The sequence below is a fragment of the Quercus lobata genome, chromosome 3, assembly GCF_001633185.2.
Source record: "Quercus lobata isolate SW786 chromosome 3, ValleyOak3.0 Primary Assembly, whole genome shotgun sequence".
NCBI lineage: Eukaryota > Viridiplantae > Streptophyta > Magnoliopsida > Fagales > Fagaceae > Quercus > Quercus lobata.
In genome coordinates, this window is record NC_044906.1 from 12,217,961 (window position 1) to 12,290,049 (window position 72,089).

General features: G+C 34.0%; 2 protein-coding genes and 4 long non-coding RNA genes across 6 annotated transcripts; 1 reads left to right on the forward strand and 5 right to left on the reverse strand.

The window, feature by feature from the left end:
- Positions 1-22,068: 22,068 nt before the first annotated feature.
- Positions 22,069-23,264, reverse strand: LOC115980013. The gene is made up of 5 exons (XR_004089272.1): positions 23,101-23,264; positions 22,905-23,001; positions 22,661-22,785; positions 22,301-22,382; positions 22,069-22,191 (listed from the first exon to the last, which is right to left on the reverse strand). It is a non-coding gene; the product is annotated as an uncharacterized LOC115980013 (long non-coding RNA).
- Positions 23,265-23,982: 718 nt separating this feature from the next.
- LOC115980338 (ATP-dependent DNA helicase pif1-like) lies at positions 23,983-25,131 on the reverse strand. Its single transcript, XM_031102602.1, has one exon. It carries the CDS (start codon positions 25,129-25,131, stop codon positions 23,983-23,985), a length of 1,149 nt encoding a protein of 382 aa, XP_030958462.1.
- Positions 25,132-26,403: 1,272 nt separating this feature from the next.
- On the reverse strand, positions 26,404-27,849 carry LOC115980339. The gene is made up of 2 exons (XM_031102603.1): positions 26,976-27,849; positions 26,404-26,885 (listed from the first exon to the last, which is right to left on the reverse strand). Exons 1-2 carry the CDS (start codon positions 27,847-27,849, stop codon positions 26,404-26,406), a joined length of 1,356 nt encoding a protein of 451 aa, XP_030958463.1.
- A 4,186-nt stretch (positions 27,850-32,035) lies between these two features.
- LOC115979874 lies at positions 32,036-33,082 on the forward strand. The gene is made up of 3 exons (XR_004089214.1): positions 32,036-32,121; positions 32,219-32,307; positions 33,039-33,082. It is a non-coding gene; the product is annotated as an uncharacterized LOC115979874 (long non-coding RNA).
- Positions 33,083-63,618: 30,536 nt separating this feature from the next.
- LOC115981541 lies at positions 63,619-65,500 on the reverse strand. Its single transcript, XR_004089371.1, has 3 exons — positions 65,329-65,500; positions 64,978-65,154; positions 63,619-64,489 (listed from the first exon to the last, which is right to left on the reverse strand). It is a non-coding gene; the product is annotated as an uncharacterized LOC115981541 (long non-coding RNA).
- A 110-nt stretch (positions 65,501-65,610) lies between these two features.
- On the reverse strand, positions 65,611-68,039 carry LOC115981542. The gene is made up of 3 exons (XR_004089372.1): positions 65,958-68,039; positions 65,763-65,859; positions 65,611-65,643 (listed from the first exon to the last, which is right to left on the reverse strand). It is a non-coding gene; the product is annotated as an uncharacterized LOC115981542 (long non-coding RNA).
- Between the last annotated feature and the right edge of the window lie 4,050 nt (positions 68,040-72,089).

The following is a 72,089-nucleotide window of genomic DNA, read 5'->3' on the forward strand; positions in this document are numbered from 1 at the left end:
ATCTTTCTCTTGAAGAAGCTGTTGTGTTTGTACACCATAGGGTTTTGTGACCAAGGAGCTTCTTGATCTTCATCATGTGATGAACTGAAGAACTTTGCAGCCAACATCTTTCTCAAGTTGGTGATTAAGTCGCATACTAGGATCTGTGCAATTGGTTAGTCATGTACTGGGAGCCATGCATTGAAAAGGAGAGATTGCAACTACAGAACAAATCCAATTGGGTATTGGGGTAAGGGTTCAACTATAGGTTGGTATAAGGTATTGAGATTCCTTTACTTGTAACCGCTTGTTTTGATAATAGTGGATTCTCGGGGGTGGTGACCTTAAAATCACCCGGTGGGGTTTTTGCCGTGTAGGTTTTCCCCATTCGTAAACAAATCACAATGTCAATTTATTTTCCACTGCATATTTAGTTTAATTGGTGATTTGTTTGTGCTACCACGCATATTGCATGTTAATTTGATTAATTAATAAATTTGGCTAATTAATTAATTAATTCATCATAAGGGGTCAATATATTCTTGGCCTATCATCATCAAACATTTTCATTAGTCCTTCAATAATTTTTGGATCAAGATTATTGCTAGATGTTCCTTTTTTTGAAATTTCTTTCATCCTATTTGAAACCTCATTCTTTGTATCATAAATGTATAGCTGAGCAAATTTAGCAGTTTGTCTAGGTGTTGGCATTAAAGATCCGATCTTATGATGGTTTTGCCCATTTATTCAAAAGATATATGGCCCAGGCTTGTCATTGACACTATCATCTACATTTGCCCCCATCGATGTAAATGCAAAAATGGAGTTATAAGCTCTAATGTTTTCTTGAAATTTTGATGATCTAGGCCCCTCTTCATGGCTAAGTAATTCTCTCAAAAACTCTTGTGGTGGTTGTATTGGTGGCAATCTAACCTTTCCTTCTTCACAGAATATAGAAAAAGTTGGACAACTTTGTCTTTGAGATTTTTTGACTCGTTCTTCATACCATAGAAGTGAACCGCAATATAGGCATTCAAATGTTGGTTTTCCAAAGTTCCATGCTTGAAGAGACATTCCTGTTTATAATTTTTTAGATTATTAAAAACGAAATGTTCTTTATAAATATAGAAAAATTTTAATTACAGAAAATATATACTTTAGTATTTGATTCTTACTTCTTGTTGAACTATTGATGTCATTAGTGTCACAGCTTCTAGAGATTTGTGGATCTTCATTAACACATTGTTGACCTGCTAAAAAATTGTATAAAAAATAGTAGTATAAAATGAGTTAATAAATAAATAAAGAAGGGGAGATTAAAAAATATATGATGAAATATGAGTTGAGTAACCTTTGTCATTTGATGGCATCGTTTGTGGATTGGCAGTCTCTTTACGCATTTGAGCTGGAGTCTATATAGAATTATGACAAATTTTTTAAAAATAGAAATAAATTTTGCAAAGATAAATAATATTTAAATAAAAAACACATGATTAACTTCACATGAAAATAAAAATTATTATGAAATAAATGTATGACCATATTCATTACCTTCATATGGTTTTTGGTGGCTAAATTTGTAGCTCTTTGTCGCCGTTCATTCATAATGGATCTTCGTCTTAATCTTGAACATCTTGTTATTTCAACGTAGTTTAACTTCTTATCAAAAAAAAAAAAAAATTGTTTAACTATTTAAAGCAAAGTAAAAAGTTTATGTGTTGCAAACAAAGACTTTATTATTCAATATTAGAGGAGAAAAAAGAAAAGAAAAGAAAAAGACTTCCTTAGAATCCTGGTTTATTGAAATATTCATAATCTAAGTGGATAGGATGTTTATGAAATAAATGTAAACAACTCAAGCAGATGGTCTGTTTAAAATTTAATTTATTATGTAAAATTAATGGATGACTATATTGGTTACCTTCAATTGTTCATTGCTTATATGGTCTGTTGCAAGAATAGCTGATGATTCTTGAATAGTGATTCTTTGTCTTTTGTTGGCTAAATCTAAAGATCTTGATCATTGTAAATTCATAATTGATCTTCATCTTAATCTTGCAACTCTTGTTATTTCAGCATTGTTCAACTATTTAAAAAAAAAAAAAAAAGGACTTCCTTAGTAGCCTTGTTCATTGGAATATTCATAATCTACATGGATAGGTTTTACTTGAAATCAAAAAATTAGTGTATAACTATATTGGTTACCTTCAATTGTTCATTGCCGGTATGGTCTGTTGCAAGAATAGTTGATGATTCTATATATATATATATATATAATCGAAGCTTCTGACTTTTAGTTGACCTTTCCACAATTTTACACATTAGCATTACTTAAATAAATATTATAATTATCTAAATATTAAGAAGCGTTTTGGTTAAAGCTCCTTATCATAAAAGTTCCACGATTAGAACTCTACTTCCTACTACAAGTCTACTTCAAAGTCAACTCTATACTATTTTAATTTAATTTTTAATTAAAATTTTAAGGAAGTTTAAGGAAATGGGTTTATGAAGTATTTCATTTTAACACGTTGTGGACACTCGATAATAAAAGTACAAAGAGTTTGTTTCATGTATGGAATAACAAAGACAAGGATCATGGTTATATGTTAATACTATATGTAAATGTTAATTTGTTTAAGATATAGGAATCTAAGAATCAAAATCACTTTTTCTTGTAGCAATTTCCTCACCTCAGATACGGAATCTTCATCATCATCATCATCTAGCTTTCAATATAAATGGAAGAAGGAATTATCCTATCGAATATTATAATTAATTAGTGAAAAAAACTCCAAAAGTAAGTTAGACTTCTAGCCAAATACAATCACACTCTCCCACCGTCTCTACTCTCTCCTATTTAAGAACAACTCTCCCTCTTTTCTTAGTCTCTTCAAAAATGTAAACCATAAACTATTTGTGTAGAATACCTAAAACCCAAAATACAAACGTGTAAACCAAAAACTATTTGTGGAGAAGATGATGTTTGATCAAAAGCAGATGAGCCGTCCCACAAGCAATGAGATCCAAAAGCAACAATTGATGAACCAATTCATGGCTCACGATCCCAACATGTTGAACTTCTCCGGAGCTAACTTCATGTAAGATTAGGAAACAAATTAAGAAATAACAAATCTTTTTAGTTCTTGGGTGTTAATAAGACTACATGCAGTTACAATTGCTTTGGGTTTAGGATTTGCTTACAAATTAAGATTTTGATATCCAATATTAGTTGTGGGTGTTTTTAGATATATCATATGACGAATCTTTGTAGTTCATAGGTGTTTATGACTAATAAGACTATATGCAATTCCAATTTTTATTACTTTGGTTTTAAGATTGTTTACAAATTTAAGTTTTTTGATCATGTGCTATCCAATGTTAGTTGTGGGTGCTTTTACATCTATTAAACTTCAATTTTTGGTTGGATTTATAACAATATAGTCACATATTTTTTCGTTTTGTTTCTATAATTTATAGCCATGGATTATTTTTTATAATGTAACCCATCTTTTTCTTATATTTCTCTATTGTGTAGTTATACATACATTTTGTTTTGTTTTAATAATTTCTAAATAATGAATCTTCTGATTCTTTAATATTTTTTGGCATTTCAGAAGTTTTAACATATCAATTTTTGAGATATTATTTTGCAATATTGAAACTATTTGATAGATTTCCACAACTATAATGATGAATTATTTCTTTTAAAGGTAACACTATAATCACATTTTTTTTTTTATATTGTTTCTATAATTTGTAGGTTTTGACTATTTAGATTCTTAATTTTTTTTTTTTTTTTGGAAGTTTTAACGTCGATATTTTTGGGTTTTTTTTTTTTTTTTTTTTTTTTTTTTTTTTTTTGTAACATCTGAAATAATTTGGCAGATTTCAACAGTTATAACCATGAATCATTCTTTTGAAAATAACACATCTTTCTCTTATGTTTCTCTATTGTGCAGTCACATATATATTTTGTTTTGTTTCAATAATTTCTAGACAGTAAATTTTATTGTATTATACTTTTTGGAAACATAATTTCTACCAAACTCGATTGGCTAATTTGTACATTAACAAGTCAATTGAGCACATTTTGCATGTTACATGTAATTCTTCATTTCCATATGGGTAAGGGCATTCACGATCCCAATGACCCACTCCATTTTTCTTGCATGCTTGGTTTTTTGGGATGCGAAATGAGTTTGTTCCAAAAACTGTATGTCGAAGGATTTGTCGATAGTTTTGCAGCAATTGTTTTCCATTTGGTTGGTTTAGAATTGATAATAGTAATTGTATTCCTTCATCATTTGATTCGCATAACAACGCAATAGGAATTCAGTCTTCAAATACATTTGTGGTGACATCACCATTTTCATTTAAAGTAGTGTGTATATAGATATTAGAATTTTTGTTCGTAGTCTCACTATTATAATCATGTCGTCTCTGTCGAGTGCTCCTCACAAATGAATCATCCTCAATATCTCTTGAATGGCCTAAAGAGTAATCAAATATAATTAAATTCATAATTTATACACACACATATATGTATACACACACACACACACACATATATATATGTTAAATTGAAGACTTTAATAATATACAACAAAAAAAAAATGAAACTTTTTGAAAAACCTGCCAACAATACAATGTGAAAGTGACACAATCATAAATGAAGCAGATCCTCTTTCTACAGAAACCTCTCCTCTCAAAGCATCAATGAAAGTTCAAATATGTGTATAAACACCCTTGAACGTTTAGACCCCCAAATTACAACTTAACCAATTCAAGCATTATGTCAAACAACTAGTGTGTGGAAAATTAACATAAGCTATAATATGGAATTGGAAAAAACTATCTAAGCCAAATTAAAATCACAACCCACAGCAGAGAAAAAGGCAAAGATAAAAGGGAAGGAAGATGCAAACACAAAGACAACACGCGATGTGTTATCGAAGAGGAAAATGAAGCCCTCGGCGTAAAACCTCTCCGCTGCCCTCCAAGCGGTAAACAATCCACTAGAAAATGTAGTTGGGATACATGGACAGTAATAGACCCTCCAAGCCTAATCTACCCAGTGCATCTAAGCCCTCTAAGCTTCTTGGTCCAACGAGGTTGCGCCGAACCTTTTTCTTTTCTAGCTTCCCGGATTCCACTACTAAACCGTAGCATCAACCAATGTAGATTGGTTCCTTCCTAACTGCTTCCCAGAAATCCAAACAACCCTCTCACAGTGATGAATATGGTGAGAACAAGGTTTGGTAAAATGCCTCTCAAGGATTTGACAATGGAGAGGAAGAGAGTTGAGGAATTTGAAGAGACTCTAATGTATAGATTGTGGGTGAATCAATCTTGTTTTTCTTTAGAGTTTCTCTCTCAAAATTCTCTCTGGAAGCTCTCATACATTTGTGGGTATAAGGGGTATTTATACTGGAGTGAGAGAGGAATGTGAAATGTCAGGTTTTACAAAACAGGGGTGGTTCGCGGCTTGGCCTCGCGACTTGACTAAGTCGCGAGACCCAGTCGCGAGACCCAGTCGCGAGATAACCGTATGCCCAGTTGTCCTATTTTGTCCTGTAGCGCTCCAGCTAGCATGATTGTTCACCTTCTGGCACGCTTGGCACGTGTGCTGCGTTTGGCGGCTTGAAGCCGCGAGCTACCCGCGAGAGCAAGCCGCGAGTCTCTGTTTTCTTGCACACTCTTGAGCAATCAACACTCTATCTCACTCACTACCCTTACATCAAACCCACCTAAATACAGGGTTACTAAATGCTGAAATACAAGCAAATTTGGCGTGGAATAAAGCCAATAAAATGGTTGATTAAATTCAAACTTACAATCTTCCCCTTTGGCTATTCCGTGACAAAACCCTAAAACAGACTCTAGACTTAACATGTGAGTTGGGAACAGTTGAACAAAACTCACTCACACCTAACTCTAGAAGCTGTGTAGCACTTGAATCATAAGATCATGAAACTCCTGAAACACAACAATACACCACGATCATTGTATGCAAAAAAGCATGAAATGCATATGAAACAAGCTAAAGGTGATCAAGCAAAGATGAAGTGAAGAATCAAATCATGGCTTGATCAACCAAGTGAACACCACAAGGTAGAGTTCACAGTGCTCATTCACACTTGGAATGAACACTTGAACATACAAGTTAACAAGAACAAAGCAAGATACATGTATGCCCAACACTCAACCAATGCATAATACACTAAGTATATGCATCTAGGAACAATCCTACAAGGGCACAAGAGTGACAGTACTTAACCAGAAAATGCATGACATTTGGATAGAAGTACTGATTTAACAAAATCATAGAGGCTGCATAAAGCATGGTACAAACCATAAAGCCTACAAGTAATGAAAACAAACCCTAAAAGCTTACAAAAGCAACATGGGTACAAACCACAAAATACTGAATATAAACTTAAACAATATAAACTAAAAGTGCTTAAAGTTTCTCCCCTTCAAAGTGATGAGAGGCTGTGATGCACTTGGAACATATATACTTGTAACCTGAAACACTTACACAAAACACATTAGAACCTCAAGGTAAAGCAAGTAATAAAAGGACAAGTATAATGTAACAAGTAAATTGCGATCAAGTAAACATGATGTGAAACATGTGAGCAACGTGATCATACACCAAAACAGTCATATAGAAATGACTACAATGATCACATAGCAAAATAAATGATTATCCGAACATGCATTCAATGGAGCACAATAACATAGGGATATATGCATGTCCAAAACAAAAACATGATGCGATGAGAACCACAAAGCATAACTCAAAACACCATAAAGCCAACAAGAAAACAAACTGAACAAAGTTTTCTTATGATCTCAATGTCTTCTCCCCCTTGGTATATGCATCTCCCCTATGGAATAACTCTCCCCCTACAAATGTGCATGAGAAATAGAATTTCTCCCCCTAAGGATGTGCACAAGAGTCATATAGAAATAACAAAACACTACGGTATACTCTCTAGAGTATACTCTCCCCCTTTTTATCAGGAATAGACAAAGGGTCAAGGAGAAACGAGGGCAAGAGATGAAGGAACGAACAATGATAATGATGCATAAGGGATGTGAGGTGAATGAGAAAATGAAGCTCAAATCAAAGACAAAGTAAAATGCTACAGAGCATAAGGTAGACATGACAAGCTAGGATGAAGAAGCAAGGTCAAGACCAATGCATGACAAGGGTAGCAAAGGTGTGTGCAAGAGGTGGCTAAGTGCAATGCATGACCAATGCATGAAAAATGCACATGTGGGGCAAGGTGTGTTAAATACATAACCAATGAACCAACCATGTTCCGAATGAGGAGACATGAGAAACCTCAAAGTTTGGTACTCATCGGAATCCATACAAGCAAGAAAATGTCTAAGAGGCATTTTATCAAACACCTAGCATGCACACTATGAACAATAATATGAAACAATGCATGAACATCATGAAATCCACCCTAAATACATGTTCTATCTGCCACAAGGGGCTAACATCCAATGCAAATCAGCAAAAGAAACCAAACCCATGAAGAAATTTGACAAAAATTAAGTTTTCCCAACCCCTATGATAAAAATTCCAACCAAGAGCACAAAACTCTCCAAAACATAATCTAAGGATCAAAATTAATGAAAAGAGTTTATAAATACCTTAGAAATATTAATGGAATGAAAAAATCATTCAAATTGGTTGGGTTTTGATGTAAAAATATTGAAAGAGGGGTTTTAGAGAGGATGGGAGAGGTTTAAAACAAGTTTCCCACAAAAAGCCCTTTAAAAAGCTGTTTCTGGGTGATTCGCGACTGGGCGAGTCGCGAGGTTTAGTCGCGAAAATTTTCGCGAGTCGCGAGTGAGTTGCGAGCAAGCCGCGAGTGAGTCACCAAAAACTTCTGGATGAACTCGCGACTGGGGTTTCGCGACTGGCAAGTCGCCAGCTGAGCCGCGAAAAACTCTGACACCTGTTTTTCAATACAGAACATGGTTAAACAATGAAAAACAAAGTAAACACTAAACATGAACACAAAGAGTGATAAAAATCACTTCCAAAAACATATAAAATGATCAAAAATCTTTTTGGATTGAACCATATATGATTAAGCACACACACATCACATTTAGACAAGTACAATCTAACAAATGAATAAGACATTTATTAAACATTAGGCATGTGTGTTGTGTGTGTGTATCAAATGTGGAATAGTCCTTAGTCTAGAGTGAAGCTTCAATGATCAATTCAATCAAGTCATACACAATTAGTACTAAGTCAAGTGGTCTATCTCAATTATAGAAATGAACATATATGACCTCCCACAAGAAAATGATTACATAAGATTGAAGCTTTTCATTTGGCTTCTTACAACTCATATCATTTGATCATTTTGAATCAATACAACTCATTTTGAGCAATACATCTCATTTTTGAGATTGATGCATGAAATTTTTGATATTTCAATTTGATGAACAAGCCTTTGGCTTTTGGGCATCAAAAATTTTCAATACAAGTCGCTCCCTTTTCCCTAGTCAAATACTAGTATATGCGACGGTTTTTACAGCTCATTATCTCTTTTCATTTTGAGATTTACATTTATTGAGCTCTTTAAGCAATAAAAATAAAAGAGTGGGAAGAGATATAAGCACAAGTCTACGCATGTATCAAAACCAACATGACTATTGACAAATCATTCATGACAAGCTTGAAGATCGATTTACAACAATCACACAAAGATGTCAAGATTTTTCCCACAAAGATATAAGTGCAAAAATAACAAGCTAAGCTCGTAAATGCACAAAGCCATTTGTACAAAAGTACAAGGCCAAACTCACATGTGATATGTGCTCAAACATATACGATCAAACTTTTTGAATTTTTCACTTTTTATGTGGTTTTGGATTTTTTACTCACACAAAACTGAAATATAAAAGTAAGATAAAAAACAACACAATGCATATAAATAAATGCAAGATGCACAAAATGCATGAAGATATGACATTTAATGCATAAAGGGTCCTACAAAGATCGAAAGAATTAGATCAAGGACCAAAAGAGCAAAAGCTCAACCACAGGAACCCTTCCTCATCCAAACGGAACGATTGTTTGGAATGAGTGTCTCAAGAGAAGTGAGACGAGGGTTGGAAGAATGAGAACCGGAGATGCACATAGTCAAGGAGTTAAGAGCATTAAACATTTTCTTTAACAATATGCTATTTTCACTCAAAACAGGTTTACTCTTTTTAGCACAACTTCCAAAAAGCTCAAGTTTTTCTTTTCTTTTGATTCTTTTAAAAGCATGAAACTTAGAGCATTGAGGTTTTAGATGACCAAAGGCACCACAATGGTGACAAACAATGTGTTTAGGTCCATTAGGCTTTTTAGGAAGGGATCTAGCAACATGGTTTTGTTCCCTCTTCAACTTATGACATTGAGGTCTTATATGACCAATCACACCGCAATGGTGGCAACTTGGAACAAACTTAGATCCATTCAAAACCTTAGGTTGAGACCTAAACGAAGGCTTCGACTTAACAGCCTTTCTCTCCACCTTTTGATTTCTTTTATATGGAGGAATGTACACCGATTTGTCCTTTAAGGTAGAACACACACTAGGCACAAAATCGGGTACCACAACATGATTGCAAGAAATATTTTCATCCTTTTTAACAATAGGTTCAGCAATCAAACACTTGGCATACATCTTAAGAGATTCATTTTCACATTTAAGATCATCAACAAGTTTGTTAGACAAAACAAGTTTAGCATCCAAGTCCATATTCAAACATTCAAACTCTTTCAGCTTTTTAAGAGAAATTTCAGCAAGTTTTTTATATTTCTCAACCAATTTGTTGGATTCATTGAGTTTAGCAATCAAATCATCCTTTTCACAAAATAACTTGCTCAAATTCTTTTGAAACTTCTTAGCATTTTTCTTCAAGAGTTTGTCAACAACACCCATAGATTCAAATAATATGTCATCACACTTATAAGGATTAACACTCATAGAGGCATTTTCATAAACACATGGCATGTTACATTCATCACCAACCAAATCATGCAAAGAGGCATACAAAGCACAATCCATGGCAAATAAACACAAGGGGTCAAGGATCACACTTAGGTATTTAAACCACAACAAGTGTACCCGCTCTGATACCAATTGAAAGTTCAAATATCTGTATAAACACCCTTGAACGTTTAGACCCCCAAATTACAACTTAACCAATTCAAGCATTATGTCAAACAACTAGTGTGTGGAAAATTAACATAAGCTATAATATGGAATTGGAAAAAAACTATCTAAGCCAAATTAAAATCACAACCCACAGCAGATAAAAAGGCAAAGATAAAAGGGAAGGAAGATGCAAACACAAAGACAACACGCGATGTGTTATCGAAGAGGAAACCGAAGCCCTCGGCGTAAAACCTCTCCGCTGCCCTCCAAGCGGTAAACAATCCACTAGAAAATGCAGTTGGAATACATGGACAGCAATAGACCCTCCAAGCCTAATCTACCCAGTGCACCTAAGCCCTCCAAGCTTTTTGCTCCAACGAGGTTGCGCCGAACTTTTTTCTTTTCTAGCTTCCCAGATTCCGCTACTAGACCGTAGCATCAACCAATGTAGATTGGTTCCTTCCTAACTACTTCCTAGTGATGAATATGGTGAGAACAAGGTTTGGTAAAATGCCTCTCAAGGATTTGACAATGAAGAGGAAGAGAGTTGAGGAATTTGAAGAGACTCTAATGTATAGATTGTGGGTGAATCAATCTTGTTTTTCTTTAGGGTTTCTCTCTCAAAATTCTCTCTGGAAGCTCTCATACATTTGTGGGTATAAGGGGTATTTATAATGGAGTGAGAAAGGAATGTGAAATGTCAGGTTTTACAAAATAGGGATGGCTCGCGGCTTGGCCTCGCGACTTGACTAAGTCGCGAGACCGAGTCGCGAGATAACTGTATGCCCAGTTGTCCTATTTTGTCCTCTAGTGCTCCAGCTAGCATGACTGTTCACCTTCTGGCACGCTTGGCACGTGTGCTGCATTTTGCGGCTTGAAGCCGCGAGAGCAAGCCGCGAGTCTCTGTTTTCTTGCACACTCTTGAGCAATCAACACTCTATCTCACTCACTACCCTTACATCAAACCCACCTAAATACAGGGTTACTAAATGCTGAAATACAAGCAAATTTGGCACGGAATAAAGCCAATAAAATGGTTGATTAAATTCAACCTTACAATCAACATTGTTGAAGTTAGCATCTACTAAATGACTTCTATTAGCTACCCAGTAACTCATATTCATTTGCCTATCCAGCATAATACCCCTATTCAACTGTAAGTCAGTAGAAATACGTTGAGTTGCAGGAGCATGAATATTGGTTGGATAATTATGATTTCTCTTGGATGCAAGAATCATCCTTCTTCTCAATCGTGCATAATAAGAAGACTCCATAATACCTACAAATCATTAGTTACTAACTGTCAATATAGTAAAAAATAATTTCAAATAAATGTTGGATAATATGAACAACCTACACTACCAAAAATAATATGCCAACAATTTTAGAAAACATTTCATTTTAGTTACAATTGACATTTGGACATACCTAAAAAAAACTTCCAGCTTTTGAACTTGAAATTTGATAGATAATCCACAATAATTTGATAGACAATATGAACAGCCTACATAACCAAAAAATAATATAAAAATTATTTTAGCATACCAAAACAGAATATAAAAATATTTTACCATAGCCTTTTTATTTTATTTATAATTAAGAGTTGGACATACTAGACGAAACAATCCAGCTTTTGAACATTTAATAGAAAATCCGTAATAAACTGATACAAAATATGAACAACCTACACAACTAAAAGATAATATAAAAAATATTTTAGCCTTCTTTTTTGGGGTGCATTCATTTTGCTGTCATCTATTTATAGTGTGTTCCTGGTTGGTAAGTAAGTCCATACATGTAACATGAAGGGCATTTTTCTAAGACTATTTGGAGATTCCAACCTTTATGCAATTGCATTCAAAATGTAAATATAAATAAAATATTAAGCATTGTGGTTGCGAAACATAAATTAAAATTATGAGATATTTTTGCACCAGTCATGTTTTTCGATAGAAAATATCTAATCTCTGAACATATTACAATCTCATCTGATGGTTATCTCAAAATATGAACATCATGTAGTTCTAAAAAATTTGTAATTTTTACTGAATTATTTTACAATCTATCTGACAATTATCTCAAAATTTGAATATCACATAGTTCTACAATATTTGGAACATATTTTATTTATAAAATTTTCCCATTTCCCAACTTGTCTGGGTTTTATATTCTTTTGTATCGTGGGAATGTAATTCAGTAAAATTTCATATTGAAAGATAGACACCATAGCTGCTGACGTGACTCCATAATACCTACCAGCCATCATTTACTAACTGTCATTATAGTAAAACATCATTTGAAATAACTGGTGGATAACATGAACACCCTACCAATAATATGAGGACTATTTTAGCTACGAATTTCATTTTAGAGAGACCGAAGAAATATTCCAACTTATGTGAACTTGTAATTTAATAGGTATTCCATTATGATTTGGTAGAAACCAAAAGATAATATAAAAATTATTTTAGCACACGAAAAGATAATATAATCTCAATTTTATAATAGCCTTTTCATTAATTGAGAGTTGGACATACTTTACGAAACAATCCAGCTGTTGAACTTGCGATTTAATAGATAATCCATAATCAACTGGTACAAAATATGAACCACCTACACAACTGAAAAATAAAAATAAAAAATATTTTAGCATAGCCTTTTCATTCTATAGCTGTTCAACTTACAACTTAATAGATATTCCGTAATCAACTGCTAGGAAAAATGTACAACTTACACAACCAAATAAAAAGTTAAAAAATATTTTAGCATAGCTTTTTCATTTTATTTATAATTAACAGTTACAAATACTTGAAGAAACCATCCAGCTTAAAAACATGTAAATTAACAAGTAACTTGTGAGCAACTGGTGATTAAAATAGTAATCAGAACGATGACAAATGTCCACATCATTCAACACCAAGACCTTTTATGTGATATTTTTGCACCATTCATGTTTTTCAATAGAAAATATCTAATCTCTAAACATATTACAATCTCGTCTAATGGTTATTTCAAAATCTGAACATCATGTGATTCTAAAGAATTTGCAATTTTTACTAAATTATTATACAATCTCATCTGACAATTATCTCAAAATTTGAATATCATGTGGTTCTAAAGTATTTGGAAAATTTTTTATTTATAAAATTCCCCCAAGATAATCATCTGGTAGAAACCAAAAGATAATATAAAAATTAGTTTAGCACACCAAAAGATAATACAACCTCAATTCTATAACCCTTAATCAACTGGTATAAAATATGAACAACCTACACGACCAAAAGAAAATATAAAAAATATTTTAGCATAGCCTTTTCGTTTTATTTATAATTGAGTGCTGGACATACTTGAAGAAACATTCCAACTTTATTTACAATGGAATTTCCCAGCAAAGCAAATCATTCAACAATGTCCTATTTTTTTTGGTTATTTTCTTTGGTTACACAAACTGTTCGGGCAACTATGGAATTTCCTAGCAAAGCAACTCATTAAACAATACATTGCAGAAAAGTAGAAATAATATGTTCTGACTATGTGCAACTATATCAATCTCTGATCGCTCACATATTTGTTTTTTATCCAGATAGACTGCTACCTTTGCATCCATAGTGGTAATAGCTCTGGATCTATCAATGACACTTGTGGACCAAAGAGGCACATGGTTGATGTACTTTGGTTATTTATTGTGTGTTACAAAAGAGAATCTGCAAAATCATATCCCAAAAGGCATATGAGATACTATGGAAGGTGATGATGTGGCTTTTGTACCACAGTTTGTCGCAAGAGACAGTGGTTCGGATGAAAGTTTACAGGTATAAATGCTGTATTAGGAAATTTTCTCCAGTCACTACAATATTGCCTAAAATCTCAACATGAATGCCCCCCTACCCAACCTTTCCAAATGAAAAAAAAAAAAAAAAAAAAAAAGGAATTATAGGGCTGTCTTGGGAAATTTTTTCCAGCTGGTACAATATTGCATACTTGAAAATTATCCAACTCAGATCCAAGCTACCTAAATATCAAAGAAAATTCATCTTAACATGAATGCCCCCCTCCCCAACCTTTCCAAATGAAAAAAAAAATAAAAAGAATAAAAAAATAATAATAAAAAAAGGATTTTCAACTTTGGTAGCAAAAAAAAAAAAAAGGAATTATAGGGTTGTATTGGGAAATTTTCTCCAGCTGCTACAATATTGCCTAATTTTGCACTACATGATTGTCACACTATTATACAACACTTTGTAATATACTTGAAACAATAATATTATCCAACTGAGATCTAAGCTACCTAAATATCAAAGAAAATTCATCTCAAAATGAATGCCCCCCTCCCCAACCTTTCCAAATGAAAAAAAAAAAAATCCCAACTTTAGTAGCAAAATTTGGATCTACCAAACCTAGGTTTGCTAGAAACTTCAATCATGTAGTCATTGACATGCATTACTACAATCTCTATTTAGATGAGTTTAGCAACATGAATGTACAATTTTATGCATTAAAATCCGTAACAACTTCCAATGGCGCCCTTAGTTTTGTAAACCAATCTTATGCAGTAGTGGCAGCCACTACTATTGTCTGGTATAAATCATTAAAAAATCAAACCTTCTTCTTAATATCTCATAAAATTTTAAATGCATAATCTAAAAGACCATTGTGATTCAATTCATCTCCTTTCTACCATAAAAACCTATCCTATTTGCAAAACCTGAAATTGTCTTCAAAAGTTAAATACCAAAACATTAACACCAAGTCCAAGTTCAATACCAATCCCACCACCAATAGTCTACTAAATCTGTAAAAATATTTAACATATTTGAAGATGTAAAAAATTCTTTGCCTTTTCCTCTTTGATTGTACATTAGGATATCAATCTCAGAATTTCTCAATTATCCAATAAATGTATGAAACACAAATTACACTCCATATCAAATGCACGTAGCCTTACACACCTTGTCAATTTGTCAATTTCTAGTAGTTCAAGCAGTTTATACTTCTCCTATTATGGTAGAAATTATGGATTTGATTAGGTCATGAATAATGCATTCAAACCATATCTTTTCATCATATTGAGTTGCAGTTTGAAGCAATTCATTAAAATTTTTTTTTTGTCATTATTTTATGTACCCCAACAATAATTTGCACCAAAAATTAGCCATCAGTGAAATTTTAAACAATATCTCTCTCTCTCTCTCTCTCTTTTGGGGACCCTATATCTACATCATGTGTACTTTTTCTTTTTTTGGCTGGATGCATTATGTGTACCAATGGGTGAAGGAAGAAAAACTTTCTACAAAATAGGAATTTTTTTTTTAAATATTTTATACTCTTCTACATTATCTCATCGAAGTCAAAACAATCTTTTTCACTCAATTGTTTAAAAGATTGCCCTTGTCGGCAGCAAGTAACAATTGGTTCAACTGTCAAAGGTGTCACATTGTGAAATTTTATCTAGAATTTTGTCTTATAATGATACTAAGTCCTATGTAGTTTCAACCAATATCCAACATTCAGGCAAAGGGAACATTCAATTAGTTTGTGTGACAAAATAGTAAACATACACAACCTGCCTCAACTTGATATACAAACCTTGTAGATATCAACGGCTCGGCATCTAACAACTCCTCACCATTAAAGTTGACGGTGGCCTTGAACCTGGAAAACCAAAAAAAAAATAAAATAAAAATATCTGGAATATTATCAAACTACTTCCCTCAGTCATGGAATATAAGCAATCGAGAGAGATGAAAACTCACCTTTAAATCCCCTTGGAATGGATGAGACATGCCACCAACACTTTATACTTCACTACTTTAGAGTCTTACATTCTTCCAATAAGCCACAACACATTTAAAAAATGACACCTGAGATATTTCCAAATAAACCAAGGTAAAATAAAATACGTTTTTGGGCAGTAAAATTATAGCACTATTGAAACGTCATTCAGGTAATCTCACAAACACATCAATGGTATGCCAAGGATGCTCAAATAATATAAACACAAACACAAACAAACGAAAAAAAAAATGAAATAAAAATAAAAGCGTCTCATATTAATATAAATAGAGCATAAAAGTTTTGCACCCAAAAAAAAGAATTGAAACAGAGAATAAAAGTTTTGCACCCAAAATAAGAATTGAGATGTAGAGATACCTCAACCAAAGCAGGGAGGTTTTGTCAGCATTTATAAACCATGTGGAAAGGAATGAAGGGAGGAAGGAAATCAGATAGGCAGCCGTTATTGAGAAACGGTAGAGTAGGAAGGTGGGTAGCTTTCAAACTCTCTGTTTTCTCAAGCAATACCTGAATTCAATGTTTTATTTCCCTTTAAGCTTCCCTCTATGTTACATATTTCAAAACCCTGAACGCTTCCCTTTTCTTTTATTTCTTTTTTTTTTCCTTTCTTCCAAACCAGCTTGAACGTACTTTTTTTTTCCCTTTAATCTCCCCTCTACGTTACATATTTAAAACCCTGAACGCAATATTATCCTCCCTTTAAGCTTCCCTTTTTTTTCTTTTTTTTCTTTTTTTTCAAACTGGCTTGAATGTTTGATATCTTCAAAACCCTGAACGTAATATTATCCTCCCTTTAAGCCTCCTTTTTTTTTTTTTTTTTTTCCTTTAAACTGAATTGAAAAGGTTTTGGGTTGGGCTTTATAGTGGAACTAAATAAATAAAAAGTGGGCTGGATTAATTATACAAATTTATTATAGAATGATAGTGGGAGTAAATAAATAAGTAGTGGGCTGGGATTTATAGGGTTGTAAATTATAAAAACCATTTAAAAATTGAAGGAAAAATAATTTTTTTTTAAAGAATATGATGTGGCAGTTGATGTGGTACAACGTGAGAGTAGCAGAATTAAACGCTACGCTTCAGCTTTTAGTAATATATTGATATTGATTAGTCGCTAATCCGTGCGATGTATGGAAAAATTCCAAAAATGAAATATTTATGAAACATCCTAAATAGGTTTTTTTTTTTTTTTTAATAAAAAAAATTCAAAAGAGACAGAACTCCAACACTTATGCTTACTTATTACACAATCTAGAAATTGTCCTATAGGATATATGTCCTACCTATTTCACAAAAAGCATGAATTTGTTCTAACACATCCGAAATCTCCTTCAAACATGGTTCCTACAACCTAATTGATGCCAGCAACTATCAGTTGGCAAACTCCGTAATCAAATCCCTGATTCACAGTTCGTGACAGGAGTGTAACACTCAATAGAGCATGGCAGCCATCCACAATGGGTTTCCTTGGCAATGAATTAATTTAGTATGGATTATAATAGGAGAACCATGGCTATTTCTAAAAATAATGTCCAAACCTGCATAATAGATGGCTTTGAAAAAAGGCCAGTTCCATGTCCAGTTTTGAGATAAGGAGAAGCAGGAGCTGCAATTGTTGGGCTCACTTAATATTTTAGCTTATGTTTTTTAGCACAGTAAAGTTTAAAGATATTTTGGGCCGGTAAACAATTAAAGTTATTTTGGTAATAAGTGGGATAAGAATAAGTTGTCATCGAGAAAAAAAGATTATTAGTATTGTATTTATCCTTATTTGTGAGTATTAAATACTTATCCTTATCAATTCCTTTTGAATGTTTCGACATTCTTTTCTTGCTCAAGCCCACATGTCGTCTTTCCTTAACTGGCTCTTCATTCACTTACTTAAAGAGAAGTTCTAATTTCACACAACATTGGAAATTTCAAGTAGAAAAATAGCAAGCATATCTTTGGAAGTCTATATTCAATATCTGAAAAGGCCAGTGTTCATTGATCTTTAAAATAGAATTACAAAACCCTATACGAAAAACATATTAGTCCAACAACAAATGACAATGCACACTTCGATGCAATGTGCATTCCTCATATGGCCAAAATAAAATAAACAAACTACTCAAAAACAAAGCAAGATTGCCATAGCATATTTGCTACACTTTTTTTTGCACAAAGCCATAATTGAGACATGTTTTTTTGTTTGGATCAAATTGCCCACCTATAATTTAAATACATACAATATCATAAGCCCTCTGTTTGTTCTTTGTATAGTACTTTAATTATTAAAAGAAATACATAATCTTTCATTGGGATAAGTTAAAAATTAAATCTATAGAATTCGGGACCTTATCTCCTACAATTGGTGAATATATGCAATACCTACAACATAACAACTGTTCCAATAAAAAAGTGTGAAACAATTTTTTTTTTTTTTTAAATACACACACAAGCTCCAACTAACAACTAACTTATCAAACCCTAAAAACATTCATGACCCATTTCCTAAAAAAATTCATGCATTTATCGTCAACAACTAAACAACTCCAACTCTCAATAATCATGACCAACCACAGCCTACCAAAGTTGGAAAAAAAAAAAAAAAAAAAAAAAAAAAAAAAAAAAAAACCCATTTTCCCATGCACTTTTTTCTTGAGAAACAAAGAAAAGAAAAGTTGTGATCTCTCACCATAATTTGCTCTCCGATTTGTTATACCAATGACATATACTCAAGCAAAGACAATGTCTTGAGGGACCAAATAGGATCTGTGACACCAAGTGGGTAGAGATTGTCTATGGCATTGTCATTTACAGAAATGGTTTTGAAATCCGAACCGTTCAAACAACCGTAAAAGAGAGAGGTTTAAGGTTTTTAAAGTTGAACTGAGGTCAAACCATGATGACATCATAATTAATTTAATAATTATTTAATAAATAAATAAATAGAATAAATTAGTAAAATATAAAAATTGACTAAAATAATTCAAATAAATATAAATATCTATATTTCAAAAAAAAAAAATTTTTTAATATCATGACTTTCAAAAGATAAATAAGTAATATTAAATCAAAAGCAAACATAAATAAATATTGAGTATCTCAATCAATGGATATATATATATATATATATATATATACACACACTTAAACTTTTTGTTAGAGTTTAACATTCTACTACTTTTTATGCAAGTTTTTATTTAAACTATCTTAAATCATGTCTAGCCCATTTGATTACCCAATATTTTTTTATTATGCCCAACCATTGATCACTTATGAAATTAAAAAAAAAAAAAATACAAAAACTTAAGAGGGGCGGACATTGGTTTGTCCACCCATTAAAAAACTAATTAAGTAAAAACACAAGCCCAAGGCAATTTACAAAAGAAATAAGTGGTTGATAGCTTGCAAGCATTTGATACACTATAAAGTAGTTGACAGCTAAGCTTGCCTAAGCATTTAGTGGGTCAAGCACAACCAATCCATCTTCTGCAACAACCAAAACCTTCAACATGACAGTCAAGCAAAGAAGACTTGTAGAAATGGAGAAAATGTAGTGAGAGCGAGAGAGACAGAGACAAAGAAGAAGAATAAGAGGAAATAACATGCAATCTCATGGTTTGATAGCATCTCATGGTGATTGAAGCTTCAACAATGGTTGTAAGTACCCAAAATAATATATACATATATATATATCTGATTTGAACCTGTGAGAACCGAATTACAAATTGTTCAAGCACTTCTTTGAGATGACAAATATCCATGGCTTCAAATATGATAATTTCGTGGGGGCTTATTAGTGGGAAGGATTGGATTCTACATTGGTATAGGTTAGGCTGCTAGGCTCTTTATCTATGGAGGAAGAGAGACTGCAGATATATATAGAATAATAAAGCAATGGGTGTTCTATTTCCAATGGGCAACAATTGAACGTTTTGAAAAACCTCTTGATCAGGAATAGGAAGAATCACCATTAATCAAGAGACAGATTTGAATAAGATCTGAATTAATGCTCATTAGTTGAAAGAATAGTACAATATTAATAACAAAAGGAAGAGATAATGCATACCTAGAAAGGATTATGATTTTTTTAGTAAAGTGGCAATTGAACAGATATGAAGAAGTGATTCAGAGGAGAGGAAGAGACCAAGGAGGGAAGAGAGAGAGTTTGGCGTTAGAAAGGTGAAATTATGAAGTTTTGAAAGCATGAAAGACAAGAAGAGCAAAAGGAGAAGGAGGGGAGACACAGAGGGGTTAGCATTAAAGACGACATTAACAACACTAACGTTAGATTGGGCTTTATGGTGCATATAGGGTTGAAAATTATTTTTTTTAATGGTATTTTAAAATTATGAGAAATATTTAGAAAAAGTATTTTAAAATTATGGAAAAAATTTAGAAAAAAAAGGGTAATGACATGGCTGCCGATGTGGCTCAATGGGAGCGTAGTAACATTAAATGCTACGTTTTAGCTTTTAGTAATATATAGATATAGATTTGTATGTGGAAAAAATTAGTCCTCACCTTGAAGCATTTTAGGAAGCAGTAGAACCATCTTCTTTATTCTGAGAAGAAAGAGTCACAAGAATGTAACAATGATAACTAACATGGACAACATCAGTAACAATAATAATTATAATTTGCAATCATGAACAATAACAACAATAATAATAATTATAATAGTGCAATCTTAGCATATGCCCTAATTATTTGGTACTACTACTATACCATAAAGCTAAACTTTTCTAAATAATTTTTCCATGAACAAAAGTAGTCATTCTAATAATTATGGGATTAGTTACTTTGTTGAATAGTTACCATAGACATAAAAGGTGACGCACCCCTTAGCAAATTATAGGTGTCCAAAATTAGTAGAAACTAGTAAGTTGCTCGTGCGATACACGGATAATATCGTAATAGTTTATGAAATTTTTTATGAAGAATACTGTATATATATTATAACATAGTAACAATTATAAATTGCAAACACATATTCATTATAATTATTTTGTTGAAGTAATCAGCAAAAAAGAATCAACTTTAGAGTAATATTGTATAATAGAAGTTGATAAAAGCATGGTAACATTCCATATTATTGATATTTATTTTGTGATGTAATAAAGAGCTTTATAAAAGTTGATAAAAGCATGGTACTTCATTCCATATTATTGATATTTATTTTGTGATGTAATAAAGAGCTTTATTGTGAAATTTTGTTTTTTTGTTTCTTGAATGCTTTGTTTTTTGAAGTATGTCGACGCTTGTAAAGCATGTTGAGGGGTATGTTATCATCATCTGTTTCTTCATCTTCAGCGTTTGAAGTTTGGTCTATCCTTATTTGTTCAATTTGTGAGCTTTTATCATTTTCTCCTTTTGTTGCGTCATTTGTGTTGATCATTGATGAAATGGCACTGGAAGATTCTTGGCTGGATCTTACAAAGTTTGTGCTAGCAGATTTGTTGTCGCTAAGATTTTGCATAGGTATCTGCATTCATATTAAATTTGAGCATGTTATTTACATCAGTATAGCGTAGAGAAAGAAATAATATAGCATACTGGCTTTTTTTTTTTTTTTTTTTTTTTGTTCCATACCTTTTTCTCATTTGAAGGTGCATCAAAAATCTTAGGAACTGTGTAATTTTCAAAACCATCCTTCAGATTGAATTCATTCAAGCGAAGTAGAAAAATGTATTGTCTTCCTAAAATTTTTTTAAGATCACGTGGGATTCCTTCTTCAATATCGATCTGCATATTAGGAATTTTAATTTATATTATAATCTATAGTTTTACAATAAATTTAATAATTTAAATAAGTTATACCTCAGTTTGTTTTTCAGCAAGATCTTTTGCAGATTTATTTAGGATTTTCTCAGCATCTCAATCAAATATGACAAAAGTTGTCTTGTCAGTTGAATCAAAAACTTCAATTTGAATCTTGTATTTGAAGTATTTTGCTTATTGTTGTATCAATGTTGCTTATTGTTGCAACACAATAGCAGTTAACATCCTACAATGAATTTTGAAGTTAATATGTTTTTTTTTTTTTAAGTAAATGATGTATTATTATATTTTCATGTAAATGATGAGTCTACTTTGAAATGATTAACAAACCTGTTTCGTAGGATCCCATTCAATGCATTTGAGCTCTGGTATTGTCTTCATATTGTTTGAAGAAAAATCCTCATCTGAAAACTGTTTTGCATGTATTTTTGGTATTTCTTGTATAGGATAATGTTTTTTACCATTCCTATCATTGAATTTTTAAAAAGGAAAAAAGAATGTAAAGGGTATTTTGTGAGGTAAAAAATCTTATTTATCATATTTTTTTTATTATGAATAATTTTTAAAATATGCACCTGTCAATTATTTTTGCAACCTCGGGAATCTCAAGATTTAGATATACTTTTGTTGCATTGGTTGATGACAAAGAGATTTTGCCTGCAAAAATTGTAGAATACATTATAATAAACCAAATCATATTGAATTGAAATTGAGAAAAAGAAAGACATGTTTTAATGAGAATGAAATTCTCTAAAAGTATCATTAGATTGTTTTGAAAATGAATAAGTTTGAGTATAAAAAATTTATAATTAGTGATTACATTTCTCATTGTAAAATTTATGGCCTAAGATTAGTAACCAATATGCTTATTAACTTGATAGCAGTACTAAGTACATTAAAATTGATAGTTGGTAACATTATTTAGTTATACTTACCTCCAAATGATTTGACAATAGTCGAAGTTGCAATTAAGACAAAAGGTCCTAGATTGTTCTTATATACATCTTCATCGATTTGCCAGACACTTGTTCCCTATAGTGAAAGCCTAATTTCTTTTCCCCTGGTATAGTTAAAATCATTAAGGATTTTTTTGTTATTAGTAATTTTTTTTATTTATAATTGATTTTTCTATATAAACATATAATGACATCAATATCACATCAACAAATTTTGTCTTACTCTTTCCAAAGCAATTGCAGATTGCACAATTTTCTTGGTGCGCCATTAACTTGAGGCTCTTCAACGTTTCCAACTGCTACCAACTTTCCAACAACATCTATTTATATGCAATTATCTAATTAGATTATTTTGAATCATTAATTTAGGATACAACTATATTAGAGGAATTGTGAAATAGTTGGAGATTTGTATTTACCTATTAAATATGTGTAGTTGTAACATTGGTTCTATATTTGGTCATAGTCAGCAAACTCAAAGCGGTATTTTTGGATTGAGTTCATATCTTCGTTGGACTCAATGATTGTAGTAATGGTCATGAACCAAATTCTGATATCATTGTGCACGGGTCGAAACTCGCCTTTAGTACTCTCCACCCTACAATTCTTGATGGTATAAACACGGCCTTCAAGCAATTGTGGTCTAAAAGTTTGTGCTTGATTTTTCCGAACAATTGCATGTATTGTTGAGCCCTAGAATAATGGAAAATGTCAATATCTTCCATTATTCTTCTTGTGAATATATATAATAGCCATGGATGTTGAATTATATGATGAGTTGGTAAAATAATTATTTTTAAAAGAATTGAATCTGCATAATAAATTGAATCAGCACAATATAAATTGAGTTCTATACTTACCTCTTCATCAATAAATATCATATCAAGGCTTATGAACTCATTATTCTTTGTGTTGATTGCATCCCACATACGAAGTACTCTGACCTTGATTGTCCAATTGTCTATATCCGTTGAAATCTTGCTCAAAGGAGTCCAACACATTGCCATTTTGACTTAGTATCAGTAGTTCTGCAGCTATTTCCACAATTGAATAGAGAAGTTGTCATAAAAATATATATATATATATATATATATATAAGTAAGTAAAATTATAATAATCATCAATGAAATAATTTATTTTGGTAAAATGCAGAATTGACTATGTTTTGCATTATCAAATTTAAATGTTTGTTTTCTAAAGAAGCTTGGAACATGATATTTTTGTTTTACAAAAAGTATAAAGTAATAATTAAATGCGGTTAGAAACTTAGCAATGAATGATGAACTTTCTTCAATGAAGTTTCACATATTTATATGTATATTTCTAAAGACCTCTTTATAGACTATATTTTTAGTCGTTGAAGAGGTTTTGCCATCGTCACCAATTATCAAGAGTTTAAGACCATTCCTAGTAGTAACTCTAGAAACAGCAACGTATAATTGCCCATGACTAAAAACTGGTTTAAGCAAGAAAAGTCCAACATGTTTTAGTGATTGCCCTTGGCTCTTGTTTATAGTCATGGCAAAGCAAACAGAAATTGGGAATTGTCTTCTCTTTAAAACAAACAGCAATTTTGTGTCTGATGGAGAGAGTACTATTCTTGGGATGAAGACTTTGTTTCCCACATGTGATCTAGTTATAACTTTAGCTTCGATCACCCATTTGGATAATTGAGTAACTACTAATTGAGTCCCATTGCATAGGCTAGCTGATTGATTAATATTTCGGAGCAACATTACTGGAAGACCAACTTTAAGACGTAGTCTGTGATTTGGTATGCCAGGGAATTTCAAGGAGTTTAAGAATTCAATTGGGTAAAGTACATCTTCATTCTGAATGTATCTCGAAGCCTTGCAAATTGAATCTGCACTAAGATATGTCTCCTCATTTGAAGCAAGCAAGTCTATGATATGGTCATTTATTTCATTGACTACATCATCTGTTGGAGCTGGAATAGATCGCTCTTCCAAGTATTTTCCATCTGCATAGTTGCTGTGAAGATTTGGATATGTTGCAGTCACAATGCTTTGTATTGGATCATCTCCAACATCAATTAATAGGTCAGAGGGTATGACTATATTTGATTGGCTGTCAACTTCACCAAGCTCTCCGTTACCTAATTTGAGTATCCATTCTGCAAAGTTGTTAGAATCAGCATTAGGTTGTTGGAGACGCATATTCTGTGTTAGTACAAATACCTTGCAAAAGTTCCATAAATAAGATCTATTCACTGATGCATCAACAATATCTTCTCTATGGCCTTTAGCAATAACTGGCAGTATTTGTCGAAAATCACCACCTAATACAACTGTCTTTCCTCCAAAAGTTTTATCGACGCTGTTTATGTCAATAAATCGAAGTAGATCTCTCAATGAACAGTCTACAGCCTCAAAACAATTATGATGTGCCATAGGTGCTTCATCCCATATAATAAGACTCACCTTTGTCATTAACTTAGCAGCATGTGTTCCTTGTTTTATACCACAAGTTGATTCCTCTGTCACAATGATAGGGATTTGAAATCTGGAGTGGCAGTCCTACCACCAAGGAGTAGCAAAGCTGCTATGCCAGAAGAAGCTACAGCAAGCACAATTTTCCCTTGTGAACGGAGGCAAGCAATTAATGTTTTCCAAAGATATGTTTTACCAGTTCCTCCATGACCATAGACAAAGTATAAACCACTGCTATTGCATGCCACATCTTGAATTACAGCATCATATATTTTTCTTTGGTCAACATTTAACTCATTTAAAAGTTTTTTATGTTCTACAACCAATTCAAGCCTGTCAAAATCCAACTCTTCTTGTAACAATCGGTTGTTATTTTCTCTAACTGACGACACATTTGGATATTTGATGCCATCAAATTCTTTCAGAGATCTTCCACTTTTTACTAATATTTGTTCAATTTCAAAAAGAGCATGGTTCTGTATCTGTTCTTCTGTCAAATGTAAGTTGTCATACATTAGGAGACGCTTTTGCCTATATAGTATATCATCAGACAACAACTCCCAATTAGCCATCCATAGTGCATGTGGGTCTGTGACTTCACAAAATAACAATAGCGTTGTGAACAATTCTTGTAGCTGCCTTCCTGTAGCCCAATTAGAGGCTTCTTTGATAGCATCATCCCATTCCTTGTCATCATCTAAAAGGCCATGAGCATAGCATGCTTCTCTATATGTTGGATACACAACATGATCAATAGTCCTAATTTCCTCAAAAGACCTTGCACCTTTGACCACATTAAGGAGCATTCGAAGATAGAAGCGGTCACCACTTGTAGGATGAGCATGAAATATCCTCCCTATACATCAGCCAGATTTCCTTGGGCGCCATTCTCTTTGTTTTCTATGCCAAACCCATTTCATAGGGAAATCACAATATGTCAAATTTCTTGCTGTATCATACATTTCGTTTGCCTTCATCCATTCAGTGAACATTGTTTTTGTTATATCTGGTCTTTCCAAAACATTATCCAAGTAGTTTGAATCTTTGAATGTAACATTCTGCTCATTCTCAATATGGAAGCTTAATATGGAAGCTTAATCTCTGTACAGCAGGCTCTCTATATTGGATATCAAACTCAAAAAGTCTCCAGCATGCTTCAGAAGCTGAGATATATCTACAATCTAGATATGTTTTGATCTCATCAATGTTTGTTATATGTTGTACTTCACTTGTAGCACCTGTGCGTAAGTCTTCATACAAAACAAATGTTGCTCAATCAGAACCCTTGTTAACATACTTGAATAAGTATTTGATGGACTTGGAATGGTTGCACCACTCAACATTAATGTGAGCCTGGTATTTAACTAACAGCTGGTTAATGTTGTATGGCACCACAAATCTGTTATCAAGCATAACACCCTTCTTCTCAACTGTCATCCCATTATCTCTTCTCCTATAAATTGCGTAACCATCTTCATCTATCATAGTGTCAATATAAAACTTTTTTGGAAAATGCTTCCTACATTTATTGTCAACCATGCATGGAGATTTTGGGTTGGCAAAACCACAAGGTCCATGAATCATGTATTGTGAAATGACTTCATAATCCCCTGGATTTGTAATCTTATCTGGTATTTCAGCAGAAATTATCTTGTCTATATCCACAGGTGTGGGGTGTTTGTCATTTGGGTATAGGTACAAAAGAATGTGAGTATGGGGGAGGCCTCTTTTTTGCCATTCAACTATGTAGTTAACTGCATTCACACAAAAAAAAAAGTTACAATAATTAAATAGATTAAACCATTAAGAACAACAATCAAACAGTAATGAGTTGTATTTTATACCTGCAATTACTTTTCCAAAATGCTTGCCATGTTTTAAATCACGTAGTAGTTGATCCAATTTGATTTTAAAAACTCTTGCAATGATATCTGGTCTATCTTCAGGCCGTTGAGCTGGAATTAAGGAAAGGAAACTTTCAATTTCTGGCCATTTAGGGTTGCAAGTGAAAGTTATAAACAAATTCGGGTACCCAGCCCATCTACAAATTGACATAGCATCTTGATAATTTTGAATCATATATCTATAGCTTCCAATAAAGCTTGAAGGAAGAACAACTCTTTTCCCAATAGATGAAGGAGTAGTGTCTCCTCTAAATACAGCATCCTTTATTCCAAAGTACACCTCTGATCTTAGTTGGAGTTGATGATTCCTGACCCAAATTAGTCGGTACTCCTCAACACATGTGTAAGCATCTACTAAAAATTGTTGTCGCAACCTACGACCAAGAATCAATGTTTCACCTTCATTCTCACGCTGTTGTAATTGATATGCATAATATTCTTGCATAGTGACATATTCTTCTGTCAAAGGCACAGCACCACCAAGACCTTTTTTAAGTATTTCATTTCGAAATCCATCCTCACCATACGGAAATAACAATGGATATTGCATGGCCATGAATTTTGGGTGTAGTTCATTTATTCGTTGTAACAATCCACTTCTTTTCTCAACAATAATATCACGATGGATATTTTCATCGCTCAAATCACCTACAATTATAGCAGCAACTTCAGAGCAAGTAGGCATGTTTTGTTCCCTACCATCACTTGATCGCGATCCAATTAATCGCAAGCGTACATTGTGCATATCAGAGTCCTTGAACCTATCCCTTGCCATACGAAATGTCTTTACCAAGACGTTGTTCTTATCAAGCATCTTCAATAATATTTGAACTATTGCAATGTCAAGGTCATATTTTGATTCCTGTCCAGGCAAAGCTCTTAGTCTATAATGAATCTCTTTTTTTGTGTTGTGTATATACAGCTATGCAAAAGATGGCTCTTTTCCAACAACTGGAAGTAACGACCCAATTCTGTGGTGGTTTTGCCCATTCAATCGAAAGATGTAAGGGCCTCGTCCTTCATTAGCATGGACATCAACATTTCCTCCCATAGAAGTCATTGCAAACATGGAGTTAAACCTCCTTATATTAGCCTTGTAATGTTCTGAATGTTGTAGGAGTTCTTGAAGCTCAAGAGGTGGTGATTTCAACGAAGGTAGCTTCACCCTACCCTCTCGACAACATATTGAGAATTTAGGATTCTTTGTGTTTTTGGATTTATGATTCCTCTTTTCGTACCATAATATTGCATTACAATATTCACACACACAGCTTGGTGGGCCAAAATTCCATAGCTCTGTAAATTTTCCTAGATGATAGTGAAAAATGAAGCATAATTAGATGAAATTATGTAATGGAAATATAGAAAATACAAAAGCATATATAAAAGATTAATATTATTTTCAATTCATTGACAACCCAGTTTAGCAATAGTTTTATTTGAAACATAGGTGCTGAAACCGACCAAAGGGAAAAATAGTCCCAAGTAATGTTGTAAAAAATGGATTTTAAAGCAAATTTTGAAGAGAAATAGAAATAAGGTAGGTTGAAAATATATGAAGGACTTTATCAAAGTAACTTTTAGAAAATGGATACACAATTAATAAAGTATTTAATATACATGGAGACACAATTTTGAACCTATTGTTGGTATATTGTCATTGATGTTATCTTGAAATAGTATTTTAATTATTTAAAAGTATTTAATTGTTGTTTTTAATATTTAAAATTACAAATAACAGTACTTTAATGTGATTTTGCATGCATGAAAATGAGAAAAATGGAAAATAACGATGAATATAAAATTCCAAAATAATAGTTTTTGCACTTACTTTGTGTGCTGTTTGACCTTTTACTCAGGTCTATGTCAATGGGTTTTCCATTTTGCATTCCCAAACCTGAAATATAAAATATGATATATTCAACTTATTAATATACAATACTAATCCTAACACTTCAAGAGAATTAAGGAAACATGAGGATTGACAGCTATAAAAACTTTTGTCTAACTGCAGATGGAAGTTAAGTAGACTTAATCTATAATTGGTAGCTCAGAAAAATTTCCACAAATCAAATGAACAGGTTATACTTCAAAGCTTCTGAAGGTGGTTTTCCATGTTACAATACCTTTATGGATCTAATATTCATAAAGTAAAGCAAGGTTTGATTTTGAATTTTCTAAATATCCAAAATTTCAAATTCTTCATCACTTATGGTTAACAGTGTTAAGGACAATGCAAGGAGACCAAAAAAATTGCCGGCTGTAGAAGCTGTTTAAAAATTACACTTTTTTATGATTGGGATAACTCCATCACTATTTAATATTAAATGAGTTTCGAGGCTAAAAAAAAATATACATATATAAATGTGTTTAAGTTGTTTATCATTTAAATAAAAATAGCAAGCAACAACAGTCAACATTGTCAAGGAAAATCATGGCATGAATAATAGACCACAACATAAGCTGGTTCTATAAAAGCATACGTAAAAGATTAATATTATTTTCAATTCATTGACAACCCAATTTAGCAATAGCTTTATTTGAAACATAGGTGCTGAAGCCAACTAAAGAGAAAAATAGTCCCAAGCAATGTTGTAAAAAATGGATTTTAAAGTAGATTTTGAAGAGAAATAGAAATAAGGTAGGTTGAAAATATATGAAGGACTTTTATCAAAGTAACTTTTAGAAAATGTAGACACAATTAATAAAGTATTTAATATACATGGAGACACAATTTTGAACCTATTGTTGGTATATTGTCATTGATGCTATCTTGAAATAGTATTTTAATTATTTAAAAGTATTTAATTGTTGTTTGTAATATTTAAAATTACAAATAACAGTAATTTAATGTGATTTTGCATGCATGAAAATGAGAAAAATGGAAAATAACGATGAATATACAATTCCAAAATAGTAGTTTTTGCACTTACTTTGTGTGTTGTTTGACCTTTTACCCAGGTCTATGTTAATGGGTTTTCTATTTCGCATTCCCAAACCTGAAATATAAAAGATGATATATTCAACTTATTAATATACAATACTAATCCTAACACTTCAAGAGAATTAAGGAAACATGAGGATTGACAACTATAAAAACTTCTATCTAACTGCAGATGGAAGTTAAGTAGACTCAGTCTATAATTGGTGGCTCAGACAAATTCCACAAATCAAATGAACAGGTTATACTTCAAAGCTTTTGAAGGTGGTTTTCCATGTTGCAATACCTTTATGGGTCTAATATTCATAGAGTAAAGCAAGGTTTGATTTTGAATTTTTTGAATATCCAAAATTTCAAATTCTTCATCACTTATAATTAACAGTGTTAAGGACAATGCAAGGCATGATCAATAGACCAAACAAATTGCCAGCTGTAGAAGCTGGTTAAAAATTGCACATCTCTATGATTGGGATAACTCCATCACTATTTAATATTAAACGAGGCTAAAAAAATATATATACATATATAAATGTGTTTCAGTTGTTTATCATTTAAATAAAAATAGCAAGCAACAACAATCAACATTGTCAAGGGAAATCATGGCATGAATAATAGACTACAACATGAGCTGGTTCTATAAAAGGTAACAGGCCTTTGCGGTGAAATCTATAACCTTTATGGGCCTAATATTCATAGTTAGTAATATGCAGAGCAACAACAACCAATTCCCAGAGTTAGTACTACACAGTCATATATAACTACACATCATAACTGCCCCCCAAAAAAAGAATAATAATAATAAACCAAGTTAAGTGTGATGCTTCTATCACGTATGGTTGTTGTAGGTGAGGTAAAGTAGTGTATTCAAATGCGAATTTCAGCAGTCATAGCACAACTATTAATAAATATTCCTATTTAATTATCTAATTATCATTGATTATAAATATAAACTTTAAGACATGAAACTATTCAAAGTAAGTAAAGATATGGATGAGACAAAGTAAACCAACGTTTGATTTTGAATTTTCTCAATATCCAAAACTTCAAATTCTCCATCATTTACTATTAACAGTATTATGGACAATGAAATATAAAAGATGATATATTCAACTTACTAATATACAATACTAATCCTTACACTAAAACAAAGTTAAGAAAACATGAGGATTGACAGTATAAAAAATAAGCAAGTGTGAAGCTTCTATTATGTATGGCTGCTGTAGGTGAGGTTAAGTAGTGTATTCAAATGCGAATTTCAGCAGTTTTAGTACAACTATTAATCAATCTTCCTATTTAATTATCATTGATTTTAAATTTTAAGACATGAAACTATTCAAAGTAAGTAAAAATACGGATGAGACAGAGTAAAGCAAAGTTTGATTTTGAATTTTCTCAATATCCAAAACTTCAAATTCCCCATCACTTACTATTAACAGTATTACGGACAATCCAATACATGAATAATAGACCAAAATATTTGATGGCTGTAAAAGTTGTTTAAATTACATTTTAATATGGCTGGGATAACTCCATCACCATTTAATCTAAAACGTGTTTCAAATCAAAATGTATATATATATATATATATATACACATATATAAAATGTGTTTTAGTCCTTTATCATCTATATCTATATAATACTAAAAGCTGAGACGTAGCATTTAATGTTGCTACCCTCTCATTGAGCCACATCAGCAGCCATGTCATTACCAACATTTTTCCTAAATTTCTCTTATAATTTAAAATGCATTTCCTAAATTTTAAAATACTAATAAAAGAAAAATGATCTCCAACTTTATCTCCACCATAAAGCCCAATCTTTATAGCTTTAGTTATAGACTTGTATCTCACATTAATGATGACTAGCATGAAGCCCAAACCTATATGTTGTCCACCATAAAGCCCAAACCCAGCCGAATGGTGTTTAGTTTTTAACGGCAAAAAACCCTTTCTGTCTCCCCATCTTTTGCTCTACCCCTGTTTCACGGTTTCAAGCTTGCTAACGGCAGTCTCTCTCTCTTCCAAAGACAGTTTCAAATCTTCACAGTTCAGACTTCAGATTCATAATGCCAGGGCTCTCATGGCTCTTCCTTCCTCCAGATGTTCAAGTCCTTTCAGTTGCTGCCGTTTCAAAAAAACCAAAGGTAGGGTATTTAACGCAAGGTGAAATTTTTACGGTCTCCATGTATCTTTTAGTTTTGTTTTTTATTTTTCAATTCTACTTATCTTTCAACCTTGCAGTGCCATGACTACACAATTGAAGAGCTCATCACCAAGAGCTTCAATAACGTCATCTAGCAATCAGATTGGCTAGATGAATATGGAGAAAGGTACATCATGGCAACAATACCTAATCTTTCTCCCTCTCTGTTTGGTATTGGAACATCCACGTTTCATTTTTTAATCCTTTTGGGTTTTCAATTCTGGCATATTTTTATTTTATTTAGTTTCTCAATTTTTGGAATTCTTTTTTTTTTCTTTAGTTTCTTAATGCCGCATAAGTGTTTGAAGAAATGCTTAAACTGAACTTTGGATTGGATGTGTGGAACCCAATTGCTTATGCACGTGCAATGCTGTTTACATATTTCTTTTAAATTTTGTTGTCGATTGTGATATCAATATTAGTTCTTTGGAAATTTGGTTTTCTTTTTAATGTTGTGGTTTTATTCAAGTATATGTATGTGAGATTGACCTATGTAAGCTCTACATATATATTCATATTGGTATATTCAATTTGTGTTTGCCAATTGGGTTTGTGTGTGGCCTTGGGTCCTTGCTATCTAATTGGTACTTTCTCTCCCTCAAAAGGTTGAAAACTTTGTTATATTGAGTTATTTGGGTTTCGTTTGAATGGTTTTCACTGTTTTTTACAGGTAAACTTTGGCTTTGGGATTTTTTTTTTTTTAATTTTCTGTTAATAAAGCATATTTACACTCAAAAGTTGTTGGGTTAGTAAGTGAAGGGTTCCAATGTTCATTAGCTTCTTATTTCTGGTTTTTAGGGTGCATATACTTTATAGGAATTTGTAAATGTTTTGGCGTTTTGGCTGCTTTTTGTTCAGGTGAATTTCATGTAAGACGTGGTTGAGATTTGTAATAGAAATTGCATGTGAAGTTGATTACAAAGTACTTGCATGCCTTAAAATCAAATCTACCATCTGGTATGGTTGTGCATATTCTACCTCCAATTCTTAGAGTACAGGTAATGTCCTCTTCAGACTTATCAATCTTTGAAGCCTTTTTAGTTACATGATAAATCATTTCATCTTGGGTCTTTCACATCTTAATTCCCCAAAACCATTATTTTCCATAAATTCAACCATTAGTGCAAATTGTTCAATGTTGATTGGCTTTTGAAAGTTTAGGCCTAACAAGTTTTCATGGGGAATTCAATTGCCGACTTTGGTAAGTTGGGTCCATCAAATTAACAAATCATTTTTTTTTTTCATGAGTCCTTCATTTGCTACTTAATATAACATTGCAAGTGAGATTTTAGATGGTGGTTTGTTCTAAACCTCATGGATGCTATTTCAATGCAAAGGACCTGGTCACTTTCTGAACATGTCAGCCAAGCAAATTATAAGTTTGAATTTCTCGGTTGCAGTTAATCAAATTTTTTTTTCTGGGGTGGGGTGGGGGGTTATTTTCAATTGCAAAAATTAGGAACTTTTCTATGCAATTTGGATTTTTTATATGAAAATTTCAATCTAGGACCATTAGCTATTTAGGTTTTGCAATGTTAGCCCATAACTGCAGCTCCTAAAACATGGCAATGGTAGCCACCTATTTCTCCTCATCTCAAAATGATTATGGCACTTACCTTTTTCAAAAAGCCACCAATTATGCAGGTTTGGGCATTATTGTTAAAGATAGTTATGGTTCTCTTATTATAGTCCATACTGAATTAATTCCTTGCCAAAGGTTGTGGATGGCTGCCACAGCTATGTTGAGAGCATCACACACGTTAATTTAATATTTTCATTTCAATACAGCAAATTGATTTACAAAGCAAGTAGTGTTATGGTCAAGAATGAAAGTTTTTAATTTGAGTACTTTCTCTTTGCTTTTAGATCCTTTGGACATATTTTGATATGATTAGGCAAGGTCACTGTGCAAAATCCATTGTACCATTTAGAGTACTTAATATTTTGCATTTCTTACTTTATGCAAATTGAGTGCATTTGATTTTATTTGTAGGAACTGAGGGCAACAATACCAAATCACAAGAAAAGGTGGTGGCATTGATGAATAACTACCAAATTTGAAAGCCATTGAAGGTACTCCCTTTCTCTATCTCTCTTGCCTTTATTTTTTTTTTTTTTCCTTGAACTATATATGGAGGTTGCATTGGACTTGGCCAATACACCACTCAAAAATTATGACAAACTATCTGAAAAATTGGGGGGGCGGGGGGGAACCTCTTCCTTTTTTTATGGACCATACAATAAGGGTAAGTTTGTATCTTTAAGATTTTTCCTTAACATTCCATTTTTTAGGTTTTAAGTAGTTATTGAAGAGAGACACAACTTGATTATTTACTATTTAATGGTCCTTTCTTTTTCTTTTTTTTATTTGGTTCTGTTGTGTAGATTGCAAATTGTCAAAGTTGAACTTTAATCTGAAGGAAAATTACTCGCTAGGGTGCTTCAACGTTATTTTGGAGCATGTGTTGCTTTTTTCATTATAGTGAGGAAGGTCAATTTACTTTCTATAATATTGTGCCTTTTGTTTTCCGTATCTCAATGCATTATTTCTAATACCTTTCAAAAATTAGGATCTCTATGGACTAATCTCAGAACCTCCAGCTTTATTAGGTAAATCAATTAATTTATGAGAGGTTTATGTGTAGATTACTGTGTAGAAGTCAGATTAAATCTCTTGAGAGGTTTATGCTTTAAGGGAACAGAACGGTCGACTCTTGAGATTAAACCTCTCCTCCTCCACTCTTTGTTTGCTTGGTGTTCTGCTTTCTCTTCTTTTTCTTGCTCTAATCTTTTTGTTATGCTTGATTATTGTAATTTTTGATCTTGATGTAAATCTTTCCATGTACACTCCTGTTGTACCTGGGGCTTTTGTTTTATGAAATATTGTTATTTATAAATAAAAAATAAAAAAATACTGTGTAGAAGTTAGATGGATATAGGGAGAACAGAGAGATTGCAGAGAAATGGGTTCAACTATTTAGTACTCCCTATTTCTTAGTCACAACTATGAATGCAATGGACATATTCAGTTGATAAAAATTAACTTTACAAATTAGTTGGTTAGAAATATGAGGTATCATAATTGCAAATTGTTTATAAAATCCTTGACATGAATAAAGGAATTTTCTTAGAGTGATTTGTAAGTAGATTTTAATACGGTAGAAATATAAATATAAATTTCCATTTTATATGTTGGGTATGATTTGGTGCACATCAATCAATCATTTACATTCATGCTTTGTTCATAATTTCTTTATATAATGTTATCAAATTAATCCATGATGTGGAAGGAGTTGAACTATGTGGTACCCTTAAAAATTTTGTTGACTTAATAGCATGTTAGTAGTACAATTTAGTTCTTTCTCTTCTTCTTTAAACAATTTTTATAAGTAATGGAAGAATTATTCACTAATGGGACAGGTTCTTTGGATGACTTGGAGATGGGAAATAACACAAAATTAAGTGCAGAGAATACTCAACTAAGCTAGAAGTTTTTTAAGTAGTTTATTAGTTTCTCATTTGCTTTAATGTTTATCTTGGCTGTTAATGTATGTTTAGACTACAATAATGAAAATTGGTTTATAAGAGATGAGGGCATTTACCAAGTTATTGTTTTCATTTGTCAAGGATACCACCTTCTTTGAGATCCATGGTGTGGTTGATCTAAAGAGAACATTCTAGCAAGTAGATAATTGTAATATTTATTCATGCATAATTTGCAAAAAGAAGCAACTACAAGTTTACAGCATAAAGGCAAGTTAAATGATTTGTAATATAAATGTTTGTAATATAAATGCACAGACCCATAAGATAGTTGGAGAGGACTGGATAATCTACCAATGGTTTCTTTGCTATATTACATGGAGAATCATGCTAAGATTAAGTACTGGTAATGATCTTTTTGTGCAAGGATAATTTGTAATTAAAAATATATATGTGCAACATAGCAGTATGACATAAATGTTTTGGTTTACAGACTCATCAAGGTTAAATGTCGAGGTGCTTCAATTCTGGGGGCAGTAGCTCGAGATGAAATGTAGTCTTATGTTAAAGCTTGGACAAAGAAATTTAATTTGAATGATCCTTTAATGGCAGAAGCAGTGTTCATTAAAGGATCACTGTAATCAAAGGGTTGGAGCATATGGTTTATTGTGTAGGGTCTGTGGCATTATTATGAATCAAATGGATGAATATTTTTAATAGAGGAGTTTAAACAGATACTTTGATAGGTACAATCTCTCTCTCTCCAACATGAGTTGTAATGAAGCTGAAAAGGATAGAAGTTGTTAACATGCATATTCTTTTGAAAAGCTTTGAGAATACAATGTATTTAAATAGATATTTTAAAGTATCTTACCCGTGCATCGCACGGGTTAGCGACTAGTTTAAATAAAAATAGCAAGCAATAACAATGAACATTATCAAGGGAAATCGATCCATGGCATGAATAATAGATCACAACATGAGCTGGTTTTATAAAAGGCAGCAGTCCTTTATGGTGAAACCTATAACATGGTAGCTTTCATTTTAATAGATCCTTGCTAGATCACAAAATAATTTAGGCCATTTACACTACCCAGAAGACAATTAATCATGAAATAAAAAGCCTAAGCGAAGATTCAATAGACTTTTAGGCAAGTGACAACCAAAGAAATACTCCAACCAAGCTAATTACTATATCAGTACAATTATTCCAAATTATGAAATTAGTACCTGTAAGCTCAGTTGTAGGAAGATGCTTATCCAAGGCACTAGCATTTGTAGGCAGATGTATCCCAAATTCTTGCACAGTAGTTGTAGTAGCAACATCACCATTAAGCCCAACAACCGAGTGAGAAAAAACATTTATAATTGAAGGGGTTGATCGCTGCAAACATTGAGCATTTGAACTACTTTCCCGAGTACGGTTAAGGTTGAGTACCATTCGCCTATTAAGTCTTGCTTGCTTACAACTATTTGTATCATGGATCATTGCTATGTCTTTATGCTTTTTACTCCTATGGCTTCCACCTCCAAATTTCTTTGATGACACTATGTTTGTGGAATGCATCTTGGCCATCCTTTTCTTGTACATGATCATACGCCTTCTTTGGCACGCAAGTCTTACAGCCTCCATTTCCCCCAATAAATTCCACTACTCAAAACTGTTAAGGGACCTCGTGGTTTTTGAAAAGGAATTTGAAATTAATTGTAAATACTTCCTTTGTTCTATTTTATTTGTGTTTTTCTTTTTTTTTTTTTTGGTTCAACAAACAAATCAATATTGTTTCTGTGGGTTAACAACTATTGAATTATAAATAGTTTTCAAAGATGCCTAAACTAAATAAACAACAAATCAATAAACAAAGTATTGAAGAGAAACATGGTTTTTGAAATTAACAACGAATGTGAAATGAGATGTAAGATTATAGTGGCATAACAACGAACATAGTATTTTGGGATTCAAAAATAAATTAATAAACGAACTATTTAAGAGGAACATAAAATTAAGAAAGTAAACATACCTCTCTGAAATGAATTGTGATAAATTATAGGGGCATAAGTTTTGAGGCATAAGGAGACGGAGATATATAAAAGAACAGATTTTATAACATGCAAAACAAACATTAAATGAAACTAACTCTTCAATTTCATAAATCAGGTGGCATTTACCTGGTGTTAACTGCATTGTATAATTGGTTGGAAGTGGCTGCATTGAAGCCCAAAATACTAAACGCTGAAATCTTTTAAGCTTCTGCATTTATGTCTTCAAATAATCTCCGAGTCGGAGTGAAAACCGTTGTTTTTTTTAGAAGTTGAAGAGTGTTTGTACAGATAATCATTGAGTTGGAATGGAAACCATTGTTTTCTTGGAAGTTGAAGAGTTTTTGTATAGAGAAACAGAGGTTTGCTGTGACTGAAATTCTTGGATGGGTTTCATCTACAGGTGGGAAGGAAGAAGAGGATTTGTGTCTAAATATTTAGGCATTCATCTACTGAACTGTGGGGTGGGTCAGCCTTGGCGTGGGTTAGCCTTTGAGCTACACGTTGGTGGGGTGTTCAGAGTTGGCGTGGGTTAGCCTTTGAGGTACACGTTGGTGGGAATTCAGATTGTAGCCTTTGAGCTACACGTTGGTGGGGTGTTCAGTGTGGGTTATCCTTTGAGCTACACGTTGGTGGGGGTTCAAAGTTGGGGTGGGTGAAAGGTTGTAGCCTTTCAGCTACATGTTTGTGGGAAATTCATATTTGGGTCAATATTTATGGGCTTGCCTTTTCATCTACTTTGAAAACATGCTATAGCCTTTCAGCTACATGTTTGTGGGAAAATCATATTTGGGTCAATATTTATGGGCTTGGCTTTTCATCTACTTTGACAACGTGCTGTAGCCTTTCAGTTACATGTTTGTGACAACGTGTTGTAGCCTTTCAGCTACGTGTTTGTGGGAAAATCATATTTGGGTCAACATTTATGGGCTTGGCTTTTCATCTACTTTGACATCATAGTTATTTTTTTTTTTAGAAGATTACAATTGTTTGGTCATTGTCAACCTTAGGCCATTTATGTGACAGTAAAAATAAGTTACTATAAATTATTGGGTTACAATTAAAAATTTAACATAAAAATGGTTAAAATGACTAAATGGAAGCTTAGAGTGCCACATGGCAGGACCTCATGCATTTCCGCATGAGGTCTCTGCTTTTATATATATACTAGTCGCTAACCCGTGCAATGCACGGAAAAATTCCAAAAATGAAATATTTATGAAACATTCTAAATAGTTTTTTTTAATAAAAAAAAAATAAAAAACGATGGAACTCCAGAGCTTGCTCTTACTTATTACATAGTCCTATAGGATATATGTCCTGCCTATTTCACAAAAAGCTTGAATTTGTTCTAACACATCCGAAATCTCATTCAAGCATAGTTCATGCAACCCAATTGATGCTAGCAATTGTGAATTGGCAAGCTCCACAATCAAATCTCTGATCCATAGTTCGTGACAGGAGTGTAACACTCTATAGAGCATGGTAGCCATCCACAATGGGTTTCCTTGTCAAGGAATTAATTTAGTATAGACTATAATAGGAGAATCATGACTATCTCTAAAAATAATGCCAAAACTTGCGTAATAGGTGGCTTTGAAAAAAGGCTAGTTCTATGTCCAGTTTTGAGATGAGGAGAAATAGGATTTGCAGTTGTTGGGCTCATGTAATATTTAAGTTTATGTTTTTTAGCACTGTAAAATTTAAAGATATTTTAGGCTAGTAAACAGTTAAAGTTATTTTGGTAATAAGTGGGGTAAGATATTTTCACAACACTTTTACAATAAATCTTAAGTGGTAGGTTGTTATGAGTGGGTAAAAACATAATTTAAGTTGTGGATTCAAATTAGAACCAATAAAAACTTATTACATATGTTTTGTCATAAAAATGTTGAGAAAATATTATGGACGTAGTTTTTATAAAAAATAATAAAAAATATAAGAAAAAAGGAGTGTTTTGTTTGCAAACAAATATGAACCACATCAAGTAAAATGCCATTGTCCATCAGAACTAATAAAACGGTAAAATGAACAAATAAAATAGTAAATGTATTTTAGTGGGTTATTGATTTGTGGGAAGGAGTAGCCTAGTTGTGACACGAGACCGAGGCCAAAATTTTGTCGGCTTCTTTTTCCTCTGTTTGCTTTTCTTATATTTATAGACATGGTAACTTAGTTGCTCATAACCTTACTAAACATGTTAGTCATGTCTTATGGTGTGGATGGAGGATGTTCCAACACACATAAGCTCTATTCTCTTAGCCAATTTTGGCTAGTTTTGGTCAGCCTTTTTAATACAACATGCTGATTTGATTCTAAAAAAAAAAAAAAAAAAAAAAAAAAAAAAAAAAGATCTCCAATGTAATTTTTTTTTTTTAATGAGGAAGAAGCAAAACTAAAGTTTTTTTAGATGGTTGTTCAAACAACTTTGTATTCATCCTCCTTTTTTCTTTTTTATTTTTATTTTTATTTTTTAATTGTCAATTAATTTAACTTTCTATGTGGTTCATATATAATCTTGTAAAAATGTTTGCAAAATTTACTGGAGCTTTGTCCACCACAATCCATAGCTACGAATTTCTTCTTTTTCTTCTACTCTTTTTTCTTTCTTAAAAGCTAGCTTCATTTAATTTCGGCCAAAACTCACCAAAATAGGCCGGAATGGCCACAATTACTAACATATCAAACAAAAAAAAAAAAAAACAAAAAACTACTAGATTTCTTCTTCTTTTAATTTTCCAAATTAGTTTTAGGCATAAAACTAAATCAAGGTTTGAGCAACATAGTTGGTCTATATCAAAGCCATTGCTGATAAGCTCACAAAGAAAGCTTATTAGACTCAACAACTGATTGATCTCAGCCTTTAAAAAAAATTAAAAAATAAAAAAAGATTCCTAACTTTGTTTTTGAAGAAGAAGAAGAAGAAGAGTCTTTGAGATTTAAAAGAAGCAGAAGATGAGGTATAGATTGCATTTTCAATGAAGGAGTTAGACCCATATTGGATTTTTACTTATCTTTCTCTGCATCTTTTGGTTGGGTCTTGAGAGAATGATGAATTCAGTGTGGGTTTTGGGCCTTTTGGCTGAGCTGAGGGAGGGGAGGTGATCGACTTTGTAGGTTGGGGATGGAGAGAAGTAATGGAAAAAAAAAAATCGGGGCAACAGGGAGCTAAAAATAAACGTTAAAAATAATAATTAAATAAATAACTAAGGTGTAAATTTGTTAGACTTGAAAAATTGATGTGACAAAGTCTCATGAAGTTAACAAAAAGTCCACGACTTTGGTTATATAGTATGTTATGATCATAGTGTCCCACATGGATTAAGTATAAGTTTAACCATGTGTTTATAAGCTCTTGGGCACACTCTCCTTGCAAGTTGGTTTTCAAGGGTGAGTTCTACCCATGGGTTCCTAACATAGTATTTATAACTTTGTTTCTATTTATTTTTGTTTCGAATTGGTTGGGTGCTCTTTTACCTTGGAAAATCATACAGTTACCTCATGGGGAATTAGTCGCGCCTACAAACGATATAAATACTACTGTTGCTTTAGCTTTACTCACGTCAATAGCACATTTTTGTTTAAAGTTGTAGTAGATTTTTGTTTTCTTTACGTATATAAATCTAATACCTATGATATTAGACTTTTTAAGTTTTTGTGCTATTAACTACAATGTATGTGCCAAATGTTAAGGAGCTCATATATGGAATGAAATAAATGCATTTATTAATATTGTATTTATCCTTATTTGTGAGTATTAAATATTTATCCTTATGAGTTCCTTTTGAATGGTTCAACAATCTTCTCTTGCTTAAGGCCAAGTTTTGGGTCTGTTTTGTCTTTTCTTAGATGGCTGTTCATTCACCTCCTTAAAGAAAAGTACCAATTTCATACAATATTGGAAATTTCATTTACCTCCTTTGTATAGTACTTTAATTATTGAAAGAAATACATAATTTTTCGTTGGGACAAGTTAAAAATTAATTCTGAAAAATTTCAGACTTTATCTCTTATAATTGGTGAATATATGCATTACCCACAATGTAACAAGTATTCCAATAACAAAGTGTGAAATAATTAAAAAAAAACAAACAAACAAAACAAACAAACACACACACACACTCAAACTGACAACTTGTCAAACCCTAAAAACATTCATGACCTGTTTATCGTCAACAACTAAACAACTTAAACTCTCAATAATCCTTCCCAACCACAACCTACCAAATTTGGAAGAAAAAAAAAAACATTTTCCCATATACTTTATCATGAGAAAAAAAGAAAAGAAAAGTTGTGATCTCTCTCCATAATTTGCTTTCCGATTTGTTATACCAATGACATATATTCAAGCAAAGGCAATGTCTTGAGGGGCCAAATAAGATTTGTGATACCAAGTGGGTAGAGATGGTGTATGACATTATCATTTATAGACATAGTTTTGAAACTTGGATCGTTCAAAGAATCGTAAAAGGGAGGTGTTTAAGGTTTTAAAGGTCGGACTAAGGTTGAACTGAGGTCATACCATGATGACATTATAATTAATTTAATAATTATTTTTAAAAAATTAAATTAGTAAAAATATAAAAATTGGCTGAAATATAAATATTTATATTTCAAATGTATTTTTCATATCATAACATTCGTAAGACAAATAAGTCATATTAAATCATAATCAAACATAAATAAATATTGAGTTTTTCAATCAATGGATATATATATTAAATTAATATCCTTAAACTTTTTGTTAAAAGATCAATATTCTACGCAAGTCTTCATTTAAATTATCTTAAATCACATTTAGCCCATTTGATAACCCAATACTTTTTTTTATCACGCCAATCCCATTTAGTATATATGAAATTAATATATATATATATATATATATATACAAAAACTGGAACAGGGGCCGACATTGGTTTGTCCACCCATTAATTGATTAAGTACAATACAAGCACAGGCCTTAGCCAATTTAAGAAAGCAATAACTTGTTAAAGACTTGCAAGCATTTGGTAGTTGGTACAAGTGGATGACAGCTAAGCTTGCCTAAGCATTGGGTTGTCTGTCCATTTGCAACAACTTGACCTTCACTGTGACAGTCAAGCAATGAAGACCTGCAAAAATGGCAAAAACGCAGCGAGAGCGAGAGAGACAGAGACAAAGAAGAAGAATAAGAAGAAATAGAGATGCAATCTCATGGTTTGACAGCACCTCATGGTGGTTGAAGCTTCAACAATGGCTGTAAGTACCCAAAAAAAATCTCTGATCTGAACTTGTGATTGGTCCGTTTTATTGATTTTCTTGCATAGGGCAGTTTTACGGGTTGAAAGAATCGTTTTGGTGAATGGTTCATGGTTAACCCGGTCGCACCGTACGGTCCGATCCAGGTTTCAAAACCATGTTTACAGATTGTTCAAGCACTTCTTTAACGTTGACAACGTTTTGGTTTGGAGGTTCAAGGGCTTTGATTCTAAAAGCTTTTGTTTTTGTTTTTGTTTTTTTTTTTTGGGGGGTTTGTTTGTTTGCGGAGAACCCCACGATAAATATTCATGGCTTCAAATCTGATAATTTCATGGGGGGCCTCCTTGGTGGGAAGGATTGGATTCTGCAATGGCATAGATTAGGCTAATAGGCTCTTTATCTATGGAGGAAGAGAGATTGCAGATATATATATAGAAAAAATAACGTAGTGGCTGTTCTATTTCCAATAGGCACAATTGAACATTTTGAAAAACCTCTTGATCGAGAATAGGAAGAATCACCACTAATCAAGATAGATTTGAAGAAGGTCCGAATTAATGCTCAATTAATTGAAGAATAGCAAAATATTAATTACAAAAGGAAGGGATAATGTGTTTCTAATATGGACTCTTTTTTATTTATTTATGTATGGTGGCAATTGAACAGGTATGAAGGAGTGATTCAGTTAAATGAGGAGAGGAAGAGACCAAGGAGGGAAGAGAGAGAGTTTGGCATTGGGAAGTTGAAGTTGTGAAGTTTTGAAAGCATGAAAGCTGAAGTTGTGGAGTTTTGTAAGCCTGAAAGATAGGAAGACAGAGAGCGGTTAGCATTAAAGACTATTTAGCTTGGTTGGGGCTTTACGGTGGTCAGCGTTAACTGTAATATATAAAGATTGGGCTTTAAAGTGGAGATTAGGTTGAGAATAATTTTTTTTTAATAGTATATTAAATTATGAAAAAAATTTAGAGAAAAGAAAGGTAATTACGTGACTGCTAATGTGGCTCAACGTGAGCATAGCAACATTAATTGCTACGCTTCAGCTTTTAGTATTATATAGATATAGATTGATGAGAGGAGAAAAAAATAGTCATCTTTAGAATAAAGACATTTTTAAGAAACTAAAATTATGAAACAGAAATAGAGTATTTTCTAATATATTAGTGTAGATGAATATACCTTCAATCATAATCACAAGCCATTTTGGTTTTCTAGTTGTAAACACTTTACACCCATTCCCAATCCAAAAAGTAATCCACATCCATACCCCAACAATACAACTTTCCAATGAAACCCAAACTTCAAATTATCAACTAGGATGGTTGATAGTTTTAGTGATTGTTGTCCTTTGTCATCGCCAAAAGTTTTTGCCAATGGAAATCCACATAAGTCCAAGTTTCCATTGTACAAATCAAATGAAAATGTATTGAATTAGTTACCTCGAAGTATTGGTCCAAATAGACAATTTTCTGATAAGTTTAAAACTTCTAGCGATGTAAGATCTACCAACTGTCCTAGAATTTCTCCTGTAAGCTTGTTTGAGGAAATATCCAACCACTCCAGATTCGTCAAATTTCCCAATGATGAAGCCATGTTACCTGTAAGTTTATTGTGTGACATGTTGAGCCCTTTAAGTGACTTTAGTTTTCCAATGGACTTTGGAATCTTTCCTTCGAAACAATTGTTTGAGAAATCAATGGTTGTAAAGAGATTTTGGATTTTCACCAATTCAATGGACAACTTTTTCATGATCACCATCACAGAATCATGATAATAGTTATCACCTATATATTTCAATTTACCTTTGTCTGCATTTGCATTCATCATTGCATTTAAATAATTAAAATATTTTTTGGGCAAAAGACCATGAAACTCATTGTGAGTAGGGTCTATGATTTGTAAATTAGTGAAGGAAATTTTGGTATTTGGATTTTCTATAGCACCATGAAATCAATTTGATCGCAAGACAAGAACTCGTAAGTTTGGAAGATTTCCCAACCAATGAGGAAAGGTGTCGTTGATCTTATTGTTACCTAGATCAAGCACTTCTAGGTGTCTGCAATTTACCAATGATTATGGCAAAGGCCCTTCCAATTGATTGCCATTGAGGTTAAGACTTCTTAAGTTGTTGCCTTTTGCAAATGTTTCTGGGATGGTGCCATGAAATGTATTATTTCACAAATCCAACACAGAGAGATTATCACTCAATTTTCCAAAACATGAAGGAATCATATCAATCAAGTTATTATAAGACAAATCAAGAACATTGAGTGAACTGATATTACAAATCAAAGAAGGGAGCACTCCACTTAAATTTTTTCTTGACATTGAAAAGAAGTAAATGCCAAAATGGAGGTATTGGAATTGGTCCTTGAAGCGAGTTAAAGTGAAAATCAGCAACTTCAAGGTTTTTGAGCTTTGAGAATATTTTTTCCTCTATAGTGCCACTTAAATTGTTGAGGGAGACATTTATATGATAAAGGCTCACAAGTTTAGAGATCGACTTTGGAAGAGGGCCATGTAGGTTGTTATTACTCAAGTCAAGATACCTTGTTAAGATTCTGCTTAAGGTAAATGACAAAAAAGAAGACAAAGATTGGTCACTTCAAGGGGACCAGGCCTCTATAGCAAAAAAGAGAGAGATAGAAAGAATGCTTAGGAATTATTATTGCTTAACTTTCTGACACAAATGCACCCTGCCTTATATCTGTAACTTGCCCAACATCCCTAACAGAATGTTAGTTAGCCAACTCACTAATCAATAACTCCCTCTTAACTAACTCCTTAACTAACTCCCAAACAACACTAACCAACTAATCATCTCAGCTGATATACAACACACACGTGTACCAATTGCTATGCCTTTACAATACACTAACTACTATACAATTCAATACAAACACAAGTGTAGGTGAGCTTCCTAACATTACCCCTCCCATTCAAAGCACCTTGCCCACAAGGTGAGGAAAGGTGAGTTGTAGCTGATGCAGAGACTCCCAAGTAGCATCTGCAGGTGAAGATCCCAACCACTGAACCAAAACCTTAGTAATGACCCGAGATCTCAAAGATTTGGTCCTAGTCTACAATACAGCAACAGGGTCTGAATGTATCTGTCCTGACACATCAACAGGTGGTAAGGTAGGAATAGGTGTGACATGCTGACCCAACTTCATCTTTAAGCAAGATACATGAAACACAGGATGGATGATGGATTTTTGATTCAGGAGGAAGATCCAACTTATATGAAACAGGACCAATCTTCTATAGGACTCGAAAGGGACCAAAATACCTTGGTGAAAGCTTCCACCTAGCCTTGGAAGCCAAAGTCTGCTGTCTGTAGGGCTGCAACCTCAGGAAAACCCAATTTCCAACTTCAAATGACTTGTCCTACTTATGTTTAACTGCCTAAAACTTCATTCTAGCTTGTGCAGCAACCAAATGAACCTTCAAAGTGTCCATAAAAGCTTGTCTCTGACATAACAATGAATCCAAGGCATCCACCCTAGTTGTACCTAGAATATAAGCTTGAAGCTTTGGGGCAGAGAAACCATACAAGGCCTCAAAGGGTGACAACTTCAAACTAGTGTGAAAAGAAGTGTTGAACCAAAATTCAGTCAAGGGAAGCCAGGTTGCCCATTGATGAGGTCTATCATTGGTGAAGGCTCTCAAATATTGTTCTAAGCTCTTGTTAACAATCTTTGTCTGCCCATCTGACTGAGGATGATATGCTGAGGACATAGCCAAAACAGTTCCCTGGAGCCTAAACAATTCAGACTAAAAAAAGGAAGTGAATGTAGCATCCCTGTCTCTAACTATAGATGTAGGCATACCATGGAGCTTGAAAATATGTTGCATATAAAGAGAGGCAATCTTGGCTGCATTATAAGGATGGGAAATTGGAACAAAGTGAGCATATTTATTTAATCTGTCAACAACTACTAGAATCACCTCAAACCCCATGGACTTAGGGAGGCCTTTTACAAAATCCAAACTCACATTTGTCCAAGGAGTGGTGGGAATTGGCAGTGGCTGAAGCAGCCCAGCTGGGGAAGTAGTATTTGATTTAATCATCTGACACACATCACAATCCCTTACAAATTTCTTGAGATCAGACTTCATTCTAGGCCAATAAAACTCTTTTTTAGCTCTTTGATAAGACTTCGAGAACCCTGAGTGACCAACCAAGGGACTGCTGTGGACATGGTGCAAGAATTGAGATTTGAGAGAACAATGTGGACTGATATAGAACCTGCCCTTGTAAAATAACAACCCATTCTGGAAGGTAAATCCCTTAGGTGGATTTCCAACTTGGATAGAAGCAGTAATTTGCTGAATAGAGTCATCTTGTAAGTAACTATCTTTCAATAAGGTCAGCCAAGTAGGGTTAGGGACTGAAAGCAGGAACAAGCAACTAGTCTTGGAATTGGAACCAAAATTTGACAACTTAGAACTAAAATCAGGATTTCTTGATAGAGCATCAGCCACTCTATTATCACTGCCCTTTTTATATTCCACCACAAAGGCATATCCCAACAGTTTAGTTAACCATTTTTGCTGAGGTGAAGTAGCAATCCTTTGTTCCAGCAAAAACTTTAAGCTCTGGTGATCAGTCCTGACCACAAAGGGTCTACCAAGCAAATAGGATCTCCACTTCTTGACTGCAGTAGCCAAAGCCAGTAACTCAATCTCATAAGTGGACAAATGAAGATTCTTCACTTTCAAAGCCCGACTATGAAATGCAATTGGACTCTGATCTTGCATTAACACAGCCCCTAGACCATAACCAGATGCATCACACTCTATAACAAATGGTCTAGAAAAGTCTGGAAGAGCTAGCACAGGAGGCTGAGTCATAGCCTCTTTCAACCTGATGAACGCTACCAAAGCCTTATCATTCCACTCAAATGCATCTTTTTGAAGAAGGTCAGTTAAAGGTTGAGCAATTGAGCCATAACCCTTATTGAACTTCCTATAATATCCAGTCAAACCTAGAAAACCCCTTAAAGCCTTCATAGTTTCTAGTATTGGTCACTAAAGCATAGCATAAATTTTCTTAAGATCAGCCTTAACACCCTCACCAAAGATTATATGGCCCAAATATTCAACTTCAGAGCACCCAAAAACACATTTAGACTGCTTAACATAGAGTTGATGAGAAAACAAGACCCCTAAAACAGTCCTTAAATGAGAAACATGATCATCCATGCAATGGTTGAAAACAAGGATGTCATCAAAGAATACTAGGACAAATTTTCTCAAGTAAGGTTTGAAAATAGAATTCATCAATGCTTGAAATGTGGATGGGCATTAGTCAACCCAAAGGGCATGACTAGGAACTCATAGTGTCCTTCATGAGTTCTAAAGGCAATCTTGGACACATCCTCGCTCTTCATTCTAATTTGATGATAACCTGACCTTAAATCAAGTTTAGAGAAAATGGAGGCACTTGCTAGTTCATACAACAATTCATCTACTACTGGAATTGGAAACTTGTCCTTAATGATTGCCTTATTTAAAGCCCTATAGTCAATGCACATCCTCCAACTACCATCAGCCTTCCTTACAAGCAATACAGGTGAAGAAAATGGACTTTGACTAGGCTGAATATAACCCACTTATAGCAATTCATTCACAATTTTTTCAATTTCAGATTTTTGAAAGTAAGGATACCTGTAAGGTTTTTCACAAACAGGTTAGGAGGCTTCCTTGAGGGTAATGCCATGCTCATGACCCCTGACAAGTGGTAAACTAGTAGGGATAGCAAAAACCTTTGAAAATCCCACCAACAGGTTAGCAAGCACAAAAGGCAATTGAGATTGAGCAGAGGTGGCAACATCTGCAGGAGAGATATGCAGCACTAGTCCCCTTCTTTCTGAACCACTAAGAAACCTATCAGCTTCTGAAATGGTTGATGGGGTAGGCTGTAACCCTTGTAAAAACACTCTTTTACCCAAGTGCATAAACTTCATGGTCAATAACTGGAAGTCCCAGCTAATCTCTCCCAAAGTACTTAACCATTAAGTACCAAGAACCACCTTACAACCTCCCAAATGTAAGACATTAAAGTCTATGACAAACTGATACCCTTGTATAGTGATAGTGACTCCTTGACAACTTCTTAGACTTTTGATGATTGTGCCATCAGCTACTTTAACCTCTAATATCCAAGAGGTATCAAGTTGCAGCTACAGTCTTGGTAGCACAGAAGCATCCAAGAAATTGTGGGTGCTCCCAGAATCAATGAGACACCACTTCTTGTTTCTTGATTCTTCCCCTTACCCTCATGGTATCACCCTACTAATGCATATAGGGTGATTTTAGCAGGATCAATTCCACACTTATCAACACCACTCCTCTAAATTGCACCCTGAGGCTCTAGCAGCTCCTCATCATCAGTAATCTCAACCAATTGCACTCCTAAAGCTCTAGGTTCCACTTCCATGGTTATTTCCTCCAACAAAAATAGTTTAGCTCCCTTGCATTTGTGCCCCATCTGCCACTTCTCATCACAATTGTAACACAACCCCCGCTTCCTCCTTTCCTCCATTTGTGCACCAGTCAACCTTCGTAATGGAACCTTAGTTCTTGGCTCTACTCTAGCTTCCAATTTAGGGGTACACAAAATTGAAGCCTTCCCATTATCAGCTACACCCCTAAATCCTTTCCTACTACTACTTATATATTCTTCTTGAATCTTTGCTAACCCAAAAGCTTCATTAAGGGTTTTAGGAACTAGCATTCTAACTGGTAATCTTATCTCATCCTTTAACCCACTTAAAAAGCAACTCAATTTGTGAGACTCAAATAACCCTATGATTCTATTAGATAGAATTTTGAAATTACCTTTATAGGCCACCACAGAAGTCACCTGCTTGAGCCTTGTCAATGCCTCCATAGGGTCATCATAAGTAGTAGCCCCAAATCGAGTCTACAAAGCTTGAACAAACACTTCCTAGCTTGCAAACCCTCTTGCTTGTTCAGCCTCTTGAAACCAAATCAAAGCTTCACCATCAAGATGATATGAAGCCATTAACACCTTGTGATGCTCAAGAGTGTTGTGATATGAAAAGAATTGATTGGCTTTGTATATCCAGCAAGTAGGGTCCCCTCCTTGAAATCATGGAAACTCAAGCCTCAGATTCTTGATTGGTCCAAGAGGTAATGGTTCATGGCCTTCATTGTTAACAGTTGTATTAACCAAATACCCTTTAGAGTGAGATGATTGTTGACATTACTCCTCAGAATCAGCCCACTTTTGCTTCTTGACTTCTTGTAGAGTTTGTTCATGGCTATCAATAATCTTTGGATAAAGCAGCAATTTTCTCAGAATTTTGGGAATCTGATCTTGTCTCAGTCATGGTGCCCAATCCTGGATCAACTGCTCTGATACCAAATGTTAAGATTCTGCTTAAGGTAAATGACAAAAAAGAAGAAAAAGATAGGTCACTTCAAGGGGACCAAGTTTCCATAACAAAAAAGAGAGAGATAGAGAGATAAAGATAGAAAGAATGCTTAGGAATTATTATTGCTTAACTTCCTGATACAAATGCACCCTGCCTTATATCTGTAACTTGCCCAACATCCCTAACAGAATGTTAGTTAGCCAACTCACTAATCAATAACTCCCTCTTAACCAACCTCTTAACTAACTCCCAATCAACACTAACCAACTAATCATCTCAGCTGATATACAACACACACGTGTACCAATTGCTATGCCTTTACAATCCACTAACTACTATACAATTCAATACAAACACAAGTGTAGGTGAGGTTCCTAACATACCTCATTGAATTATACTCAAATTCATTAATATTCCCCATGAATTTGTTATCATCCAGATATAGATAATGCAAATGTGGTATGGAATACAACCAAATGGTATCATGCCATTTAGTAAGCTACAAGATAAATCAAGAAAGGCTAGTTTGGAAGAAATCAGACTAACTAGTTGACTATTGGAATAATTATTTGAAGATGAAAGTTCAGCAAAATATGTAGTAACATCTGAAAGTTGACCTACGAAATTGTTGAACAAAAGATCTAAGAGAGTGAGCCGTTCAAATTTTAGAAGTGACCATGGTATTTGACCACTAAAGTTATTATGTGAGAGGTCCAAAGAAGTGATTTTTGAGGTTAGAAAAAAATGTTGGGTATGACCCTACGAAATTGCACCCACTGAGGTACAATTTTCTCAAAGACTTTAGATTGCTGATTAGACTGGGTAATTTGATCAAGAATCTTGTCTCAGATAGGCCCAAGATCTTGAGAGGACTAGTCCAGTTATAATTCGAAAGAGAACCAGTGAGATTGTGGTTGTAACTTACATCAAGCAAATGAAGGTTTGGAAGGTGGAATATATTATCTAGCAATCTCCCTTTCAATTGACAATCATAAAGTTGAAGAGATGTCAAAGAAGAAGAGAAATTCATAAAAGAACATGGTGAAACTAAAGACATATCAACTTCAACCAAAAAAAGTTCACTTAGCTTGGTTTGGTTCCGAATTAGCCTTTGCAAACTTGTGTCATCTAGTCTCATGTTGTCATTCCTAGAGAGATCAAGTGAAACTAGTTTGGATAGATAAGAGATATTAGATGGAACTTTACAAGATAAATTGGACTTTGTGAAGTTAAGATGTGTCATGTTTGCAAACCAACCAAACTTAGATGACATTGTGGAGCCATTGAAGTCGTTGAAAGAGAGGTTGAGCTTCTGGAGATGACGAAGAGAGAAAAGGCTGCCATTGGAATCAATAGTGCCATGAAGTTGACTACAACTAAGGTCAATGCCAATCACATTACCTGTCATGTAATCACACGTGACCCCATTCCAGGCACAACAATCTGTACCATTTATCCCCAAATTCATCTTAGGATAAGATTGAATCCCATGAAATTTATCACATAGAAAAGAAAAATAATTGTCATCGATGACTGAAAAGGAGTTCTTGAATTGGATCAAAGCAGAGATCTGGTCTGGATGGCATAGTGGCATTGATAGAGGAGATAAAGATGAGGAGCAATATATTAACTTGAGAAAGCAAGAGCAAGAAGTATGGCCATAATAACACCCTCATAATCTTTTCAATAATAGGTAGTGCAGACCTATTTTTGGTCTTGGAAAGAGATATGTGTTAGGTTCTAAAGTCTTAGGATTTTATGTATTTAGAACTCTAATTTGTATTGTGGACAAACCATGATCAAAACAATGTTTTAGAAGTGTTTTTAGTCTAACTCAAAGTTGTGATTTTATGTAAAGTTGGAATCAAGTTAAAGCAGGAAGCATTGTGCCTTTCGGCCTGGCTCGATCGATTGAAGCTCGGGTAGAATTTTTTTCTGCAGATTCATCCAACCCAGCCCTAAGTGTTTTAAAAAGTTTTTAGGGTTTCTTATTTGTCCTAAGTATAAAAGGCAAATCCTAGCCACGTTTTAGTGCTACTCATAATTGCGGTTTGTGTAAATCTCTTGTGAGATCTAGAGGAGATTTCCTTTACACAAACTTAGGGTTTTCAAGGAAAAGATTTATCTACGCCTTGATGATCAATTCAGTTGCTGCCATTGAAGTTTAAAGAAAACACAAGCGGGTGTGCTTGTATCTGGTGGTGAATCTAAGAAAGAAGGAGTCCGTGGATTCGGAGCTTGCACGTGGTCGTGTTAGTAAGTTCTACTAGTTGGTAGCAATAAGAAGTCGAGCGTGGGGGCTTGTAAGTCTTATTGTATGAACTTCGATTTTTCAAGATAGTGGATTCAAGTTTACCTTGAGGATAGCTAGGTCAAATCCTTCCCAGGTTTTTACCGGTTTGGTTTCCTAGGTGATCATATCTTGTATTATTTATTTTCCGCTGCTTTGCATGATTTGATCTTTATTATTGTGATAACCTAGACTTGTTTAATTGGACTAAGTAACAACTTGGCTAATTACCTAGGTTTAATCAATTGTTTAAGGGGTCTAAAAACTATCAAGTGGTATCAGAGCAGGTAGCTCTTTTGTTGTTGATCCTTTGATCACTGAGCTGATCCTTGACCCCTTTGTTATGGATTTTTGGAAATTCTTTCTGCTTATTCATCAACTTGCTTACTTTGTGTATTTGTCTCTTGTTGAGTTTGTTAAATCTTTCCTTAAACATTTTGGTCTTATCATATGTGGTAATAATTATTTGTGTTATACTGCCTTAACTGCCTTAAAGGCACGTAATTCTTGTCTTTGGTATTTGGATAGTGGTTGTTCCAGGCATATGACAGGAAACAAAGGATTATTCAAGACCCTCTTTGAAGGAAAGATTGAGACAGTCACTTTTGGAGATGGAAGCAAATTTGTCATCAAAGGCATTGGAACTGTGGACATCCCAGGGTTACCGATCTTTGAAGATGTTTGGTATGTTGATGGACTGAAGGCAAATTTACTCAGTATCAGTCAGATTTGTGACAATGGACTAAATGTTCTCTTCACTAAGTATGAATATGAGATACTTGATGGAGGAGGTGACTGTATGTGTGTTGGTGTAAGGACAGCAGACAACTGTTATGGATTGACACCAAGCATAAGCAACAAGTGTTTTAGTGCAAAGATTGATCAAGTTGATTTGTGGCATCAACGGCTGGGGCATGCAAGTCATAAGCAGTTAGAAAAGATTTTCAAATGTGATGCTGTTGTTGGTTTACCTAAGTTTGAGAAGATAGATAAGTGCATATGTGGACCATGTCAGATAGGTAAACAGATAATATCTAAACATCCGTCTATGGCTAGTGTTCAAACTTCAAGACCTCTGGAGTTACTGCACATTGATCTTATGGGTCCTGCTCGAGTTCAGAGTTTAGGAGGAAAGAAATATATTCTAGTGGTTGTGGATGACTTTACTAGATATACTTGGGTTGTGCTTTTGAAAGATAAAGCTGAAGCTCTTGAGAAGATGATACATCTGTGTAAGAAATTGCAGGTTGAAAAAGATACAGTGGTAGCCAGAATCAGAAGTGACCATGGAAGAGAATTTGAGAATACCAAGCTAGCTACCTTCTGCAATGAACAAGGCATACATCAAGAATTTTCATCACCCAAGACACCGCAACAAAATGGAATAGTTGAACGGAAAAATAGGGTCGTTCAAGAGATGGCACGTGTCATGTTGCACAATAAAAAATTGTCAAAATCTTTCTAGGGAGAAGCAGTTAATACAGCTTGCCATACACTCAACCAGATGTATTTCAGACCTGATTCCAAGAAGACTCTTTATGAACTCTGGAGAGGAAAGAAGCCTGTCGTTAAGTATTTCAGGATATTTGGCAGTGATTGTTACATTCTACGTGATAGAGAGCACCTAGAGAAATTTGATGCTAAGAGTGACAAGGGATATTTTCTAGGGTACTCCTCTACTAGTAGAGCATATAGAGTGTATAATCTGAGAACCAAAACTGTCATGGAATCGTCAAATGTTGTGATCAATGATGAAGTATGTCTAGAAGCACATCCAGAAAGTACTACTCAGGTTCAAGATAAGCCTATGGAGGTTAATGACTCTCTTCCTGTTGATTATGTTGGGAAACATAGTGATGAGGAGCTAATGGTGTTGAATGATGCAATTTCTATGCCATCAAGTCCTGAACTATCCACTTCAGTTCATAAGAGTCAACAGGTTCAACATGAGTTTAGTCCTTCATCAGAACAGAAAGGTACATCCACATCTCTAGTTAAAGGTCCTTCCTCTAGAGTAAGGCTTAATCATCCCTCCTCAAATATATTGGGAAGTCTGAATGACAACATGAGATTAAGGCTAAAAGCCTTAAGTATAATTACACACTCATGCTATCTGTCCCAATTTGAATTGAAAAAGGTAGATGAGGCACTTCAAGATGCTGATTGGGTAAACTCTATGCATGAAGAACTTCATCAATTTGTTCGGAATGATGTGTGGGAATTTGTTCCTAGACCAAAGGGTGTGAATGTAATTGGAACTAAATGGATCTTCAAGAACAAGTCAGATGAACATGGCACTGTTATCAGAAATAAATCAAGACTTGTTGCTCAAGGCTACACACAAGTGGAAGGGATTGACTTTGATGAGACCTTTGCTCTGGTAGCAAGATTGGAATCCATTAGGATATTGTTGGCTATAGCTAGTCATCTGAACTTCAAGCTATATCAAATGGATGTCAAAAGTGCTTTCTTGAATGGAATGCTGCAAGAAGAAGTTTATGTTGAACAACCTAAATGATTTGTTGACCCTCACAGACCGGATGATGTGTACAAGTTGAAGAGAGCACTGTATGGTTTGAAACAAGCTTCACGGCTTGGTATGATAAATTAACTGCATATCTTACTGAGCATGGCTTCAAAAGGGGATTTGCAGACACTACTCTCTTCATAAGAAAGGATAAGAACAGTTTTGTTGTAGCTCAAATTTATGTAAATGATATTGTTTTTGGTGCTACTAATGACTCTCTTGCTCATTCTTTTGCAGATGAAATGAAGATGATGTTTGAAATGAATATGGTTGGTGAACTAACTTATTTCTTGGGATTGCAGGTGAAGCAAATGGATTCAGGGATCTACATCAACCAAGCAAAATATGCAAAGAATCTAGTCAAGAGATTTGGACTGGACAATGCTGCCTATGCTAGAACACCAATGGCCGCCAATGTAAAATTAACAAATGATCCATCAGGTGAGTCTGTTGATGTTACTTTATACAGAAGTATGATTGGATGTTTGTTATATTTGACTGCTAGTCGGCCTGATATTGCATTTAGTGTTGGTGTTTGTTCTAGATTTCAATCTAATCCTAAAGTTTCACACTTAAATGCTGTCAAAAGAATAATTAAATATGTTGTTGGAACTTGTGATTATGGATTATTTTATAGTAAAGAGTCTAATCTGTCTCTTGTTGGTTTTTCTGATTCTGATTGGGCTGGTAATGCTGATGATAGAAAAAGCACCACTGGTGGATGTTTTTATGTTGGTGCTAATCTTGTTGCTTGGATGAGCAAAAAGCAAAATTATGTGTCCTTATCTACTGCCGAGGCAGAATATATTGCTGCTGGAAGTTGTTGCTCACAACTTCTTTGGATGAAAATGGTTTTAACTGATTATGGGATATCCCAAGATACCATGGTGGTTTACTGTGATAACTCTAGTGCTATTGACATATCTAAGAACCCTGTTCAACATTCTAAGACTAAGCACATAGAGATTAGGTATCACTTCATTAGGGATCTTGTTGAAAGAAAGATTATGTGTCTTGAGTATATTCCTACTGAGCGTCAGAATGTCGACATTTTCACCAAACCTCTTGATAGAAGTAAGTTTGAGACTCTTCGTCAAATAATTGGTGTGATTCTGTGTCCCTGATCTGTCTTGATCTTCATGGTCCTTGTGCTTCATTGCTCTACCCTTTGTGACCATTGTTCTTTGGTTTTGTTTTTTTTTTGTTTCTAGGATTTGCATAGCATAACATTCATGTATTTCATTCTAGGTGTTTTTTTTTTATTTTAAATAAATAAATAAAAAAAGGAAGAAAAAGGAAGCACATTTTGTTTTGTACTATTCTTCTTGATTTTTGAGAACAAGGTTGGTCAATTTATTTTCACATAACATATCTTTTATACCTTGTTTAGCTTTGATGAGCTTATTTATTGCACTTTACTAGTTGAAACTTTGTAGTGCATGTTGTGTGAGAAAGATGTTTATGGTTTTTGATTACTATGTTTTAATTTTGAAGTCACATGTTTTTAAATGTTTGACTTGAACTTTTAGAGAAAGGCATAAATAACCATCTCACCACTGTTCACTAGCTAATCATGAACACTTTAGTGCATATCATAAGATTTTGTGCTCAAGAAAGTGTAGCACATGCACAAATAGAACATAAGGTGAAGCCTCAGGTTAAATTGCTTAATTCTTAAAATCAAAATTGGTGTGTACTATTAGGCTTGATGCCAAACTCACATAACTTAAAATTGGTATGTATATTATGAGATATAAATTCAAGAAACTTACATGATTGCAAGCTTATCATCTAGGAGATGTGGGAGTTAAATGATGTAACTCTTTAGGTGATAGTCCTTTTTAAATTCCTTGTGATAAATTTTGTAGACTTTGTGATTGATTGCTATTCACATATCACCTCACATATATCTCAAGTTTTTGCTAGTTGCACACACTACACGAGTTACTCTTTGCTAAACATTGTACATGTTATTGTGTGTGTTTATGGTCTGACCAACCAAGTTTTACAAATACTTTGAATTTTGTGCAAAATTAATTTGTTGCTTGAAAATTTGTGGTGAATGCAAGAAATTTTGTTTTTGGGGAATTTGGGCTTAAAATACTTATTTTAAAAATCATATCATTACATACTCATGCATTTTGTTCTTAAATTTCAATGCTTTGAGTTGATTCTAATTTTTTTTCAAAAAACTGTGTTTTTCCTCAAAATTTGGTGAGCCTCTGCCTATTTCGATCGATCCATTCTGTTTTTCGATCGATCAAAAATTTTTAAATTTGATAGAGAGAGCCTCTGTCTGTTTCGATCGATCGCTGATTTTCAATCGATCGAAATTGTGTCAAATTGTTTTTATAGAGTCTCTATCTGTTTCGATCGATCGAGGCTGTTTTTTGATCGATCGAAACTCGTGAAACATGTTTTTTAAAAGGTCAGATTGTCTTTTTCAAAAGGACTTTTTCAAAAGTTTTTTCAACTTTTCTCTCTCTCCGCGTTGGCTAAAGGCTCCACCATCAATTTTTTGTCGTTTTCCTTCAAGATTTTTGCAAGGTTTTTGTCCTTGAAGGCCGGTAAGTCTCTTTTGCCCTTCCTTTTGCATTTTATTTCATGATTTCATGCATTTTTCTTGCATTCTTGTGGCTATTTTCGGCGCTTTCAAAATATTGGGGTTTTTGATGATTCAAACCTATTTTGGTGAAATTGATCAATGGGTTTTTGTTCTATGATTCTATAATGATGATTCTTATAGTTTAATTTGATAAATTTTGTGGTTTTTGAGAAATTGAAAATTCTAGGGTTTGAAATTGTTCCGAATTGGGGATTTTGTCTAATTGGGTTAAATTGATGAAATTGGCTTCTTACATTGATAGATTTGGTCATTAATATGTGATTTCTATCATGTGTGGTGATCAATTCGTCAATATTTTTTAAATTGATCAAGTGGTTTTTCAAAATTTTGGGGTTTTTGTATTAATACCTCTATGTTCAAGCCAAATTTTGTGAATTTGAACTTGTTGGATTTAATTGCACTGCATTAGAACATGCATCATGTCATTTAACATGTTCATGCATCATATAGATTTTTATTATATACTCTGTTTTTGTGCTAACTTGTAGTCTGCCCTTGGTTTTGTTTTTTTTCTCTTTCTCTGTGTGTTGGTCCTTATCCTAGTACCATGCCTAGGAATACTAGAGCTAATAGGACCTCTTCCACTTCCTTTGTGTCTCCCTCTAAGGTTGAGGAGTTTAGGAATGAGAAGTGTCGAGAGGCCTTCGAGACTTTGAACCGTAAGCGTAAGATATGGGCTGAGCGAGCTGTGGTCTTAGATGAGCTTGATCCGACCATTAGGGCCAATTTTGAGTCTAGAGGTTGGTTGCCTCTCTTAGAGATAGATCATCCACCCCCGACTGCCCTGATTAGAGAGTTCTTCTCAAGCCTCTCTTGCCACATCTATGATTCCAACACCCTTGTTAGGAGTTGGATACGAGGTGTTGAGTTCACCATTACCCCTCAGGTAGTGGCTGAGGCTCTTGGGGTTCCAGTTGTTCGGGAGCCTGACTATCCCTATGATGAGTCACCCTCATTAGATGTAGTCATGTCTTACATCACTGGGTCATCTATCCAGTGGGGTTCTGATCCTCGGATTACGTCCGCTGAGCTTATCGAGACTGCCTATCTCTTCTTTAGGATAGCGTGTCATTCGTTGTGGCCTATTTCTCACTTCCACACCATCCCTTTAGAGCGATGTGTGTTTTTGTATGTCTTTGTTTCTGGAGCGTTTATCAGTTTTCCTCACTTGTTCCTTCGTTCTTTGAAAGAGGTTCATAGGAGTCCTGCTGTAGGGCATGCGCTGATTCATCCTATTTTCATTCATAGGATTTTGCTCTTTTTAGGTTTAGATGGTTTTCCGTCTGGTGAGCCTGTTCATGTTATTGCTCCCATAGGTGCCTCCTTTCTTCGTCAGAGGGCTGCTCAATTGAGAGTTTCTCCTTCTCGTCCTAGAGGTGCGTCATCTAGTGGTGTTCCCCCTCCTCCCTCTTCTACAGGTGTTGATGCTACTGAGACTTCAGGTGCTGTTGCTGATGATGATGTTCCTCCACCGACTGCTACGGATGATTCAGACATTCGTCGCACGTTGGATCATGTCTTGACCGTTCAGGCGGCTCATGGACAGATTTTGGTGGACATGCTCGATGAGATCTGTGCCTTACGTGCAAAGTTGACGCAGTTTAGACCACCTCCCTTTTGATGATGGATTCTATTTGCCCTTTGGCATTCCGTCACAAAAAGGGGGAGTACTTTGTAAAGTTTTTGCTTTCAGGGGGAGTTTATTTGTTTTTGGTTGGAGCTTGTGGAGTGTAGTTTGTATCTAGGTGCTTCACTTTGTACTTTACATTTTTAGCTCTTACCTTGTTTTTGATGGGATATTCATGTTAGGGGGAGTTTTATGTTTTGTTGGTACTTTATATGTTTCTTGTTTCAAACTGCTTATTGATTTATATTTATGAGCTATTCATTGATATTTGTCTTTATTTGCATGTTGTTTGAAATCAAGATGTTATTTTGTTTACTTGTGTTGTTTCCACACATGCGGTTATGCATTTTGTTTAGTGTTTCAGGAAATATACAGGTTGATTCAATTGAGCGGCTGTCTACACTTGCAACTGATGGATAGTAGTTAGGATTAAATTTGTTTTATGAGCATTATTTTGTAAACTTTGAGCTTCTAGTTGTGTTTTGTCACGGATTGCCAAAGGGGGAGTTTGTTAGGTTCTAAAGTCTTAGGATTTTATGTATTTAGAACTCTAATTTGTATTGTTGGCAAACCATGATCAAAACAATGTTTTAAAAGTGTTTTTAGTCTAACTCAAAGTTGTGAATTTATGTAAAGTTGGAATCGAGTTAAAGCGGGAAGCATTGTGCCTTTCGACCTAGCTCGATCGATCGAAAGACAGGCTCGATCGATCGAAGCTCGGGCAGAATGTTTTTCTGCAAATTCGTCTAACTCAGCCCTAAGTGTTTTAAAACGTTTTTAGGGTTTCTTATTTGTCCTAAGTATAAAAGGCAAACCCTAGCCACGTTTTAGTGCTGCTCATAATTGCGATTCGTGTAAATCTCTTGTGAGATCTAGAGCAGCTTTCCTTTACACAAACTTATGGTTTTCAAGAAGAAGATTTATCTACGCCTTGATGATCAATTCAATTGCTGCCATTGAAGCTTAAAGAAAACACAAGCGGGTGTGCTTGTATCTGGTGGTGAATCCAAGAAAGAAGGAGTCCGTAGATTTGGAGCTTGCACGTGGTCGTGTCAATAAGTTCTACTGGTTGGTAGCAATAAGAAGTCGAGCGTGGGGGCTTGTAAGTCTTATTGTATGAACTTCGATTTTTTCAAGATAGTGGATTCAAGTTTACCTTGAGGATAGTTAGGTCAAATCCTCCCCAGGTTTTTACTGGTTTGGTTTCCTAGGTGATCATATCTTGTGTTATTTATTTTCCGCTGCTTTGCATGATTTGATCTTTATTATTGTGATAACCTAGACTTGTTTAATTGGACTAAGTAACAACTTGGCTAATTACTTAGGTTTAATCAATTGTTTAAGGGGTCTAAAAACTATCAATATGGATTGAGATGATATGAATCCATATTTATGTCATTACGTTGGGGACCATGACAACGATTGCCGGCTACAAAACTGCTCTAATAATGTTTAGAGTAATTTTTTCTTTGCCTTTAGTGTTTGGCTTGATTAGATGGCTTTGGTCATGTTGGAACTTTCAGTCTTCCAAATTCATTTTAGTGTAAATTAGCGTGAATTGTGGATTCATTTGACTCTAATTCAAGCTAGGTTGGAAGTGTGGCATGCAATCGTATCGTGTTATTCGGGTCAATTTATTCATGTCATCCAAACCATTTTTTGAGACCCATATTGATACTCATACGCTCATAACTTATATCTACTTTTGATCCGAGGAAATATATTCTTTTATGTTTTTCAACACTTTTTAAAGGTTTTTTGGGAGGCAATTTAGGACCACCATTATGGAAAATAGTTAAGTTTTGACATGAATGCTAAATGTTTAGAGGATAAAATTCTTAATTCCACGTTATACTCCATTAATTATAGTTTATATTGTCTTTTTTTTTTTTTTCATCAAATACTTTACAAAAAAGAAAGAAAATGAAGTGTATCAAGTAACAATCGGTGAATAAAAGATTTTTTATTCACAGAACATTGTCGAGGACCATATAAATAAGAAGACATCTGGCAAAATTTCCCTCTAAAATCGCTTTAACTATAAGACTTATGCAGTCTAGATGTGGAAAATGTTAAGTCTATGGTCTTAGAGGAATTTCTGTCATTTCCCGATTGTCATCTGTGATTGAAAAGAGTTGTCCGTGTTTCTATACCAATTATTTGATAGATCTCACCCATAATGGACTCTACACAATACACATATGTTTCCTTGATGAATTCTTAGTTCTGAGTGGTCCCAATGTGTGAGGACTGAACAACGGATTTTAAGTGAATGGAAAGCGATTAATTCTGTGGTGTTAGCTAAACCAATCATGTTACCCATAGGAATTTACAGCCTCTGTGACCTTCTCTGTAGGATGGGATTTTCTAATCATTATGTTAGTTCATACCAAATTCTTTGTGATAAGGAACAAGATAAGCTCCTCGCAAAAAAAAAAAAAAAAAAAAAAAAAAAGAAGAAGAAGAAGAAGAAGAAGAAGAGCGAGAGGAAGAACCAGATAGTGTTTGTTAGGACATATGTGATTCAATGTGTAAAAAAAAAAAACGAGAGGAGGAACCAGATAGTGTTTGTTAGGACATATGTGATTCAATGTGTAAAAAAAAAAAAAAAAAAAAAAAAGTGAGAGGAGGAACCGATAGTGTTTGTTAGGACATATGTGATTCAATGTTAGGAACATATGTCAATATTTTATGTAATTGGCTAATCCTTTGAAAAAACGCACTTTACTTGTAATTGGGTAGATCTAGGATGTGTTTAATGCTTCAAGAAACAATGTTTCAAGTTCAAGTGTAAAAGCCATGCAAGTCTGTCCAAGAATTAAGTGAGAAAGTGCTGAATTTTAAAGCTCGACAACTAGCATCTATCGAGGTTTAAAAGCTGCTAAAGCCCGTGCCTTGACAGCTAGCTTGATAGATGGCTATCTATCGAGGTTTATGAAATTCAATTTTTCAAAGCTGTCAATCCAATCCGTAAGTATATGCTTGGGCTTTCTTTTCTCGCAACCCTAAACATATATAAGGATTATTTTGAAGGCCGTCAAAGGTTACGCACAATTGCACAAGTGTGAAGCAAAGTTCTGTTTATGCAAATTGTGACCAAAGACAGATTTTGCCCTAGTTCATCTTTCTCTTGAAGAAGCTGCTATATTTGTATACTGTTGGGTTTTGTAACCAAAGAGCTTCTTAATCTTCATCATGTGATGAACTGAAAAACTTTGCAGCCAACATCTTTCTAAAGTTGGTGATTAAATCACGTATTAGGATCCGCACAATTGGTTAGTCACGTACTAGGAGCTGTGCATTAAAAAGGAGGGATTGTCACTATAGAGAAAGTCCAATTGGGTGTTGGGGTAAGGATTCAATTGTAGGTTAGTTTAAGGTACTAGAATTCCTTTACTTGTAACCGCTTGTTTTGATAATAGTGAATTCTCGGGAGTAGTGACCTTAAAATCACCCGGTGAAGTTTTTTGTCATGTAGGTTTTCCTCATTCGAAAACAAATGCCCGTGTCAATTTAATTTCCGCTGCATATTTAGTTTAATTTGTGATTTGTTTGTGCTACCACACATATTTTGTGTTAATCTGATTAATTAATCAACTTGGCTAATTAATTGGTTAATTTATCACAATGGGTCAATACTTTCTTAACCTATCAGTGTTCTTAAGTTTGTTTTGATTTTGATTTTGTTATTCACTCACTCTCGTTAAGTGATAGGTTGGAATGTGTATCTATATGTAAGTATAGATTAATGGTGGTAATATATATAGTGATGACTGATGAGTGTATGTTATGTGAACATGTATTGAGTCTTAAATCGAGTGTTTAATAGGTTGGATATGGTATTAAAAGTAATTACAAAAAACCCTAATTATAACTTAAATAGTCATTTTGGGAGTTAATGTAGATGTGACTAACACTTTCTCAAGTCATGACAAATTATATTATAGTTAACTTAGTAATTAACACCAAGATCAAGAGGTACGGTACAATATGATACTTGTAGCATAATAAAATGTACAATCCCTAATTGGATTTTCCTTTATATATTTTGATTGTGTTACTTTCTACTTCAGTCCTTAGCATTTGTACAATGCAGTTGTGCAATACTAATGTTAAGGTACCCAGGCCTTTGTTTTTTTTTTTAATTTTTTTAATTTTTTATTTTTTTAATAATCATCTATTAACATTAAACAAGGGAAACAAGAGGATAGTCTGCCTTACAAGCAGAGACAATATCTACGGGCAGATTATCGTTATTGGAATAAAAAGACATGTTGGAACGTATAGCAAGCTTTGCTATTGTATGAGCCACAAAGTTGCATATCTGCTTAACCCAACGAAAACTAAAACAAAGACACGACTTGGAGATACTAATAATATTACAAATGATGTTACTTATGGACCAATCAGATGGGAGGTCTCTGGAGATTAAGGGCTCAAAACAAACTTTAGAGTCACCCTAAAAAATGACATAGCTCCATAGCTTGCTAGCAGCAATCTGAACAGCCCACAAGAGCGCAGCAGCTTCAGCTAGGAGAGGGGAGCACTTCCATGCAATTTAGTTCAAACCTTCATAACCTTACCATCAGAGTCTCTAGCTACAACAGCTAAGGTGGTGACTGAGTCCGAGATTGCAGCATTAATATTGTTCTTGATCACTCGAGGAGGTTCCCAAGACAGATGGGATAAGCTTGTTACTTTACTTTTCTCAACAGACATTAAGGATTGAAACTCCATAAATTAGGCTTGAATATGCTTGCTTGCCATCAGAATATCGACAGAACCTCTATCATGCATTTTATGATTTCTCAGGCTCCATATCTCTTGCTTAGGTCTGCACAATCTGCAAGTCGGCTAGCTTTAAAAGCTCACGATGGGAGGTGTAAACTGCTAAGATCCTTTGTCACAATGCACACCCATACAAGAGTAGTTTTGTTATACTTGCAAAGCTTGAAGAATAGACAAATAGACTGACATAATCATTCAACTGATTGATGCTCTAAAAAGGCAGACTATACGGCTATACGACTTCTGACCATTAAATAGCTCAATATATCCATATGCATATTTGCCAATTTCTTCGAGGTAGATAAAACAAAAGAAAAGAAAAGGTTTAGTCAAGGTTGGATCATAAACTGGAAGTTGAGAATACAGAGAAAGTTCAAGTTAATTACCCAAGAAATAAGAGGACTAAAGCTATAATCCAATAACAGGTATTGAAAACACTTAAGCATGGATTTCTGCTTTATTTCATATCTTGGAGGCATTTTTTGTGGGTTACAAATCCAAATTAAGAACAGATTGAAAGAATGAAGGCGAAATCCTGACAGGAATCCTTCAATATGAGTTGAATTATCCACACGAGGTAGAAATCCGAGGGGCAAATTTCTGGCTATAATGAGAACAAGAGTTAAAAGTGCTACACAATGAGTGTTTAGGAGTCTAAGACCTATTCTCGCAAATTAATAGTATATAAGTTTAGGTTAATTTGATCTAACTTTAGCTTTGAGTCTCAGACTGTCCGTTTTACTAGCAAAAGACATAAAGAGCAAAAAGAAAATGTTACCTTATTTGTATAAATTGTCCAATTAGTGAGAAGCTCAAAAACCATGGCTCCAAATAGGCCAAAAAGTGCATCAGATGCTTGTAGAGCTATTAGGAGAATCACCAAGGGATGATGAACAAAGCGTTCATATACCACTGGCTGATTGAGCATTGTTAACACTTTAGCACTTTCTTTCACCTGCAATATTATCTTAGGTGATTAATGATCAAAAAATTAAAATATAACAAAAGCATGCACTTGTACAAACAAATTTTGCTGTAACATTTGAAACCACTGCCTGTCCCTATAATGATAAAACTGATAACTAGTTATTGATGATCAAACATGAAAAGATTTGAAAGAAGTACTTACAAGTATGAATAATGCTAACTGCAAAGCCAAGCCTTAAAGTTAGAATTAGTTACTACACAAATACTCCTCCTCAAGTTCTTCCTCTACTAACTTTCAAAGGTGATCTGCTCACAATTGCCAGGCATGACAAACAACACATTTAGCACCGAAGCAAGAGAATAAGTCCTAACATCCATACCTTGATTTTTGAGATATACAAACTCACATCATGAGGTAGGTTATTTCCAAATTCTCCACCAGCTTCTTCAAGGTAAAAGAGTGACTTGGGAATCAAGCACAAGTCCTCGTTAAAATTAGCATACAATGCTATAAATCCTGCATGGATTTAATTCAGCCATAAAAATAGGTGAAGCTAATTTAACTTCTCTTTATACATTGGCTGATTTGATTAGGAAAATTTAATGGAAGAGAAATGTGTTGGAAAGATATAAGACCATTAATGAGAATACTAATTGACTAGGTTCTTAGCTGCCATATGGTTGTGCCCCACGTAGCACCCTAGATTGACCAATGATGGTCATTTAAGGTTTTCTGACATTCGTTCAAATATAAGTATACAAGGCCATAGAGAACAGTGGAAGAAGTTACAACCGAAAGATTTAAATATTAAAGAACAAACTTTATAGTACCATTAATAGCCAATGGGCTTTCTGATTTTCTACTTCATCCTTGGCCAACACTTCTTTTCTTAGCCTTTTTGGACTTGGTTCAAACAGTCTGCTTGCTGCTCAATAGTAGGCTGACTTGTAACAGGCTTACTTGTAACGGGCAAATCACCAATCCAGACAAATCCCACTCCCATACACCAAAACCTTCTCTACAAGTTCAACATCCTCTCTAGTCAAAAACACCAATATGTCATCCCCATGTAGTTTTAAAGATTTTATAAACTAGTAAGGTGTTAAGTATTATAGAATTTGAGTACTAGCAAGTTCTTGTTCCATGTGAAACAGACAGTTCTATGTTAATTTTAGCAATGTATCTTGTTAGACTTCGTTTCATAAAGTAGCAAAAGATGCATGACCTTTTCTATACTATTGGTTTCACTTGTAATTAACTTTCTTTACTAATCACTTCACTTCACTTGTAATTACATTTCTCTACTAGTGGTTCTATTCTGATGTCAACTCTTACTTTTTATTAGACAATTTCTGCATTAGTTAAGCCTGTGTTGAGTAGATTCTGAATGGGCTGCAAAATGTGTATTATTCCCTATTCAGTAATCTGATTGAAAATCTTCAGGATCCTAAGGTGTCTAAAGCATGGAAGCAATAGGCTGTAGAAATCTAAAAAGAGACCATTAACACATGTTCAGGGTTTGCCTAAATGAAGCAACTATAGACTGTAGCAATTTGAAAGAGGTTAACATGTGTTCAAGGTGAGCCCATGTACAGCTGTAGATCAATGTCACTCCTTGTGTTGCATTAAATTTTGTAGAAATACAATGGATCTTAGGAATGAAAATGATGCATGTGAAAAATACTTTGAAATTGGAATAAAATATTTAAATAAAATGTACAATTCTTAATTGGATTTTCCTTTATATATTTTGATGCACTGCTTTACTACTTCAGTCCTAAGTGTTTGTACAATGCAGTTGTGCAATACTAATGTTCAGGGACATGGGCCATTAGCATAAAAGAAATGGCTACAAAATCTACAAGCTAGCCAGCTTCGAAAGCCGACAATGGGAGGCGTAAACTGCCAAGATCCTTTGTCACAGTAAGCATCCATACAAGAGTAGTTTTGTTATACTTGCAAAGCTTGAAGAATAGGCAAATAGACTGACATAATCATTCAGCTGATTGATGCTCTAGAAAGGCAGACTATATGACCATACGGCTTCTAAGCATTAAATAGCTCAATACATCCAAATGCATATCTGCCAATTTCTTCGGGGTAGATAAAACAAAAGAAAAGAATAAGTTTAGTCAAGGCTGGATCACATTTCCATGGTAGATACTTAAACTAGAAGTTGAGAATGCAGAGAAAGTTCAAGTTAATTACCCAAGAATTAAGAGGACTAAAGTAGTAGTGCTATAAAAGGTATCGACAACACTTGTGCCTGGATTTCTGCTTTATTTCATATCTTGGAGGAATTTAGTTGTGGCTTACATATCCAAGCCAAGGGGAAATCCTGACTGGAATCCTTCAATATGAGCTGAATTGTCCACATGAGGTAGAAATCCGAGGGGCAAATTTATGGCTATAATGAGCATGAAAGTTACAAGTGCTGCACACTACATATATAGGAGTCAAGACCTATTCTCACAAATTAAGAGTATATAAGTTTAGGTTAATCTAATAAACCTTAGCTTTGAGTCTCAGACTGTCACTGTTACTAGCCAAAGACATAAAGAGCAAAAAGAAATGTTACCTTATTTGCATAGATTGTCCAATTAGTGAAAAGCTTAGAAACCATGGCTCCCAATAGTACAAAAAGTGCACTAGATGCACCAATAAATATTTTAATTTCACATGTCATCATATAGCTAAAAGCCTCCAGATCTGTTAGGAGAATCACCATGGGATGATGAATAAAAGCATTCATAGACCACCGGCTGATTGAACGTTATTAACACTCTAGCACTTATTTCACCTACAATATTAACTTAGGTGATTAATGATCAGAAAATTGAAATTTAACAAAAGCAAGCACTTGTGAAAACAAATGTTTCTGTCGCATTTGAAACCATAACCTGTCCCTATAATGATAAACCTTATAACTAGTCATTGATGATCAAACATGAAAATATTAGAAAGAAGTACTTACGGGTATGCATAATGCCAACTGCAAAGTCGGGCCTATGTTGAATTAGTTACCACAGAAATACTCCTCTTCAAGTTCTTCCTCTACTAACTTTCAAAGGTGATCTACTCACAATTGCCAGGCTTGACAAACAACACATTTAACACTAAAGCAAGAGAATACACCCTAGAATCCATATCTTGATTTTTGAGATATACAGACTCACATCCTTGAGTAGCTTATTTCCAAATTCTCGACCATCTCCTTCAAGGTAAAAGGGTGACTCAGGAATCAAGCACAAGTCCTTATCACAATTAGCGTACAAGGCTATAAATCTTGATTTAGGTGAAGATAATTTAACTTCTCTTTATAAATTGGCTGATTTGATTAAGACTTATTAATGGGAAAGAAATGTGTCAGAAAGATGTAAGACCATTAATGAAAATATTAATTGACTAGGTTCTGAACTGCCAGATGGCTGTGCCCTATGTAGCACCCTAGATTGCCCAATGGTGGTCATTTACGGAGTCCTGACATTTGTTCAGATATAACTTATAAGTATACAAGGCCATAAAGAGCAATGAAAGATGTTATAACTGAAAGATTTAATATTAAAGAACTAACTTTATAGTACCATTAATAGCCAATTGGGTTTCTTACTTTTTGCTTCATCCTTGGCCAACACATCTTTTTTCAACCTTTTTGGACTAGGTTCAAACAGTCTACTTGCTGCTCAATGATGGCTGGCTTGTAATGGGCAAATCACTAACCCAGAAAAATCACATTCACGTACTCCATCAAAACCTTCCCTATAAGTCCAACATCTTCTCTAGTAAAAAATTTATCATCCATGTGTAGTGCTAAACATATTATAAACTAGTAGGGCATTAAGTGTTATAGAATTTGAGTACTAGCAAGGTGTTATGGAAAATCTCAAAATTTCATTGCAGTTAGGCACAAAGAAATAGTGATAGGATTATTTTGCTGAAAATATTTGAGATGTTCACTCTGTTCACTCATATGTGAAAATAAGCACTTTGTTTTATCAACCAAACCGAGAATTTTCATCAAAACTAGTCAAACGTTATCACAAAAATAAGAGATTAATTAAAAAAGAATCAACATTCACCTCACTTGTATGTCCTAGTTTTCATTAAAAAATTGAATTGACAACTACTAAGATTCAAAAATTCATCGTGTTCGAATGGGTTTAAGATTCAATCATTTACGTATTTTTCAACTGCAACAGAAACAGTATTGTAGGGATTGGATGTTGTCATTAAGATATGAAGATCATCTTTATGCCAAGCTCTTCCACCATTTAATTTCACTTCACTGCCATGATCAAGTAATATGCTGGGTATGATGAAAACATGGACTTAAAATTAGGATCAGATCAATTACAACAAGAGGATTTGGAATAAGTAAAAAACACAAACCCGAAGAGTGTGGAAATGGAGATGGTGGGAGTAAGGGTTTATTTGTTTTGATTCAGAGGCAAGAGTGAAGAAATGAAGCAAAAGAGAGAGAGCCAAAGCCACCCTCAAACATCCACAAAAGAGGCTTTTAAATTCCTCCTCTCTCATAGTGATTATTCAAAAAACCAAGTCCTCAATTTCAGTCATCCTCTAGCTACATGACCAAAAGAACATAATATAATGAGTTATGTCAGATTAGTCTAATAACCAAAATCAATAAAACTCACAGGACCCATATTGATATAATATGTACATAAATGAATAAGAAGAATTAAATAAAGTAATAACACTTACTGGTTACTAGTTAATGTGGAATTACATGCCTAAAAATCAAAGGACATATTCAAAACAAATAACATATTAGACCAAAAAGGGTCAACCAAATAAAATTCAGTTTGTGGTGATTACCTTGAAAGAAGAAAATGTATTTTAGATTTGCAAATAGTGGGCATAGGAGATAGAATGTTGGGTGGGAGTGTGTATGTGATTTACAATAGAGGCTTGATATCCTTCTTCTCTCTCACCATCATCATTCAAACAAATTTTACTTGTGGCTAAAGCATGATCACACATGCACACAAAAATTCAATAAAACAAATCAATAAACGTTACTATAGTTTTGACAACTACATCATTATTATTTTTCTTTTTTGCTAAATGACTATATAATTACTTACCTCCTGCTTTGTGGTCTTCAAAATTTTTGTCCGCTTCAACACCTTGCTCTTATTATCCAATCTCATAAAATGTATTGTCTACTTCACAGATCTCTGTCATCATTGTCTACTTCCACTTGTTCATCCACCACACACTCAGCTGTGTCAACCCCAACTTCCTCATGATTCTTGTCCACCTCAATCACATCATCTTTGTCATTAATTTCTTCTACGTCATCTTTGTCATTGATTTGTGGTCCAAATTCATTGTGTTGACTATCATCAGTCTACATGCATGTCCAAAAGAAAAGCATATGAGTAACGAGTTATGTTAGATTTAATTTAAATTCTGAAAATCAACAAAACCCACAACAACCCATATAATATTAAACCAAAAAATGAACAAGAAATATAAAATTTAATCAAAACCCATATATTTATATATTAAGGGCAAAAACACCATTTTGGTCCTTATATTTTGGGGTCACAATCAATTTGGTCCCTACATTTTGGTAGCAATCAATTTGATCCCTGCTATTTTCAACTTGCAGTCAATTTAGTCCCTACGGTTAACTCACTAACGGAAAATATCTACGTGGCTAACGGATTGTATTAGTGGCATGTCTAATATTAAAAAATTAAATCTGGCGCTGATGTGTTTATATTTTGTTGACCACATCAGCACTTAAATGACAAAAAAGCCATGTCAGCATTTAAAAAATATAAATAACCATTCAAATAAAATTTCAAAACTTTATAATAACAATTTAAATAACAAAATTATCAATTTCTTATTTTTTTAGCATCCATTTCTTTAAAAAAAAAAAAAAAATCTTGACATCCAAACACAATAACAAATACAAAAAGAAAATCTCAATACAGTATCAAAAAATCAAGAAAATCCACATCCGTGCTAATGACTCTCTACCCTTCTAATGTCTTTGGGTGAATCCCTTTGCTGTGAATCACAAATCTAAGCCTTCCTGCCACCGCTACTCAAGACGCAACTAAAACATCAAACTTCAATTACAAATCCAAGATGCTCAAAGTCACCATTGTTCGCCCCTCACAGACTAATTGCAACTCAATCGCCTGAAGTTTGGCAACCAACAACAACTCAAATTTCAACCCACCTACAAGCCGCCAACAACCATAATAACAAAATCAAAGATATATACCCAAATTGCGATCTGGACTAACAAGAGGCAACCTGAGTGTTGGAATCAATGTCTCCGGCTTTGACTTGGAGCAACCACGCTTCCTGTGTAGAAAGACGATGACTCTCACGGCGGTGCCATTGTGCATCTTATTGTCAATGTGGCGAGCAATGCGGATGCCAGCTTAGGTGGGCTTGAGATGGAGGAACCAAGAGAGAGGAATGAGATACACTAGAAAGAGAGAGACTAGAGAAGATTTGAGTTCTGGATTGTCCGTTGATGAATGTTAAGAGAGAGAAGTGAAATTCCGTAAGAAAATTAAAAAGGAAAGAATTAGTAAACAAAAAGGAAAAAAAATATTTTTAAATGCTGACATGGCTTTTTTGCCATCTAAGATCAAATTTAATTTGTCTAATGTTAGACATACCCATAATGCAATCCGTTAGCCACGTAGGCATTTTCCGTTAGTGAGATAACGGTAGGGACCAAATTGACTACAAGTTGAAAATAGTAGGGTCCAAATTGACTGCTACCAAAATGTAGGGACTAAATTGACCGTAACCCAAAAATGTACGGACCAAAATGATGTTTTCGCCTATATTAAATTGATATTTGATGGAATGTAGTTAAAGTGGAAACTATCCTTGCTTTGCATGATTTCCTCTGATCCAATAATCATTTTGACCAAAAAAAGCAGGTTTCTGAAAGACTTGGAAGAAGC

Bases quoted from the DNA above. Each gene is read 5' to 3' on its own strand.
- LOC115980338 (XM_031102602.1), bottom strand. From the start codon at position 25,131: ATGACAAAGGTGAGTCTTATTATATGGGATGAAGCACCTATGGCACAT.
- LOC115980339 (XM_031102603.1), bottom strand. From the start codon at position 27,849: ATGCTTGATAAGAACAACGTCTTGGTAAAGACATTTCGTATGGCAAGG. The intron at 26,886-26,975 runs GTATAAAATACA...GTGTGAATGCAG, and splicing joins TTTTGGAAAAGTAATTGCAG to TTAACTACATAGTTGAATGG.